This window comes from Paramisgurnus dabryanus, chromosome 9 (genome assembly GCF_030506205.2).
Source record: "Paramisgurnus dabryanus chromosome 9, PD_genome_1.1, whole genome shotgun sequence".
NCBI lineage: Eukaryota > Metazoa > Chordata > Actinopteri > Cypriniformes > Cobitidae > Paramisgurnus > Paramisgurnus dabryanus.
In genome coordinates this window covers 24724239-24796327 of record NC_133345.1, presented here as the reverse complement: position 1 = coordinate 24796327, position 72089 = coordinate 24724239, and the positions used below count along the sequence as shown (strand labels likewise).

At 38.7% G+C, this 72089-nt stretch overlaps 1 protein-coding gene across 1 annotated transcript; it reads left to right on the top strand.

Annotated features, from left to right (window-relative positions):
* Positions 1-43053: 43053 nt before the first annotated feature.
* On the top strand, positions 43054-71804 carry smad6b (SMAD family member 6b). Its single transcript, XM_065278989.2, has 4 exons — positions 43054-44619; positions 46279-46335; positions 47001-47078; positions 70897-71804. The coding sequence occupies exons 1-4, from the start codon at positions 43812-43814 to the stop codon at positions 71436-71438; spliced, it is 1485 nt and encodes a 494-aa protein (XP_065135061.1). The 5' UTR covers positions 43054-43811; the 3' UTR covers positions 71439-71804.
* Positions 71805-72089: the final 285 nt, after the last annotated feature.

Below are 72089 nucleotides of genomic sequence, written 5' to 3'. Positions count from 1 at the left end.
CTTTGCTTTTGGCGTCTAAAAACCTTTACTGATAAATCACACTTTACTTTATTCAAAGTAAGGATTATTGAATACTTGATGACAATTCCAGCATGCAAATAAGTAGCATTTATTATACATTTGTAAAGCTATTGACCAAATGTAATATTATTTTTAATAGCGATTGATTGATTTGTATCCAGATACTGAGGTATTTCCTCTTAAAGTACTTTACAAGGTACAGTAAAACTATATAAACACTACACTGCAATATTAAATGTATATAAATAAATGTGCAAAGTAAATAATAAGGTTTTATAAGAGAAATATGATAATGACAACTCATAAAATTTTATTTCCCCAGGCACACATACGTGCACAAAATCTCCTCACGACATTGTGAAAGTGATTTACATCTTATGTGACATCCTGTAGCATTTATAACGTGTGACTATGTAGCTAAGTTATTAAGCGATCCTTTGGCTTGCTCATGCTGTTGTAAGAATTTGAGGCATGAGAATTTTGAAATGGTCTCGTGTAATATTACATTGTGGTTAGCGTCTAAATACGGAGTTAGCTTTGAAGTTCTTGTTCTCGTTTTCAATATCATAAGAGAGCAGGTCAAAAGTCATTGTCTGGTTCCACTTTACTTTCATAAAGGACTGCGTGCATTTGGTTTTATGTCTGTTGAATCATTCTGGTGTTTGTAATAAAATAGCATTACAGTTATAATGTCATCATTGAGACAGACAGACATTGGAAGAAAGTTACTGTACTATTAACATAAGACAGGAAACCGAAGCACTATGGAATTCCATGGTAGGAAAAATACTATGTAGGTCAATGGTGCTCAAAAATTTATTGGTTACATACATTGTTTAAAATATGAAGAGTTTGGTTCCAAAGCGCGATAAACACCTTTTTTTTTATGAGTTACCGCCAAAATCAGTGTTGTATCTGGTCAGTAATAATAAATAATTTATTAATTCTACAGAAAATCCGATATCCGCCGTGTTATTCTGTCATCTTTTTTGCCTTTTTTACCACTACGCGATAAACACCAGTCCTCCTTCTCTGCAGAATGCAATAAATATGCTCAACAAATCATAGCGCACCATTCCATGCATTGTAAACAACAATGGCGGTGCATTGAACACGGAATCCTAGTTTTCCTTATCTTCTTTGTGATCAACAAACAAACAAAAACAAAATAATACTTTTGATGAAATTGATAAACCTGTGGTGGTTTTCTGTGGCGGGGAAGAAACGTAAGCCATTAAAATATAATAATTTATGTTAGAGGCACTCCGGTGAAAAAAAAATGCCGGCTGTTGCTTGTTCTTACATGACAGCATCAAGCTTCTGTCATGCTAACACATTGACACCAGGGTATCTTATGAAAAAATTTAACTTATTTTACGCGAAGTCAACAAAAATTGAGCAGGACCAAAACATTTTACAGCTGATCACTGTCAAAAAAGTTCTGCGACGATGTCCCAAGGATGACAGGAGCAATGACAGTGTTCTTAATATGATAAAGTAAGTGTTTTGAGTAATGCCATTAATGTTTATTTTTTTTATCGGTGTATACCACTAGTCAACTTAATAAATGAATATAAGATGGCAAAGATGAATGCACATTTATATATTGATTATCAGTTTTTATAATAAATCTTTGAAAATCAAATTATGTATTTAAATTTGTTTATGTTATTATAACCTAAAGATGCTTTGTGAAAGTTTTCATCTTGTCACTTTCTTAGTATAAAAATTAGCCAAAATGGATTTATTACATTTTGGAACCAAACTCTTCATATGTTCCTTTGTGTTCAACAGAATAAAGAAGTTAATACAGGTTTGTAACAACATAAGGGTGAGTAAATGATGACAGAAATTTCATTTTTTTGGGTGAACTATCCCTTTAAAGTCCCACTGTGGGGCAAATCAGGTTTTTGTTGTTGTTTTTATGTCTATGTGGTGTTTTACTTAATGAATGTAGCATCTATCTACATATATATCTATGGTCCTAGGTGGTGCGTAAGAGTCGAGGCAGGGAATAATTCACATATTCCTATGTAAATTCCGAGCTGTGCTATTGAGTAGATGGCGTGGACTCATTTGCATATTTATAGGTCCACGTATACTAAATGAGGCAAGGGTGTAGAGTTACATTCAAGCAGTTTTAAAGCTTGAAATTACTGACAGGTAAAACTTTTATATATGCTATTATGATGCTCAAAAAATGCGTTTTAAATGATAAAAGTCTTGACTACAGGGAGACTTTAATTCAAGAGCACAAATATTTTTTGGGTTCAGTTTATTTACAACCATTTATTTGATTGTAAATACAAAACGTTGAACAAAGTAGACTAAACACAGTTATAAATACTTTCTTTCATGTTTGTTTAGCTAATCACTTGACATACTTGTAGTGATGTATGAAGTTCTGTTGTTTACCGTTTAAAACAGGCATCACAGGATAAAACAGATCATTTATAATTTTTAGGCCAATTACAATTCTGTTTCCTCCTCTAATCAGCACATATTTGTTAAACACTAATGTAAACTATCAGGCTGATGGAGGTTGGAGGAAGGTTAGATGTTGGGCCGGTGATGATGTGACGCATCAACTCTCCCAGTGTTTGGGTTCCAGTTTGTCCCCGGAGGCGTCTGACGTCCAGTGGCGCTGCCTTATCTTAATGACCATTAACCATCTTTGCTCCATGTCGGAGAGGGAGAGGGCAATGGAGAAGAGGGAGAAAGAGTTGGGGAGAATTCCTGACAGCTGATAAGAGGAAGTAGGAGATCCAGTTTACTGCACAGATAGGGCAGGAATGTGCTGCCAGATGATGACTCTGCCCATGACTACACCGCTGCCCGTATCCTACCTTGCCAACAACTATCAACGCTGATTCTCTCTTTTCTTTCTGCCTTTTACTTAGAATGATAGCTGTTATGACCCCGCATATCTCTTATGCATCATAAACATCTGTAGGTTATGGCTGAAGAGTGGAAATAATCAAAACCTTAACTAGTGCTTTCATTCTTTCTGTATTTTTAAAGCTTTGATTGTGTTAACAGTGCGCAATATAACATGTGTTCATGTTTCACGTGTAAAAAACATGGGATTTTTCACACAATTTACTTATCTCTATAGCGCTGTTTTTACGGTCCTCAAAACGGGCTGATGTTCAGAAATACGTAACAAGTTTCTTAGCTTAGCAGAGCCGTTTGAGCATAGCTGGCGACTGACGTATTCCTGTGGGCGGAGTTTAGTCAAACGTTCTACTGATGTCATTAAAGCAGGAAGTAGAGGGCTGTAGTCCAAACCGTCCATTCGCTGTAGGCTTTAAAAGGCAAATTCTGTTACAGAAAATATATCGCCTGGCAGTGAACTTTCAGCTTTATCATTTTACAGCTATTATTTATGCTATTAAAGCAACATTACACACTAACTAGGGTTTAAAAAATGGGATCAGAAAGAACATGACCTTTAAGCTAAAATTATAGTCTGTTTTTATGCAACACAAATGTATGCGCAAAGTCGAACACACAGCCTTGCACATACATAGACTAAATACAGTGCTTCACTTGGGCTACATACTAGTCTCTTACACAAGCATGCGTGTCCTATGTGTAAACATGTAAACAAAAGTAAACATGGTTACAAAAATCCGGCTGTGCGCATATTTTAGTAACTGTAATGTACTATTCTGATGTCTAAATTTGCGTCACGTGCACTGTACGTGGACCCTCGCATTATGCGTAAAACTGGGACTATACCTCTTGCTTCAGGACACCTTGTTTTGCCCACATTTGGCAGCATGGTATCCCAGAATGCACTGTTACAATAGGTTTTACAAATAGTAATTGTATATTTCATTCAGTATAAAAAGAGAATTTCAGATCAATTGCTTGCGTGGTTACATGATGGTTAAGATTTTGTCTTAGAAGACAATATAGCCTAGATCAGGGGTCTCCAACGTGGTGCCCATAATATATAAATATACATTTATTTATTTATTTATGTATTTATTTATTTATGTTATATATATGTGTGTGTGTGTGTATGTGTGTGTCTGTGTGTGTGTGTCTGTGTGTAATATTTATTTATGTAATATTTTTGTATTAGCTTGGATGTGTTTACGCATGTCAACATTTTAAACAATACTAAAACATATCAACAAGTAAAATTAAATTAAAATCAACAAGTATTTTCAACAACAATTTTTTTTGAGTGGACTATATCAAAAAGTAGCCCTCCACATTTTTTTTATCCATTGTGGTAGCCCTTGCCCACGAAAAGGTTGGAGACCCAAAGACTTTTTGAAAGAAACTCTGTGATTGTCATAGTAGGGAATATCCCTGTAGCTTCAGTACTGAATCAAATTTGACCGAGTGATCCCTGCACAACAAGTCTGTTCTTTCAGACAAAACTGCATTTGTTATCATTATTCAGCTTTAAGCGTTACAATGGCCGTGCCAGGCAGACAGCGTGGATGTAAGTCTGGCAAACAGAGAGGGCATTTCAACAGTGTGATCTGTACCACAAGCCTTTTAAATTAATTATAGATCAGTATGGACACAATGGTGTGATTAATAGGGAATGGGGCAGCAGTGCAGACAGCACTGCATGGTGGGATTGGGTAAGAAATAGAGTCTCTCCTCTATTCTCCCATTTCATTATCTTTTTCTTAACTTTGTCGCATGGCTTGTTCATTGGGAAAGTGTGGGTTAAACAACTGGGTCGTTTTGCAGTGCCCCTGTTTCTCACACAGCAAGGGTACAGAAAAGATAATCAGGGTGACGGTGTGTCTTTGATTATATTGTTGTTATTGTTAAATTTATATGAATGTCTATTATGTCAAGCATGTTTTTTACTCCGACTATAAAAAGAGTCTTTCATCTGTGATCATAAAGCCATAAACAGTTGTGAATGTGTTGAGGCATCACTGACTGACTCTGTTTCCTTTTATTTTGACCTAATCGCCTCTTTCCTCAGAAAGCTTTCAGTGTCCTTTATTACATTCATATTTTTGAAAGACGTACTTGAACTTGGACGTGGTTTTCTTTTTGCCTTTTATAGACACACAGTTGTCCATAACGTTAAAGTGACAACACATTTTTTATGTTTTTGAACATTCTTTTTAAATTACAAAAACATCTAATTTAAGAAAAGATGCAAATCCTTTTATTCGTTATTTTGAAATGCCGTATTCAGTTCCAGCTGCAAGTCCGCTCCGGTATGCTCCTAATAACTTTGCCCATCTGGATTTGGGCAGTTCCTCACAAACTTACATATTCTCACAAAAGTTGTCAATATCCAGTCTTCAGGTCTGTCTTCAGTCTTTCAAGTCCAGACTCTGGGCCATTTAAGGACTTTCTGAAACATTTCCTGAAGCCAGTGCATGTGCTTTGGCCCTATGTTTTGTATTGAATTTGCGTGCACTTGCAAAGTGTGTCCACAGAAGTGACTTCTTGCATTTCTGAATGGCTGCGCTCATCAAGGTCATTCTTACCGAAATACTTAATTTGGCCATATAGGTATACCTTTTCTATTTTATTGACAGTTTCAGCAGCAACAACATAAACAAGCGGCTTTCGTGGAACACGCGTCAATTCTGGTAAACTCAGTAAGGATAAATAGCAACAAAGTCATTTTAAAGTATTTTTTATTTTTGACGAGGTATTTTTTTCCAAAGTTCATGTTAGCCACTAGTGTCAGACCATTAAACAAACAGAAACCGGAACTAGAGTTCCGATCAGACGCGGAACCGCGTCACCGCACGTGCGTCAGATGAAACCATCTATACTGTTTAATGAATATTCAAGTAATTTACATATAGTACAGAGTTATACACATGATACATTTTGCAGTGACGTGTAGGTCTTGTTTGTTAAAGGATTAGTCAATTTTCTTTAAAAAAATCCAGATAATTTACTCACCACCATGTCATCCAAAATGTTGATGTCTTTCTTTGTTCAGTCGAGAAGAAATTATGTTTTTTGAGGAAAACGTTGCAGGATTTTTCTCATTTTAATCGACTTTAATAGAGCCCAACATTTAATACTTAACTCAACACGTAACAGTTTTTTTTAACGGAGTTTCAAAGGACTCTAAACGATCCCAAACAAGGCATAAGGGTCTTATCTAGCGAAATGATTGTCATTTTTGACAATAAAAATAAAAATATGCACTTTTAAACCACAACTTCTCGTCTAGGTCCGGTCCTGAAAAGCGCCAGCGCGACCTCACGTAAATGCGTAGTGACGTAGAGAGGTCACGTGTTACATATATAAAACGCACATTTGCACACCAATAAACTGACACAAAGACATTAGTATCATTCGACATACAACAACGTACACTGTAAAAAATTACTCTGGAGGGTGTTAAATTTAACCCATGAAAATTAGTTATAATTTAATTAAGTATATAAGCTAGCAAGTAAAATAAAAAATAATGGGTATATTCTACCTTCACTATCCAATTTTTAACAGTAATAACTGCAATACTAAAAAAATAAGTAACATATACCCCAAAATATTGGCCTTAGCACCGCAAAGTGCGCATGAATCAACATCCAGGCGGGACTCGAGTCACCATTTTTTCATATCATATCGGCGGGAGAACTGCGGTTTGTTGACAGGTAAGTTTTTATTTAACTTGTTGATATCATCATGAATGGAAATGTTAAGTTGGTTAACTGTAAAATCTACCAGAAGTTTAGTCATTTGCGTGCTTCTCTGTCTCTGTTGTTGACAGATTGATAGGTTAGAATATGTCATTCAGGTTAGCTTTGAATGAAACATCGCCCAGTTCTTGCACCTGCGAATACGAATAAATATCCATATTTATGATTAGAATATTAACTTCCATTATTATTATTTACATGTCTGAATCTCGTGAACAGCGGAGCTGCTCAATATGAGTGGTTGAACTTGAGCAAGCCACGTGACGAGAGAGAGCAGCGGACGGTTGATGTACGATACAGACGGGAGGGCGTCGAGCAGACAAACAAACAACGGTAAAGCTGTCGATGCTAGATAATTACTGTAAAAGTTTTCTTGCATTTATCTGTTAATATATTGAGTTTTGTTTTAGAAGGGATCCATTTATGAAGCCATTTTATTATTATTATTATTATTATCATTTACGGATATATACTTAACGTTGCCTTTCGCTTTTTAATGTCTGTTCAAAAAAGTATTTCGGAGTTCATATGTTATATATGAGACTTGTATATGAAGTTGAATCACTTAAAATTGAATGTAAGTACTTCTTGTTAGTGTTCAATGTTTTATGCACGTGTACTGTGAGTTATAGCATAATATGAAGTTGTATTTTTGCACTTAATAAGTTTTAAATGAAGTTGAAATGTTTGTTTGTATCGATATAGCATGCTAGTCTACTGAGGTAAATGAGATCAGTTTTTCCTCTCATATTATTGTCTTCTTTAATTTTCTAATGATAACGTGAAGAACAGTATTTAGGAATCTTGCTTTTAATGGTTTTTTAACATCTCATGAAGCCTTGGTTTATTTTGTTTTATGAAATAATATGTTCAAGAAGCTTTATGTAAAACTATGATATGTTGTATTTCACTTGAAATGTATTGGGGTTATTATACGTCCAATAATTAGTTTTAAATGTTTACAGAATGTTATTTGGTCAATAAAGCAAGCAATTTATGCAATCTTGTGCATGACTATTTTCTTATTCAACCCTCTCTGAATAAGTAATATGTAATGTTTCTTAATGGCTTATCATTATTAATAATAATTTAATAGATCTGTGCCTTAATACCAATAGGGTTAATGTTATTCATTTTTTTATAAGTAATTAGTTATGAAAAAATAGGTAGACCTTACCTAATTTTTTTTACTTTATCATAGTAATTAAATGTAGGTACTTTTTAATCAAATATATAGGATATAATTTACTCAAACAAAGTGAGTGCAAATTGTTACAACAATTTTTTTGAGTAAATTCTATAGGTTGTTTTTTACAGTGTAGGAACGATTCTCTTTCTCCACACTTGTTAACACTGGGGCGTAGTTTTGCGTTCGTCCTCTTTGACCTCTTGACGTCATGACGTATTGCGTGAGGTCGCGCTGGCGCATCACAGGACCGGACCTAGATGAGAAGTTGTGGTTTAAAGAGTGCATATTTTTTATTTTTCTTGTCAAAAATGACAATCGCTTCGCTACATAAGACCCATATGCCTCGTTTGGGATTGTTTGGAGTTCTTTAAAGGGGCCATGTCACAGGACTTTTTTAAGATGTCAAATACATCTTTGGTGTCCCCAGAGCACATATGTGAAGTTTTAGCTCAAAATACCATATAAATAATTTATTATAGCATGTTAAAATTGCCGCTTTGTAGGTGAGTGCAAAAATGTCCTTTAAAATGCACATGAGCGGATGAAGTGCAAACACTGATCACAATGATGGTGGTTTGTTGAAATTGAAACTCAATTGTTCTGTGAATTATTTTCTCTCTGCACTAAATGGCAGTGCTGTGGTTGGATTAAGGGGTGGTTTTATTATAATAAGAGCTCCTTATGACATCATAAGGAGAGCCAAATTTCAACAATCTATTTTTTCATGTGCTTGTAGAGAATGGTTTACCAAAACTAAGTTACTGGGTTGATCTTTTTCAAATTTTCTAGGTTGATAGCAGCACTAGGGACCCAATAATAGCACTTAAACATGGAAAAAGTCAGATTTTCATGCCATGGCCCCTTTAAACCTCCGTTGTTTTTTGAATGGTTTTCTATGGGCAGTGAGTGTTATGCACGCTGTTTGTCTGTGACGAAACATTGCGTTTTGGCCGGCTCCTGCATCACGCGTTTTTATAGGAGCGATATGAGCAGAAAACCGTCTGATGTCATGCACGTTTTTTCCATTGTCCAATTGAATGAAGAGGGGAGTGGTGGGTCTTTTGTTGTGGTAACAGAAGTTTTTTTTCCGAGTACATACGTTGCTTGGAACAACCGTTGCTTGTCTCCTGTGTGTTTGTGCACCTCTCACCCTTGATCAAGGTCAGAGCAAGCGCCCTCTTTTTAAAGTTTCTGCTAATATGACAAGTAAGTTAACAGCAAAAGAGTGCTCACAATTCAATATTTTATTGACAGGACAGCTGCCTCGGCGGTAGCACCGCACTGCCCTTTTTCAAAGTGACCAAAAAAGGTCCAGGCATTCACACTCGTTCGGTGTGATTGGCCCCTAAGTGAAGACTTTTTTAGATGTAGAGATTTTTGCATGTACTTGTAGGGTTTTACAGTAAAAGACATTTAAATTTGTTAAATACGAGATGCTCATTTACAAGAAAACATGTCAGATGCACTTTGAAAATGTGCCGAAGCACCAATACCTGGATCCTATTAGTTTTTCCCTCTGCACTTCAACAGAACAATCAAAACGAATAAAGAAAAATGAAGGGAGTTGGTTGTATTTGGCAGACATTTTTAATATTGCGTAATCTAATGCCTAAAATCATACCAAGTGTATGACATGAATTACATAATGCAAAACAGCATGTTTTCTCCAAACTCTAAAAATGAATTTGTATACCACACAATGATAAGCTGGCCACGCAGGCGGGCCATATTAATCTGGTTCGAAGGATGCCGAAATGTTTATATTAAAGCATTATATGAATCATACAGCGTCCACTTGGCTCCAGCCCACACAATCTGATTACAACATCCTTTGCAATGTACAAGGACAATTGGAGTCCCACATTATAATAAGGTCCTGCTTCTATAACAATTATAGGGTCAGTTCAATAATGTGTTATGGTCTTATTCAGCTGTGAACGTGAGCTTTGTCACTGTGGCAGGACGGAAGGGGGCTTGTGTGTGTGTGGTCAAGGGTCGCAGTACAAAGCCATCATTGCTGGCCCTCTCTCCTTCTTTAAGCTTCAACAGTAACAGGAAACAGGAGGACACATGGGCAACACACTAGTCTTCAACCACTGAACTGAACTTGAACCCAATTTTCACATCCAGCGTAGTCAACAGCACTGCATCGTGGAGTAAGACACGTTCACCTATTCATACACGACTGTATTTGTACCTAGTGTGGCGCTCAAGTCCCTCCTGCGGTACTTTACTGGTCTGATAGATCGTGCTTATTTTTTACTTATCATTTAAATCGACACCTTTAAAAATAAGTTTCAGGGAAAAAAGGTTCTTTGTAGTGGAATTTGTATATACAGACTATAAAAACACTCTTGTGTTTACATTATGCTTCACAATGCCATAGAAGTACTAATTTTGGCTTTACGGTTCTATAAAAAGGTATGAAAGAAATGTTTTTACAAAGAAACTGAATGGTTCTTTCAGGAACCAAATGGTTCTTCTATGGCGAAAACGTTCAAGAAAACCTTTGAAATTTGTTTACAAAGCCTTGTCTGGACATTTTTGTCAAGCCAACATAATGATTTTTTAATACAAGTTTCCTGATTGATTCCCATCTGCCATTGGCAGACAAACAGATAATCATGCTTAAATCTCACTATTTGCTAATGCCGTTGTTAATGTTGTTGTGTCGGGCGAATCACGAGTGATGATTTGAAAGCGTCACAAAGCCACAGTGTTTACATTTTTCAGTCGAATTGCTTAAGTACAGTTCTAAATTAAGACAGCGGGGGCGAAAGTATTTTATTATAAAAAATGACACAACTTCAAATGCTATTTATGTTGCAACAAAGACTGGCGACATGGACATAAAGGATCTGATCTCTGTGTCTATTTTTCTGTCTGAGCATCTCAGGCAATCTCCGAACAATAGCACTGAATGCGTTTTTGCTAAGATGTCTCCGCATTATCTGTCCTATCACGCCCCGTTGATAGCGCAGAGACTGGCGTCTGAGCCCGCAATGGCTGTCAGGAGCGGTATCTCTGTCTTTCTATCTCTCTTTCTCTGTGCAGCGGACCGTGGCATTATGGAGGCGGTCTGCCCGAGGGGTGGGGAACCCTCTGCCGTGAGAAAAACTACAGAGTCACCAGCCTCTCTGTGTGTGTGTTTGTGTTAGCGCGAGAGAACGAAGACAGCATGGCACCAGCTTGAAGCCAGAGCAGACAGGAGCCAGCGGGGAGAGGCCAGCGGTATTATCACCCTGTGCCGTGCCTTCTGGTGACGCGATGGACCTTTATCGCCATCGTCATCGGCCTCGTTGTCTGTCGCTGAGTCATGGCCCGTCCTGCTTGTACCCCAGGGTGAGCAGGGTTGATCTTATGATCTGGATGCAGAAGGACATTCAGCCTGTGGTCCCGTGATGCCACCCACTCCTTAAAATGCAGCACATAAGCACTTGAGCTTTTATTACACACTTTCTTTGATGACATCCATAGTTAGCCATCCGTCCTAAAGACTCCCAGACAGATAGAAGTGATCGAGGGTGGCGTCTCAGGATACTTCTCATCCTTTTCCATTTTGATCTTTACTTTTTCATGTTGACATTCATAAAGAACAGCTGATATTCAATGGGTTGGCCCACCCATATCTTCTCTTTGATATACAGTATGGGTGATGATTCAGTTTTCAGACACTTTTGTCTACTTAAAATCTTCAAACAATGTCTCGTCTATTTAAAAAATAAATGTACATTGGATACATTGGAATACAAATCTGATCATGGCTGTGATGTGAGATTGCATGGGTATTTGATATTGCATGTACAATATGGGGTATAAATTGATGTATGATGATGGTAATGCCGTTTTTTTACTTTTTGAAGAAAAGGGTGCATAAGCATTGAATGTTGGCCAACTAGTAAAGGAAATGAACTTTAAACTTGTAAAAAGAAAAGAGATGCATTGATTTTGAGTTAAAATTCTGGCTCATTTGGTAACATCGAAATTGTAATGTTGTTTCCCTCTTAGCAAGACATGCAAAGTACACATTTTCTTGATTTTGTCTTATAATACTTTTTACTTTTATACATTTATTATAGTGGTAAAGTTAAAAAGTTTCTGTAGATAACAAACCCTTATAAATTCTGGCAAATGTAACATTTTAGCATGAACCCTTATTCATAACCCCTTAGTTGAGCAATCAAATCAGTCTTTTGGCAAGGGTTGCAGTTTTTATTGTCTTAGGTATGCTTTTCAGATTTAGGGATAGGTGAGGCTGGTTTTAAAAAATGAGGGTAAAATCAGAATGGGCTTTCTTTCAGATTATGTAGATAATCATAGTGCACGCCCCATAACTATGTATACAAACAGAAAAACAGGTACTGAGTGTGTTGGGGCTTTACTGTGGATTAACCAGTCTGGACTGGTACAGTCATTAAACTGATCTTGTAGTCCTTGCCATTTTGTGCAAAAGCGTAACGCGAAGCTAATAGAAAAGTGTTTACAAATATTTAGTTTTCAGTTGTCAGTTTGTAGTTATCATATTATTTGTTTGTGTTGCCTGACAACAGTTTTGAACAAAAGGCTTTTTTGTGCAGTTTTAACTAGATTTGGGTCCTATAATGTTTCAATGGGAATTGTTTGGAATGGGTTTTTCCTTGTTTTCTTGGACCACCTCTGAGAGGAACTTTGGAAGATATTAGATTAAATCAGATGCTCTAAGATAAACAAACTGTGGACTCCTTGTTGTATTAAATGTGTAAATGTTAGCATCTTTACTCTGATCCCATTTCGTGTCTACACTATAAATTAAAATGGTGCTACTGTAAATAGCAGTGAAAGTGGCTCACTGGCTTGTAATCATAGGGAACTAATTTTTAGTGCTAAACAGCATCTACAGTACGTAGAACCTGACTAGCACCTGTGTAGAACCATATTAACCCATAATGTTGAACAATAAGTGGTGCTATTGTCATGTTTAGGGCTGTGCAAAAATACAGATACAGCTAACTATCATGATAATTTTCCCACAATAGTGCATCGATATTTCAAACTCTCCAATCGATATTTAAAACACCATCAAATCCCTCTGTGTGCATCAAACGACCTCCTCCGCTGCTGCTGCTGCTGCTGTAGTTGTTGCTGTCCAGTTGTCTGTAATATACGACCATTCAGCCAGTGTCTCAGAAGTTAGCGGGAGTGAGAAAATGGCAGAAAATTAAAAACACCTGCAGCTTTCAAAGCCAATGTGTCAAGCAATTTGGCTTTTAAAAAAAAGTTAAAAAAAACCCTGCCCTTTTTTTATACATTTTTGATATATTTGATTGTACCGTATCGCAATACACTGTAGCATGACAATATGTATTGTATCGTGAGGCCCTTGCCAATACCCAGCCCTAGACATGTTAAGCACCACGCATGGTTATACAGACGTGCTATAAATCGCTAAAATGGTTCTCCTATGATTTCAAGCTTTTAGTAATATTTAGCACCAATATAATTATTATTATTTTTTGAATGTAAGTTGATGAGGTGCTGTGTCAGGGGAGAAACAGGGTGGCCGTAGGTTTGCGCGGTATTAGGTAAAACTCACATTGCAATATTGTGTTTTCTGCAATAAATATTGCATGACTTTACCTGATGAAAAGCTCTGTTCGAGAGGAATTAACTTCTGCCTTGGATTTCTTGTATATGTTATGTAGCTCTGGGAAGGAGACTGAGGAAAATAGTTTTGATAGGATTATATACCACTTGCAATGTTGATGCTAAAATTATATATTGTGCAACCCTTGGGGACCACCGCCTCACAATGAGGAATAGACGTTAGTTGTGTCCGAAAACGCTCCCTATTCACTATATCGTGCACTATATTAGGTGTCTGCCATTTTGTAGAGGTGTCCGAAACTTAATTCATTCACTACTTTTTACCCACAATGCCCTCTGATTTTTAAGGTACATTTGATGTTCACTCGCTCACTTATATTTCCCATGATACAATGGGAGACGAACGCGTAACTTATCAGCTAAATGATACTGACAGTAAACACCCAAAATGTAGGTTTATACACAATTTTTTTAGTTCTTGTTGTCAGTTATTTTCTACTTAAAAAAAACTTTTAAAAAATTTAAATAATTGTGAAATATTTTATTTATAATATAATACACATTTTTATTAAACAATAAATAAACAACAATAAATAAAAATGACAAGCAGTTTTTTTCTTTTTATTATCAACTGATACAATGTTAGTCGTCTTACTATTGTGCAAGTAATCAAGTTCAAATTTAAAACTTTTGGGGGGTGGTTCCAAGACAGAGCTTATCCTAGTCCCAAACTAAAATGCATATTTGGGCTGCTTACATTAAAAACAACTTGTGCTGACATTTTATGCCATACATGAGTGCCATTCTCAAGATGCACACCAGTATTGTTTTTAGTAAGGTTTGTTTGTAAAAATGACTTAAATGTCCTAATATAATTAGGCCTGTGTATCACTATACATATCACGATACGTGGATTGCGCTGCGTTTTGTTACGATACATTGCGGTACTGAAGCATGCCAGTATATTGGGCTATTTCCAATTTTAGGAATATACTGTAACAGGATATAATTTAAGGAAAGCTGTCATTGAGAGCGCACCACCATATGCAAAACTAAGCAAAAACATTTGTGGTGCACCCCTATTCTGGGATGGTTGGGATATAAACTCCAAATGAAACAACTGCCATGATTCTAGTAGGATTTTTATATTAAAAAAATTGATATAGCTTTTTTTTGTCAATCCAGTATTGCCAAACAAAATATCACGATACTCACATGTATCTGTATTTTCTTACACCCCTGAATGTAACTAAGGCCTAGTCCTGGATTAATCTAAATGCTGTCCGGGAAACTGCCCCTTAGTGTTTAATCTTTACAAGAGCAAATTTTGGAAAGATATAGAAATACTGCATTGAATTACAAAGCAAGCATATATATTTTTTAATTATACAGTTCAAAAGGTACTGCATTACAGAAATGACCCTAAATAATGAACACTGTATTGCTTTATTCACTTATAAGGTTTCTCTCTGTAGTACTTTCATCTCATGCGAGACTGAGCTCACCCCCACCCTCTGTTTCCAACCCCCTGCCAGACAACCTGACACCTGAGAGCTCTGATGCTGTTATTCCACCTCACCCTCTCGAACCTAGAGGAGCGTATTTCAGGAGAGCCCCCTGTTTTCTCCGCCCCTGCCCGAGCTCTGTTCAGTGTCTGTCTGTCTGTTCCAGGTCAGCAAAAATAAGCAGGAGTACAAAAGAATCTGCCGCCAGTCCTCCGGCGCTCGCTGTGAGGTACAACTGTGAGAATGAAAGGGAAAAACCATTGAGCCACGGCTGACAGGACAACCATCCTGTCAGCAGTATTATTCCCTGACTGTTGCCAAGCTTCCAAAAAAATCATGTTCTTAGACGTCCTTGTTGCTTTTAAAACACTGTCAGTATTACTGTATTTAGTTACCCAAGTAGGCAAAGTCTTAATTATAGCTGCGCAACCTGATTTTTTTTTTGTCTAGGCTGTTTGTTGTTACAAGAGTCTGCACATGCATTAGATCATTTATCATTTATAATGACAATAGAGTGTTCCCTGATGCATAACACTTATGATGGTTGAAAAAATGTAAGCCCAACTTTTCAATTAAAAGAGTTAGTTGCCTTATTTGATGTGTTTATTTAAGCTAAAAAGCTATGTCTAACGTAAGGCGGCACAATATTTAAGGAAAATGCGATATGGAATCACTTGCTATCATATTTTGAGATTCGGTATTACTGGTAATTAGGTTGCAGTGGCGGCTTGTAACTGCGAGGGCCGCAAATTCAAAATAAATGTTCGGAGTGTCATGTGTGTTGCTGGTGTTTTCAAAATATGTGTTTGTTGCGTCATGTGAACCATGTGCGTCACATTTTTTGTCAAAATAAGTGCCTGCCGCATACGCGTCGAAACCGTTTATGATAAGAGACGCTCACGTTCACAAAATACACGCAAGACACCCCCTTAACAGTATACTCTGATTACACATGAGATTATGCGAGTATCGAGCATCTCTTTTATCATAAGTCGTCTGCAGCAGGCACTTATTTTGATAAGACACCTGATGCACATAGGTTCAGTTGACGCGCAGAACACATATTTTATTAATCACGAACCACACACATACATGTTGTGACGAACTTCGCATCGTGCGACCTCGAAAAAAAAGTCACTGGCCTCCACTGTAAGGTTTTAACATTTATGTAAAGAGCCCCTGTTATGTGTGTGTGTGTGTCACGAACACGCCGCCTAGAGCTTTTAATAATTCTTGTAATTAATTATTTTTAATTTGTTCTCCTTAGTTCCTTATTGGCTGGGCTTGGGACACGAGGCTATAAAGGTGAAGGAGGCGGATCTATTGGTCTCTGCTAGCCGCGGGCCATTGGCACAGCCACATGCGTTCATTGTTCAGTTTCTGTTTGTTACGTTAGTTTGGAGGGGGGAGTGCTAGTTTGCTTATTTAGGTTTTGTTCTGTTTTAGTTTTAGGACTCCCCGTCTCGTTCTTGTTTGACTTTATTGCGAGTATAATTTAATAAATGATTTATTTGGATTACCCTTGTTGTCCTTTTATGTTGCGGGTCCCATAACTCCTAGATAATGGTGACGGACCGTAACAGCCACTTTGATTAGTTATGGGACGATAAATGCCGATACACACTAATAATACTTGTCTTATATCGATTCTGTCGATATTATGCACAGCTTTTTCATGTACTATGGCTTTGGATCAGTAGGAAGTCCTTATCAATCTAAAAAATCAGTTAGTTTGAGCCGTTTATCATCTGCGGATTTATCGGCCCAACACTACCTATGATGTTGCTAAAAAGAACATTACGTATTTGATGTAATATAATGTGTTCACGTGGTTTACAGTTCAAATAATACATTATTTTACCCATAACATACATTACTGTTACTCCGTCTTTCTGAAATGAGTCGATTTATACAAAGCTCATCGTTCTGAAAAGTGCAGTTTGGCAGAATACCTCAAGCGTGTGGTGGAAATTTGATGCTCCTTACCATATTTGAAGGTTCAGCTCCCAACAGGAGTTAAAGGGCCCATATTTCATGGCTAAAAATGACATTATTTTGTGTATTTGGTGTAATATAATGTGTTCGCGTGGTTAATGGTTACAAAACGCATTATTTTCCACATACTGTACATTATTGTAGCACCTCTAAGCCCCGCCCTGCTGAAATACGTCGATTTGTATGAAGCTCATTGTTCTGAGAAAGCGCAGTGTGAACTGATTGGCCAGCTATCCAGTGCATTGTGATTGGCCGAATACCTCAATTACGTAAACTAGGGATGCACCGAATATTCTGCCACGGAAAGACATTTATCACCAAAATAATACGGCTGAAATGTTGTGATGACGCAAACAGAAACCGCGACCTGCACCTGCTTGTCTGAAGCAACATGTATGCGTGTGGATGTATTTAACCGCAAAAAGGCACTAAAGTGAGCAGTTGTCTGTACGCACAGAGGCACATGCGGTTGAATGTGTCCGGTCCAGACGTGATCATCACAGTATTCCCTTCAAAGATCAGAACTTTTGGTGTGTAAACTTAAGAGAGCGTCGCGCAAATGTGTCTCATACTGTAGTTCATTAACATATGGCAATGAAAAACAATGTAACTTTTTTATGATGCGCTGTTTGGGATTCGCCCTCGGTCTCTGTGTGCGCGCGTGTTTAAGTCCCCTCAATAGTGTACACACGAGTGAGACGCAAACAAGCGAACATAAAATCTTTCTATTATTGACAGGACACATATAAACAAAATGATCTCCACAATATTCTTTTTATAATAAAAACATTTGTTTATGTCTTAAGTTTATGTATAGATTACAGTCAGAAGTCTCTGCTTATCAAATTTTTTTATTTTTGAAGAAATCATAATTGAGAGGTAATATAAAGAGAACTAATAAAGATAGGATCTTTTTTTTAAAGCAGCAGGTCTTTTTGATTTGATATTTTGTATATTTATTTTAAAAAATCTGGAAGGCATTATGTGAAAATCACATACTTTTTAAGTATTGAAATCATTCAGTAATTAAAACCCATCACGATATGCATAGGGTATTTGCGGTATACCTTGCAGCCCTAGTCTAAAGTGCCATTATTGTCCAGTTTTATTTGTAAGCACAATCTTGTGGGGTGAGATGTGCACAGAGTAAACTGACTCGCCTTAAACAGACTTTTGTTATATCTACAGTTTTGCTACTTACTGTTTGCACTTTTCTGGCTGAGCGTTAAAAACGTGCGAGTTGAAGTCGCTACGGCTGACATTTTGTTTTAAGGAGTCTTAGACATACATATACACACACAGAGAGGATTGTGTGTGTTAGGAGACAAGGATATTTGAAGCAGATGTGGGTTTGGTCCGGAGCAGAGCCAAAGCATTTTCACTGTTATTGATTGCCAATCCTCTGGCATGTTTGGCCTATCAGCGGCTCTCTGCAAGCATGATGATGAATTGTGATAGTAAGGGATATTTAAAGCAGAGAGAGAATATAAGCCAATGGAAACCTGGAATATTTAGAGATTTAAAGATAAAAGACATGCAGATATAGTTCGTGCAAGAAAAAAAATATGGTCATCATTTACACACATTCTTTTCTCATGAAACACAAAATGAGATAAAAGAATAGCTTACAAATTTTATTTACGCATGTGTATATTCCAATAACAAATATAAACCGCATTTGTTCACGAGAACCAGTGTAAACATTCTTAAAAATATCCCATTTTGTGTATCATAGAGAAAAGAGGATAAGAAATTCATGACAGATTTTAAATTTTTGTATTGACTGTTCCTTAAAGAGCTTAAGCATTCATACTGCGTTAGACTTTTCCCCTTATGATGTAATTATATGATGTATACCAGTGTAAAACAGGATCAAATTTATAACTGTCTAATCCAGTATGTAATGTTGACGATTTATGTTATAAGAGCACGTTCTTTGTGGACCTCAGAGAGTGACAGTAATATATGAGCCGCCATCCAGGGCACCTCGTTTCCTGGATCTAACCGGCTGCCGACGTCCGCTTCTCTTCCCCCGCGCCGATGCAGCACGCTGATACATTTCTCTCTCACCAGGCAATTAGGCAGCTCTGCCCTTTTGCAGAGAAAATAGTGAGAGAGAAAAGAAAAGAAAAGAAAAGAGGAGAGATTAGGGCTGGGAGGAGAAGCGGTCAGGGGAGGGCAGGGTGCAGTCAGAAAGTCTGCTTCCCCAGGCCCCCGGTCCATTCTCTTGGCCGCTGCGGACCAGTCGCCGCCGCGTTTCTTATCAGCCCGCTCAGCTCAGCACAGAGTGGCTCAACGAAGCGGCAGCTCAAACAAGAAGCTGTTTATCTGAGCTCAGCCCTGTATCTACACTCTGGCTCCAGTCAAATCTGCCTGGCCAGACCAAAAAACACAGTCTGCTGGAATACTGAGAAAGCCAGAGACAGAGAGGTTACTGAAGGATAAATCAATAGAGAAACTGTGTCTCAGAGTATCTCACAGTCGTGCTGCTATAGTCTTGCTATTTTGTGTCCCATGTCAGATTATGTTTACATCGTTTTCTTGTCTGGGAACTTTGACCGGAGTTTTCCTATATTGTGTGGCTTATATGCACCTAATCAACATACAAGAAGTTTTGGCTGTTAATGATAAATCTGTACCTGTAATCCATAATGGCATCAATAAACATTGAGGAAGGCCTTTTTTGACACCTGCCATTGGATTGTGGTTTGAACAAAATTATTTAAAGTAATTATTTACATTTACACACTTGACAGCCACTTTTATCCAAAGCTACTTACAGTGCATTGCAGGGTACACTGTAAAAAAAATGCAGCATAAAGTGAAAACAACTTTGATATGCAAGTCAAGTCAACATACTATTTTAAGTTTTGACCTATGATAAGTTGACATAACTTTTAAAAATAAGTTTAAATTGTTTAACTTAAGTTAAAGTAACATTAAGGCTGTCAAAAGATTAACCGCGATTAATCGCATCCAAAATAAAAGTTTGTGTTTACATAATGTGTGTGTACTGTGTGTAAATATTATGTATATATTAGGGATGTCAAAACATTAATCCCAATTAATCGCATACAAAATAAAAGTTTGTGTTTGCATAATATATGTGTGTGTACTGTGTGTAAATATTATGTTTTTATAAGGGCTGTCAAAAGATTAATCACGATTAACCGCATATAAAATAAAAGTTTGTATTGGCATAATATATTTGTGTTTTGTGTGTAATTATTGTGTATATATGAATACACACACATATACATTTAAGAAAAAATTATGTATATTTTTATATACAATATCAATTAAATCAAAATCTAAATAAATATATACACTCTAAAAAACAAACGGTGCTATATAGCACCAAAACAGTTGCTTTGGATCATAACGATAAAAGAACCATTTTTAGTGCCATATAGCACCGGTGAAGAACCAGTGAAGCACCAGTGAAGCACCAGTGAAGCACCTGTGTAGAACCATATAGTGCTATGTAGAACCATATGTGGTGCTATATGGCCCCTATATGGTTCTACACTGGTGCTTCACTGGTGCTTCACTGGTGCTTCACTGGTTCTTCACTGGTGCTATATGGCACTAAAATGGTTCTTCTATCGTTACGATCCAAAGCAATTGTTTTGGTGCTATATAGCACCGTTTGTTTTTTTAGAGTGTATATATATATATATATATAAACATGTAAATGTTTTTATAATACATGCATCCATGTGTGTATTTGTATATACAAAATAATTACACACATTACACACAGTGCACACACATATATTATGTAAACACAAACTTTTATTTTGTATGTGATTAATCGTGATTAATCTTTTGACAGCCCTGGTATATATAAATACACACACATTCATGTATATATTTAAGAAATATTTGCATTTAAATACTGTATATACATTTATATAATTTATATAATATATGAAGAGTTTGGTTCCAAAACGCAATAAAGGCCATTTTTGAAAAAAATGAGTTACTGCCAAAATCAGTATTATATCAGGTCAGTATTTAAAAGTAAATTCTTAATTTTACGCAAAATCCAATATCCGCTGTGTTATTCTGTCATCTTTTCTCCCTTTTTTCCCAAAACGCAATAAACGCCACTCCTCCTTTTTTACAGAACGCAATAAATCCACTCCACAAATTACAGCGCACCATTCCACGCAATGTAAACAAATAATGGTGGCGCGTTGAGTACACAGAATCCTAGTTTTCCTCATCTACTTTGTACTTCGTGATCAACAAACAAACAAAAACAAAATAATACTTTAATAGCATTGATAAACCTGTGGTTTTCTGTGACGGGAAAGAAATGTAAGACATCAATATCTAATAATTTACGTGAGAGGCACTCGGGAGACGATCACTTGTTCTCCCGACAGCATCTAGCTTCTCTCGTGCTAACACATTGACCCCAGGGGATCTTATGAAAAACTTTCCATAATTTTACTCAAAGTCAACGAGAATCACAGCTGATCGCTGTGAAAAATGTTAAGCGACGACGTCAAGTATAACAGCAGCAATGACAGTGTTCTTAATATGACAAAGTAAGTGTTTTGATTAATGCCATTAATGTTTATTTTTTTGCATCATTTGTACAACTGTTCAACTTAATGAATATAAAATGGCAAAAATGGATGAACATTTATACATTGATTGAATAGATTCATAGAATTTTGAAAAAAAGTGTCATGGATTTATTGCATTTTGTGGAAAAAATAATTCGTTTTTATAATAAATCTTTGAAAATCAAGTTATGGATTTGAATTTTTTATGTTTTTATAACCCAAAGATGCTATGTGAAAGTTTATAACAGAAAATAGTGGTTTTCATCTTGTCACTTTCTTGGTATAGAAAACACGTTTTTACCGAAATTTGTCAAAATGGATTTATTGCGTTTTGGAACCAAACTCTTCATATATATATATATGTATATGTATAAATATAACCAATTTTTCTTAAACATATATACATGATTGGGTGTGTTTTTATATATAAATAATAATTATACACAGTACCCACACATATGTTATGTAAACACAAACCTTTTTTATGCGATTAATCGCGATTAATATTTTGAGAGTCCTAAAAAAAACATATGTTCATTTGACAAAGATGCAGATTTTCTTTTACAGTGTATACATATTATCAATATATGTTTTCCCTGGGATCAAACCCATAACCTTTTGCGCCGTTCAACAACTGAGCAACATCATTTACTCACTCACATGTTGTACACAAAAGATTTTTTGATAAATGATGGTTTGCACATGTTTGATGGTACTCGTCATTTGACTAACAAATTCTATGGGAGTCATCAAAGTGGGTATCATCAAAGTCCCATCCTAGATAAACCACTGATAGGAAAATGTTTCTTATTCTTGTTTTGAATTGCTCATATCACTTATACACTGTAACAAAAATTCCTTGTTGCACTTAAATTTTTAAGTTTAATCAACTTGAATTTACAATTCATTTCAACTTTCTTGTGAGAAGTTGCTATTAATTATAAAAAAGAAAGTTGAATTAGCTTAAATTAATTTTTATAATTTAAAACTTAAGAATAGTCAAGATAGTTTAAATGTATTGTTACTTTAAATTTAAAAAATTTTTAAGTTAGAGTAACATTCTTACAGACTTTAGTTGGCATTCGGCAAGGGTTAATTTTTTTTAAACTGTTCTGAGACCTGTCTATGTGCCTTCAGTCTAAATTCCATTTGTATTACTGAGACATGGGGTGAAAATGAGCCCCCTGATTCCCCTATTATCATTGTGGAGGAGAACTCTGGCGGTCTGAAAGACATACAGTACCATCAGACCTTCAGATGTCTACTGTTTTGCACACTGTCTAAACTTTTTCTATATCTGCATGTTTATTAAATGAATGAAGAAAGCTGTTGTAGAGAACAGAAAGCCTTGAAAATTAAAGAAATGTTGTTGCTTCTTTTAAACATATCAGAGCTGCTGAAACAATGTTAATCTTGGTCATTTCTGAACCAATTTTTTCAGAACATCTGCACCTTGTTCATTTTAATGAACAAAAGAGGTTTCTTGTATGTCACTGTAGGGATTGTGGTTTGAATTGACCTAAAAAGACGTTACGCTGGGGAAAAGCCTTTTTTAAACATCTGCGGTCAACGTATACAGCATTACTGACGCCAGTTGTTTAAAAAAACACTCAAGACTCCATTGATCCATGCATTGTCCAGCTAAGCTAAGAGCATTTGGACTGCTAAGACATAGATCATTCAAATTCACTTCATATTTGTTGACTTTACTGAATGTCTGATCTCAAATTCAATGTGCTGCAAATAAAAAGCAGCATTCCATTACTTCAACATGGTTTTGAGAGAACCCGCTGAACCCATATCTCATGAGCTTGGTTATAACCGACATGCGGTTTGAGCCTCATTGTGGGTGTATGTTTAACTTTGGATGGGTTTACAGTTCAGAGTTCACGAGTTAAGATCTGTCCATGTCGGTGTGGAGGAGGAGATCAACTGACCCTCATCAGGAACCTTTGTATGCCATGTTTATTTTATCTCTTTGGGTTGCCATACATCTTATGTTTGGTACTAGGTACATGGTCAACTTCATTTTCATTTCATATCAGCTGATCTGAACAACATGAAAATATACCTTACATATATCAGACCTAATATATGTAATCTATGCAAACATTTTAAAAAGTGGTTTATTTACAAAGCTTAAGGAATCAGACAACAATATGCCGATGTTGATAATCACTGTTGTTTACAACTCAGATCGAAAATTTTCAGTTTTATTAGTTGTGTTTAGTACTGGTACAATATCCATCTTATGGTTTCATAAACATTTTGCCTTCATGAAAATTTATGATGATTAGATTTGTGTTCTATTTGCTATGCTAAGGTCATGGATTTAATCCCAAGGAACACACATACTAAAAAAGTATAATATATTGAATATAATTATATGAATATATTATATATAATGATATTAACACTTTAAATTCGGCTTAATCCATGGCCTCAGTCCATTCATAAATACCGTTTTGTTGATAGAATCTGTTAACGTCACATCAAATTTTCTGCAAAGTCCTCTAAGTGCAAAAAAAAGAGGAATTGGATGAACGGTGGCATGCAAAACAGCTATGGATCACATTCAAACTTGGGTCCCTGTGAGTTAACTTACAGGCTGTGAGTCCGAAGCGGGAGGAATTATGATAATGTCGTCTTGTCTACATCAGCAAACCCAGGAAGTAAACTGTTGTCTACAATCCGTGTGTTTGTTGAAATCCAAGAAAAGAGATTTACATTGGAGACGATAACTCGCGTCATCGTTTACTTTGGGGTTTGTACCTTTTGCATATCGTTCACATGTACTAATACAAACTTACACACCAAAGGAAATGTAAAATCATGAATCAGACCATTGGGGCTCTTTAATACTCGACACCTCCTGCTTGATTTTCGTGCAAGTACATACTTTAAAAGATTGTTTTATCATAAACGAAACAAACTGTACTATGAAGAAAATTTCCGGTAGTCGAATGACCCTAATTAATATCAGAGCTTAGCAGCCTACTGGCTTTCAGCTGTCATATTGGTTGTCTGATTATGCAACTATGAATGTATTTGGTTAGTATCAAAAGAGAAATAATATTGCTCTGATAAATTCTGTTCAAAGTCCACCCTCATCCAAGAAGGCTCCACTGGTATCTGCACTGTCTCGCTGTTCTGAATTTTCGTGTGCAAGCTTGTCTTTAATCTTTGACCTTGATATTTCCCAGAAGTCTCGGTCCTCACAGGGAGCTTAATTATTTTCTTCTGGATGTTGCATGAATGGCCCAGTGGGTAGATCTGACTCCTGCCCACTACATTGAAACTTATTTTTACTGCTGGTTTGGGAAATGCAAATCCTCAATCGCGCAGAAGGGCATGTTTCTAATTAAAATCCCTAGATTGCAGTCTTGCAAGGCCAGTCTCTCTCTTTCTCTCGCTCTCTCTCTCTTGCTCGCTCTCTCTTTCTCTGTCTTGTCACATCAGGTAAAGAATAGTGGTTGTATACTCCAGACATGGTCTGCAGTATCTGCTGTACCATTATAAGGTAATATAATAAAATGCAATGTACATGATGACCTGAAGTCTATCTGAAAGATTTTTAAATGGGGTTCATCTCAAGTGTTTATATTCAGGCAATATTGAAGTTCCTTGAAGGTGAAGGTGGTAAATAGGTTGAGTTTTAACATCACCTGATTGTACATTACCCTTGATTTATTTGCACTATAGAGGATATGCATTTTAATTTTATTAGTGGTTTAACACAAAGTCTTAAGGATTTTCTTCCTGTACTGTGGGTGTAGCATATGCAAAGTACTGTATGGTGTTAAGGGTGTCTGGGTGGCTGTTTTTTAGTGTACGCACATGTAGGCCTCAGGCTCGGCTCCCTTTGCGGCAACGCAAAGAAGGCTTTTATGAGTGCACATACAGAAATGATAGAGAGCGGCTGGAAAAACAGATCCCCGCTGACTCTTTTATTAACCCGTCTAGGAATCCCATTTATTTTTCACCATGTGCCAAAATGTCCTAGTTTTTATCAGTTGATAACTTTTATATTGAAATTTGTGTAAGATAAGTGGTTTTCAAAACTTTTTATATTTATTGTGAAGAATGTTTAACATAACATACACCGTGTCAGCACTGGGGTTCTTAATGTGGTTACTGGTTACCCTATATTTTCCACTAATCAGACCATATGTGTGTATGAATGTGTGTGTTTTTGTGTTCATGTCCAAATGTTAGTTTTGTTAATGGAATAACTCTGGCATTTGATTGATTTGTGCAGGCAAAACAGTCTTCATTGTTCAGTATCGGTCTCTTTAAGGCCAAATGAACAGTGCCAGTCACAGAACAGAAAAGGGTTCGTATTCTGTTTCCAGTCAAGATTACTTTTCATAAATGCCTCTCTCAGCTGGTCTGCACAGGTAAAATAATAAATGGATTTAATGGATCTGTTGTGCACATATTCCTCTGGAGTTGAGCTGTTAGACACAGTATGCACTGACTATAGAGTCATCCAGTCGACGTTTTCTTTTAATGTTGTAGCGTTTCAGCGCAGGTTATTGCAATATTAAATGTGTTATAAAGTGATTACTTGATTCAGGACTTTGTTAGCTCTATTATAAATGCCTGGCCACTATGTGTTCAGCCTATAACGAATCTGAATACATGTGACCCAGTGTTAAAGGCACACTCCACTTTTTTTGAAAATATGTTCATTTTCCAGCTCCCTTAGAGTTAAACATTTGATTTTTACCATTTTGGAATTCATTCAGCTGATCTCCGGGTCTGCCGGTTGCAATTTTACGATAGCTTAGCATAATCCATTGAATCTGATTAGACCATTAGCTTCGCGCTACAAAAATAACCAAATAGTTTCAATATTTTTCCCATTTAAAACTTGACTCTTCTGTAGTTTCTGTATTTTTTTTCTCATATATCGTATTGCATGACAGCATGGGCTCAAGCCACTCCCACTGCAACCAAATGTATACGTTCTGTATACAATAGAGCAATAAAAATAATGGACAAAAAACCAATACGACATCATCACTGTATCATTTTAAAAAAATATAACTTAATGAATTTTGAGAGCTTTAGCAACTTCTGCTTTCTTAAACTAATTTATAAGTGCATTAATCATTTAGTACCTGTGCCACTAAGTTTATTTATTGAGAGACAGAGCAGCACTCGAGTCACTAGGGGTTCTTCAAATCATGACTGTAAAATCCCATTTTGTGGGACCAGTTTTGGTCAGACGACCTTCTCTGTGAAGAGCTCCACACTTTGGAACTCATTACCATCTGACATTAAGAATGTACTGGATTTTAATGTGTTTACTTCCAGGCTAAAAAGCTGGTTAAAAACAAACCAAAGGTGCACTCATTTTTAACTAGTAGGTATGAATTGTATATGGTATATGTGTGTATTTAAACCTTATGGGTAAATTTTATGGGTAAATTTTATTGTGTATGATTAGAGACATGAATTGTCAATATCATGTTCATTTGTTTTAAATTGAAGCAGTATAGTATATGTAATTTGTATTGTTTTAGTGCCCAACCAGGGACAGGAGTTGAAAATTAGCATTTGCTATAAACTTTTTATGCAGCACTTTAGTGATAAGCTTGCTTTGACACTATGTATGTTCGCATTGTCCCTGTCAAATAAATAAATGAAATGAAATGAAATCGTGCACTAAGATCGATAGAAAATTAAAAGTTGCGATTTTCTAGGCTGATATGGATAGGAACTATACTCTCATTCTGGCGTAATAATCAAGGACTTTGCTGCTGTAACATGGCTGCAGCAGGTGTAGTGATATTACGCAGTGCCTGAAAATAGTCCCCTTGGTTACTTTCAATAGCAGGGGACTATTTTCAGGCGCTGCGGAATATCAGTGCGCCTCCAGCAGCCATGTTACAGCAGCAAAGTCCTTGATTATTACGCCAGAATGACAGTATAGTTCCTCGCCATACTGCCTAGAAAATCGCAACTTTTAATTTTCCGTTGGCCCTAGTACACGATGTTGGTTATTGTTCAGATTCAATTAAATATGCTAAGCTATGCTAAAAGAGAGACCCGGAGATCACCTGAATGGATTCCAGAACGTTAAAAATTGATTGTTTAAAAATTGATTGTTTAAAAATTGGAGTGTCCCTTTAACAAACCCAGCTAAAGTAGTTTATAGTGATGTTTTGTTTTTACATATAATGATATGGGAAGACCATATCAAAGCTTGAATATGACATTCTGGTTGTATTCTAATAAAGAGACTGAGAAATAATTATATATGATCACTATACCATTGCAAAAACAACTAAACTTATGGTGACATAAGACTTTTGCACATTACTGTAAACCTTTAAAATGCTCTGAAGTCTCTGATCTTTTAAGTTTTGCATACAGGTTCTAAGCATGAACAAGAATGTATTATTTCATTAAATGACACTGTAAATTAGCAAAACGCAGCGTAATAAATGGGATGAGCTAGCATGTTTGTTTTCTTTTATAAAGAATAATGTGAAAACTACATAATGACCATGCAGGAATATTTTAAACCAATATACTTTATGGAGCATTTAAAAAAGGGCCTAATTAAAATAATGACCTTAATTAGTGCTTGCGCATGTTAATGTTATCATTGTTACAGACAGGCTGGATCTGGAAAATGAATGCATGGGAATTCCCATGGATAAATCATAGAGGGAGTTGTCTTATTCTTTGAAAAATTAATTACTTAAAATGCTTTTTGATATTTGTAAGAACATGTCAAATACATTGTATTGCATTAGCTTTAGGTACATATCCAGCCTCCCTTATCATAGATATGACGGTTAGGATGTATATGTGTGGGTTTTGTTTTTGCATTTGCGTGCCCTCCAGGTCACTGTAATATGCTCGCCTAGGTCACTTCTTAGCCTCTTGTTACATGGCCTGAAATCTTCTCATGCTTATCGTGCCTCTAAACCATCAACTGAGGGGGGTGGTAGGGCAGTTTGTGTGTGTGTGATAGTGTGCGTTCTTGAGTGGTGGTCTGGGGCCTGGAGCTCAGTCTAGGTGGGTGGATAGGGCTACTGCAAGGCGCCTGTAAAGCTGGGAGCTGCTGGTCTGCTGAGCTCTGTATTTGTGTATGGAGCGCTGCTCTCTTATCTCTCGCCTGTACTGACGCCACTCTCTTCCTGTTTAAAATCCGTACTGCTGATTTTTCTCTTCACTCCTGCCTCTGCTAAACTTCAGTCCCTTCTCTCCTCCGGCCTCTTCCCTTGTTTTTGCTTTGTTTTTAGCGAGTGCACGATTGTGGGTTATAAACTTTTATATTCATTTCAGCGTGGATTACACGCTGCCATTGCCGTGACTTGTGCAAAGACTGGAATGTCGTCTCCACGGACACTAGTAAATGTTTTGGGCTGAAAATATTCCATCTCTGACTCGAATAACTAACTCAAGGGAAATGAACACAGGGCATAACCAACATTTTTGCATAACCGACTGCAATGAGATCCCAGAGGCACTTATTGCAAACAGCACATGCTAATATGGGTGCCGTCGGATAGGAAGGACGTTGTGCACCTATACATACAGAATGCATCACTTCTAACATGTACATGAATTGTTTATACTTAACATTTTGTCATCATTTACTCCCTCTATTGTTGTTACAAACCTGTATAAATGTCTTTGTTCTGATGAATTCTGTTCTGGTGTGTAAGTTTGTATTAGTACATGTTAATGATATGCAAAAGGTACAAACCCCAAAGTAAACAATGACGCGAATTATCGTCTCCAACGTAAATCTCTTTTCTTGGACTACAAACAAACACACGGATTGTAGGCAACAGTTTACTTCCCGGGATTGGTAATGTAGACAAGACCGACATTATCAGTCCCACTTTGGACTCACAGCCTGTAAGTTAACTCCTGTTAGCAACCAAATCTTTCAAACATGGTAAGGAGCATAATTTTGAGCCCCATTCACTTCCATAGTAGAAAAAAAGTGTTCATCAGAACAAAGAAATGTATACAAGTTTGTAACAACATGAGGGTAAATGATGACAGAATTTGTATTTTTGAGTGAGCTATCCCTTTAAAGTACATTCATATGATAAATAAAAATATAGATCCAGTTTGATCTTCTGAAGTTTTACTTGTAGCCAAATGTTTATATGCAGCAAGAATGACTTCAGTGGTAAGTGCTGGCAACCGTCACACAAAGTAAAGTTATATAATTCGAAAACACTTGAATATGGGAGGAGTTCGTATTCTTCTGTGTTCTTTGTGTTGTTTTTGAATCAATACCATCTAAAATACATAAACTTAGCCCTACTTTAACTGTCTAGCCCTTCCACTTGGTATTTAGTAAACGTCACCATTTGTCTTCCTCTCCCGGTCTGCCTCATGCAGTCGACTGGATGGCCGCTTCTGATGGCGCCACGCACTGTGCGTCTCAGCTGTATTCGGGAATGATGTGGGTTTAGCCTGCTAACAGTGAGGATTTCTTTCCTCTGTTTTCAATTGCATTTCCTTCCTCATTGTCCTCGATATTCTTTCCTCAGTGATGTGAAGCTGACAGACAAAGAAAATGAATGAATAAATGAGAGGACAATTTTAAATGACACTGGTGGATGCAAGAAAAAAGTGTTTGTGTTCAATAACAGCCTAAAGATTCCTGACATATGTGACCCTGTCTGTGAAATCCAGGATAAAGTCTCATCATCTAATTATGCATCAAAGTTTGATTTTTTTACACTATGTTTTGTTAAAAGGGAACTGTAAAGCATTAAGAGGAAGATTCATTACTGTTTTGTGTAAAGGCAAAAACCTTGTGTCTCCACCTGCACCATGGATCACATTTTGCATATCTGCAAAGCCCTGCAATACAGTGAAAGGTGCTACATATGTAGTTGCTTTGTAAGCTCTGTGTGAGACCCTGCAATTCAATCTGATTTCCATGGAGGAAAGCCTAAACAGAGACTCACATATACATAAAACAATGCATGTATCATGTTGAATTTCACAGGGAGCTCTGAATTGGTGCTTTAAAGACTTTTTCTCGCCCTTTCTCCTTCCACTTTAGGGAATGTTAGTCTTTGCCTGGGGCTTATATTTATTGCATGCGCTGACCGAAAATTTGTGGATCAAATGAATTCAAGGATGTTTTTATGTCAAGAGTTAAAAAGCACAGTTTACGCAGCTCTAAAGGAAACAACAATAAATCAAGTCCTTCCCCTCCAGACACATTTCCTTGTGTTTGTGTGTTATCAAGCATTTTTACCATAGCAAATATATTCCATGTTGGTTTGAGATGTTCATACTTTCATCTAAAATGCGTCCACAATGTAGACTTTTAGGTTATTTCTCTATGCAAGAGTCAAAATGCTTAAAGTTAAGTTGTGCACACGAACCTATATAAAGATAGAAATTGACAAAAGCCGACTTTAGAGGGAGTGGTTTTAATTATTTCATTGCATTGTCTGTCTTAGATGGCTTTGGCCTTTTTGAGTACATAAACTCCACCAGGATATCCTCCCCTGCCACTGACTGCGAGTTACCCATGAGGCCGTAGTGCTCCTTTGGGCCGCCCATTGTGATCAGGCCTGTGCGCTGAGGTCATAAGGGGAGCCAGACTGGCAGGCACTTCTCAGCTTCCTCTAAGATACCACATCAAGTAAATCGGAATTAGAACTTGTTAGCCCTTCAGGAGCCCCGATGACTCCTCACCAAGCGCTCAACAGTACAAGAGTGGGAAAAGTAGCGTGCTATTTCAATCCTTTGAAGAGGAGACATGTCAGCAAGTGTTTCTAGAGTGTGTTCCCCTGTTGTGCATTATTCTGGTGTGGTTAACCTGAGACTGAAAGTGTTTGTGTTGGTATTAAAGCTCAATGGACTGCAGCGGCCAACAGACATGGTAGAGCTCCATTAAGATGCAGAGATCCACGGCCCCTGGTGCTGCTCTGTTACTCTATCACCTTTTAAAGAGATCTATTTTTCACAGGCTTTCTCGGGCCTTAAAGACATGAGACAAACCAATTGATTTTAATATGGCTTCCATGTCAGGGGAACACAGAAGAGTGGACGTATGGAGATTAATCTCTTCTGCACCAGTAGCCTATTGGTAAATCCGATGATTCATGCCTTGATGTATGGGGAGAGGTGGGGATCTGATCTAATGCACTTTTTCCCTCTCAGCTCACTCCTTATTTATTTGTTGAGTGTGTTTTGGCCACCTATATCCAAGCTGTTGTTACTCGCGGTTTGTCTGCTCAGTGTCACTGCGGTAAACCTCTAAATTCCCATTGACTTTATGAAAGGCCCGAGTGTGCACATGCCTTATTGTCAGCCGTGCCATAATGTTGATTGATAACTTCTGCACGTTATCCGCTAAGCGCAGTGGCTCTCAGCATCTGTTGTGTTTGTAACTCTTCAAGTTTTCAGGTTATAGAGTCATTAAAGAAAGACTGACGGTTAGTGTGATTAAAAATTAAGAAATTTTATTCAATTTTATTTCTCTTACGCTTTTCCGAGTATCCATTGTTGGGAAGTTTTCTTTAAAAAACACATTTTAGTACAAGAAAATGATGCAAACATTTTCTTAATATGAATATTATCGCAATTTACTAACTCTCATGCTATCCCAGATGTTTATGACTTCCTTTTCAGTAGAACACATACAAATAATTTTTAATTAAAATGCCATCATGTTATGCTTTAATACGGGGGAAAACATGGCGACATACCATAAAGCACCTACATCAATAATTAAAAATAATGATAATGACTTCTGTGGGTTAATATATGTCTTCTGATTTGAAACCGTTTGTCAGCGAAAACTTATTTATTGATATGATCAGTATGCTTATCCACGGCAACATATTGTACAGATCAGCATGCTTCAGATAAAAAAAATATTTTTATATCACGGAAAATTTCTGTAATTTATTGTGTCCATTATTTTGCTGTATTTTTCCGGCACCCCAGCTGCCGAAATTTTACCCTTTTTTTACAGATTTTTTTAACAGTGTGGGATTGTTTGAGGTTAAACTAATTATGATATTAATGCCTTATGCAAATAACCTAGGCAGAGCCAGACAATTATGGAAGACCGGAGCATGTGCTGCGGCCACTGTGATTGGCAAGCCTTCCGTCAAGCGTTAACACTTTCGCCCTGTGTTTACCGTTATTTGTAGCAATAGCCAACATTACATTGTATTACACACCACACATTGTATGGGTCAAAATTATTATTAGGATTTTATGTAAAGATCATGTTGATATAAAGATATTTTGTAAATTTCCTGCCATAAATATATAAAAACATTATTTTTGCAAGTAGATGCAGTTACTAAGGACTTTATTTGGACAACTTTAAGGGGCCAATCACACCAAACGCATTTATGGCAGTTGCAGGCACCTTTTTTGAGTGATATTCTATGGGCAGTGAGCATATGCACGCTGTTTATGCGCACCGAACGTCTTGCGGTTTTTGAAAGAGCGCTGAGCGCCACGTCGCACTGCTCTTGGAAACGAAAGGCGCAACGCACTGCCTTTTTAAAAAAGAACAGTGCTAAGCGGCTTTTTATATTGCTAGGCAACCACCGGGTCAGCTGTTTTGTCAATCAAATATTGAAGCGTAAGCGCTCTTTTGCTGTTAAATGTCATATTAGCAGAAACTTTAAAAAAAGAGCCCTTGCTCTCTTTTTGACACAATCATGACAATAAAGTTCTTTTAAAGTTCTGAAATTGAAATTAAAACTGCCCTTTTTTGAGGGTGAGAGGTGCACAAACACGCAGGAGAGAGTGAGCAAGTCGAGTCCGGTTCTTCAAAGCAACTGTAAACTCCCCTCACCATAACGTATGCCCGCCTCTCCCCTCATTCAATTGGACAATGGAAAAACACAAATGACGTCGGCTGCTTTTCCGCTCTCAGCGCTCCTTCAAAAACGTGTGCTGCGACCGGCGGAAAAAACCACGCATACATACATGCGTTTGGTGTGATTGGCCTCTAAAGGTGACTTCCTCAATATTTCGATTTTTTATGCCCCCTCATATTCCAGATTTTCAAATATTTTGACCAAATAGTGTCCTATCATAACAAACCATAGATCAATGAAAAGCTTATTCATTCAAATTTCAGGTGATGTATATATCTCAATCCCAGATATGTTCATCAAATACTAAAAAAGCTTGTATGCACTTTTATAGCGTTTATAGCTTTTGTAGGGTTTTATAGCGAAAGACAGTCACATTTGTTAAATACCAATGAATGACTAGTAACAAATTGAAAAAAATAAGGCATTTCATTTACTGACTAATAAAGTTTTTTATTGCCATAAAACATAAGAGTCTGATAAAAATGCTTATTTACAAGAAAACATGTCAGATGGAGGTTTTGGATCTTCCTCTCCAAGAAAAGCCTCGATTGACATCACTAATCATTTAGTCGTTTGAAGTACAACTAGTCAATTAGTCAACCATCATGACCCATCCCAAGCAGCTGGTTACCCAATACTTGATTCAGCTCCCCTTCAATGCTTTTTTCACTACCCGTGCTGTGTACCCTCTGATTTATTCCTCCAGGCCGGAAACAGAGGCATAGCAGAGTCATTACTACCTTATGTTCTGTGCAATACTAAACCAGTGGCTCTTCGGGGAGGATCAGGCCAGGGCAAGGCTGGGGGTCACAGTGGAAAGTGTGCCCGCCACGCCAGAATAAATCAAGAGTAGGGAGAGAGGGTCACACGGATGACCTCAGCAGCACCAGCGGGGCTTAAATCACACAGCTTCCCTGGGTGAAGAGAGACAGTCCAAGCTACGTAATGAAAACAGCATGGTCCATTTGACGTGAGCACCGTTCAAACAAAGTATCAACACTGCTCAAAAGCTGTAAGGTTATTGACCAAGGCCTTGTCCACACTAATACTAATAATCTTTTTTTTTGTCTCATTTTTGGCTTTCCATTCAAACGGAGACGGCATTCATGTGAATGAAAACAAAGCTTTTTGAAAACGCTTTCCAAAGTGGATAAATTTGAAAATTGAAATGTATTCTTTAATGCTCTTTTGCAAGGTATCACTTATAAAAATTAACAATGGTTTTATTATGATAATAGTAACCATGATTTTGCCGCATTAATTACCATACAAATGGTTATAAGACAAAAATATGCCTTTGAACTGAATTGAATAATTCCTCAAATCGGTAGGCATAATGAAGATATCTGCTCGCACATTTTCCAGCTGTTGGATTGTTAACATAAATGTTCTTCTTTATGGCTGTCACGTTGTAACATCTAGTCTGGTTCTCATAAAGCTAATGCCACTGACACACATCAGCTGTTTCCAACAACCACCACATACTGTAGATGTTCACTGAGAACTGAAATGTGAATCGTGAGAAACAACATAATTATGTACACAACTTCATTGCTCTCTACTAATCTTGACCTCTTGTTGGTTGTGTCCAGCACCTCACCGGTAGTAGTCATGCCTGCCATTAACAGAAATTGGCCTGATGACATACTCTTCCTGTGTCTGCCCCTTTTCAGGCCCCTCTCTGACGAAAGCGATGGCAAGGCCTGGAGTCCCAGCATAATGCTCTATTTTAGGACGTCATTTTGAGCCGGACGCCCTGTCTCCCCAGGACCGCCTGTCTGCTGATAGCCTATCAGATTGCTGGCTCTTAAAGGGGAGACACTGCCATTTACCATCCTGACGCCAGGCGAACCAGTTATCATTATCAGGACCCCCGACACCAGATTAGCAAATCCCAGTGCTAATGAGCATTTAAAAAAATAACAGCAAGGGTACATAAAACAGTACTGAACACTGAGGGGAGGGGGATTGATGCATTACACATCAGTGGCATGATCTTATATAATGCAATGAAATAATATTATGACAGGACATTTGTTTTGAATTGATGAATAGTTTAAAGGGACATTCCACTTTTTTTGAAAATATGCTCATTTTCCAGCTCCTCTAGAGTTAAACATTTGATTCTTAACGTTTTGGAATACATTCAGCTGATCTCCAGGTCTGGCGCTAGCACTTTTAGCATAGCTTAGCATAATCCATTGAATCTGATTAGACCATTAGCATCGGGCAAAAAGTAACCAAAGTGATTCAATAGTTTTCCTATTTAAAACTTGACTCTTCTGTATTTACATTGTGTGCTAAGACAGACAGAAAATTTAAAGTTGCGATTTTCTAGGCAGATATGGTTTGGAACTATATTCTCAAACTGGGTAATTATCAAGGACTTTGCTGATGTAACATGGCTGCAGCAGGCGTAGTGATATTACACACTGCCCGAAAATAGTCCCCTTGGTTAATTTCAATGGCAGGGGACTATTTTCGGGCAGTGCGTAATATCACTACATTGTAATATCAATTAATTGTGCTAAGCTATGCTAAAAGTGCTAGCGCCAGACCCGGAGATCAGCTATATGAATTTCAAAACGGTAAGAATCAAATGTTTAACTCTAGCGGAGCTGGAAAATGAGCATATTTTCTAAAAAAGTGGAATGTCTCTGAGATATCATAAACATGACCGAAACAAATTATTATGGAGACGTGTTCTTGTAGCTCAACTGTATTGCCACAGCGTCATGTAGCCGTAGGTCATGGGTTTGATTTTATGGACTGACTGCACTATGAATTGCATTGGCTAAAAGCACCTGGCAAATGCATGTACAGTAATAATTCTGGAAGGCTTTTGTGGTACCGCTGTATGTTGTTATTGGCTTTTTAGTCATTTGTGGCAATGCAAACTCTCCCCGTGGCAGGTTCTTCCACAAACAATATTTACAACCATGAGACAATTTTACGAAATCCTCTATCCCCAACATTTCCAAAGGATGTGACTAAGTAACTTTTAGAAATCCGAGCCAAACTAAACACGTGCAATGAATAAACCAAACAGAGTCAAGATCTACTGCTGTAGCACAAACAAGTGTGTTATTGATTGTGATGTTGCATTCAGTTTAGAGAGGTAATAGCTCATATAAAGTGGTGCATGCAGTATTTTATTGTATTTTTATTTTATTGGTGTTTATTAGGATTCAATTTATTGGTCTTGTGTAACAGTTTAACTGGTGTTGCGTAACCGCGTGCAATTATAGAACCTTTCTAATGTCTTTCTAAGGATCAATAATACCTTATCAGGGCCAACCATTAGCATTGTCGTCCTAAAAAGCATGCAACCTACAGTACATACTACTGTGCCATCCTTGGCACTCTATTTTTTTAGTCTGTCCGTGCCAAACCTTAAACCTCTGTTCTAGAAAAGAGCTCACGACTGTCTGTACTATTTGCAAGTTGTATGTATACTGTATGATCCACTCAAAAATGGCTCTGTGGTGACTGCGTATGATAACAATTATAGGGTGGAGTGTCATTATAAAAACAAGCCTTGTCATGCTTGTAAGTTTATATCTGTTTACTCGATTATATTGGGTGTTTTCTCATTGCTGTTGTGTGCTGTAATCGATTTTAATCCCTCACATTCGGATGCAGTGCAAGTGCCTTTAGATATTTATACTCGAACCGGCGCTTTCAAAATGGCTCCCTCTCTCATTGTGAGGAAGAAGTTATTAAAAGGGCCTGTGGATACTTGGACAAACATCAGCCCACACGCTCAATTACTCCGTCATGTTGGAATGCTGTTGATCTGCATTAGCGAAGCTTATGGAACAACCAAATTCCAAAAGTAACAAGGCGATATAATGAAGTTCTCTGCCTCGGAGGCTTACATTAACACTTGAGCGATGAGATTTGCCACGTCACACTTTAAATTGTCAATTAAGCAGGAATCCTTCAACAGATGGTCTGCATCTGCACGGTAACCAGCAAACAGCTACTGGTCTATTGTATCATCTGTTCCTCTTCTGTTTATCCACTGTGCCAGTTTGAATCATATACATGGAGAAGTCTCACTAGTGGCATCATTAAATGGCCACTCCTGCCATTGCTCACTTTGATGGGGTAAACTCAAGGTACATAACACACTGTGTAGTCAGGCAGGGCGCCGTTTCACCGTTTGCAAATGAGGTTTGTGAAATCATAAAGCGCCTGTGGATGATGTCAGGTTTGGCATTTGGTTCCAAAGCGGGTTTTCGGAGTGCTAGATTTACTAGCATTCGGGAAACATTAAAAAGTACAGTGGTTCACAGTGAGAGAGCTTTCGCCAGCAGTCCACCCCTTCGTGTCCCCAAAGCTCGGTCACTGTGCCATGGCAGCGCACGTTAAAAACACTTTCATTAAAGGATTCAGCACTTTGATACTCTCGTTTCACCCTACGGGAATGTTTACAGGATTTTTTCCCCTCACCTTCTGAGAAGTAGTTCTTTCTTCGTGTAACTTGTTATGAATACTTTGTTGTGCTAAGTCAATAGTCAGTTATTGGCAGGGAGTATGCTAAGTGCGTTTAGGGACTACATGCGAATGTTTTTGCCGGTGCGTGAGGACTGGGTTGTGCCAAGGTGCGAAAGTTTGCATGGTGCCAGTTTATTTTGGCCCTGTAGATTTTCTTCTGTATGTGTTGGCATCTTTTCTCACGCAGTATTTTTCTAACTGTAATGGATCCTGGGTAAAAGCTTAATGTTCGGTTCGGTGTAGGTTGCTAGTTGTTGATAAATTGCATATTGCCACATTGTTTCTCCATAAGCACGGATGCTTAAAGATGTTGCAATTCTGCTCGCAGTATTAGAAAACGTTCAGGCAGTTCCTGCTTTGTTTAAACACAACGGCAGCCCGAACCTATGTCAACATCAAATTCAAATGAAACGCAAAGGTATCATTATAAACAATTAATCTTCCAGAGAATACACAAACAAAATTGAAGTGTTACAGAGATGGGGAATAGGTTTCATTTCCCATCAGGGTTGCCTTTCCTCGGTGAACATGCCTCTAATTTGAGGCCTCGTGGAATGTGTGTAGATGTGTGCGTGTGTGGGACTGGGTTTAAATCAATCTGGCAGAGACAGTGCAATTAGAGGTTTTGACTTGGTTATCTGGCTCGCAAAGACAGACTGTCTCCATAACCCACTGAACAAATGCTGATAAAACACTGGAAAATATTATTCTTCACACAAGTGTGTCTCTGGTTTGGGCTCTGGTGACCCAGCCGTACCGGGCTCAGCCTCGCCGTCTCTCCCGGTCAGGAAGGGAGATAGGAAAAAACATGCAACACTGAGATAACCAAACTATTGATCAGGGTTGTGCAACCGCAGCCTCGGAGAAACTACTTGATGGAGAAGCGTCTGTCATTAGTACTCTGCATGAGAAAACGGCACAGGTGTCCTGTTTGGCTTTGTTTCCCATGTTCATTAGTTGGGACGGTGTGTTTCTCTGGACTTGTTGTTGATGTGAGCGGCAGACACCGAGATATTTCTGATAGTTAGATTGTGTCTCCTTCCTAGGAGTTGTGATTTCTGACAGCGTCTTGACGGAAAGCATGGGAGGAAGGCTTGCTGCGTGTGGAATGTTTTGAAGGCACAAAGCGAAATTATGACCAGATTTATTACCCAATCTCGTGTTCCGAACTCAGAGTCACATCTCAAAACATTTCAGCTTAAACTTTTGCTCCTATAAATCTAACTGACTTCAGTCTGTGTGAGTCAGAATGTCATAAAGCAACATAAAATATACAACAATTCAATTTCTTTTTTCCATGTCAAGCTGGCTAAATACTTAAAGCTGGGGCTTAGGGTTTTACTCAGTTCTTCAGAGGAGGTTTTTGAGTATTCTGCATCCCAGGCGTATCTGAGGAGTCATTGTAATCCTTCAACCCCAACTTGATGCCACAATCCCTTGCCCTCCTGCTCCCAGGCTCCTGCAGAAATGACTGAATGGACCCATAATGGGCCAAATCAGCAAAAATGTGATCATGAAGCCTGGCCACTGACAGCCTGTCCCTGGAGGCACGAATTAGCCTGACTGGTACAATGAGAAGATGACACACGCAGCCTCGGGCCCTGTCTGCCTGGACTACCCGTCTCCAACCCAAGCGAGTGAATCAGATTGCCTCCAATTAAAGATTTAACCATCTCTCTTTGCTTTGCCTTTCTCTCAATCCCTTCTGTCTTTCTAGGCGTGCTTTCTGTCTCGTACAGCAGACATGTCTTGTGGCATTTACAAAGAATGGGATGATTGTACAGTATTGAATATACAGGGGTGGGGTGGGGGGCATTTCTTTCTGTGTCTTGTCTTGATCTTTGTGTAGCATTGAGTGAATAGATTAGTTGTAGATCCCCTTCATTCGAGTGCCCTCCACCCCCACCGTGTCCACAGTCCTAAGTGTGTGAGTCTGTTTCTCATTAGTATCTGTCCATACCAAACTCCTTCGCAATTTCCTTATGGAGAATTAATGCCTCTTGCACTTTGAATATATGACTGCTGTCACAGGTCGCTGTGTTTTATTTTTGTGTTCCTATCTTCTGTCCATGGATCCTTCTTACATGAGAGCATACTGTACACTTTTCTGTAGCATGTTGTCTTTTTTTTCTCGCATAAGTGCTCCTTTTTAACATTATTTCAACATTTAATGTTCAAAACATTCATCTGATTTCATTCATCACTCATTTCAGCAACCATCGCTTCTGTCACTGGCAGAACCAAATGTTCAAAACAGCTCTTTCATGACGTCTGAAATAATACGAGATATAAAACTCCATGTAACCGATCAAAGAAAGTTTCTATTTCAGCTGTGCCATAATACTAAGATGGGGACATTAATATCTCAGATGCCTCTCTAGATCAAATATTTTGTCTTATTCCCAGGGCTTATGCCTTTGTACGTCTCAGTTGTGTTTAATTTGATTGTCTGTCCTCTCCCTCTGAAGTGTCAGTGCTGTATCAAGCTAGCGTGACCGCTGGATTATTACCCCTGAGTCTCCAGGGGTGCGGACGGTCTGCCTCTCCGGTCACGAAGAGAAGAACCTAGCAGGGGGATGGCCTGTGTGAACAGCTGGGTCCTGTTTTCAGCCCTGTGACTCAATTACCCTCCTTCTCTTTGAAGAACTCTTTCTTTACATACTTTCACACATGCAGGCCACGTTAGGGTCAATAGAGTGGACTGGATATTCAAGACCATTTACTTCAGTTACCTGGAGACATGCTAAGGAACTAATAGAGATGCATAATCCAATGTCATGTGGTTTTAGCGTAAATACTAATACTGAAAAGAATCTGATGTTGGATGTTTAAATGACAGTAAATTGTGTGTTTTGTATTGTAGCATGCTTGTTTATATATAGATCAACTCTTTAATTTGGCCAAAAACATCACCTTCATGTTATTTCTTGCGTGCTTTAGGCATACCCCTCACACTGTTCCTTAAAAAAACGCTTTCTTTTTATTTATCAGCGAGCAAGTGAAATTGAGAAACCCAGTGATCACTGCCAAAGCCATTGAATGCCAAATCTCTCAAGGCTTACTTGGTGTTGGACAGAAAGCAAACTTGTTTTATCATTGTTTCCCAATGCTTAAAAAAACAGCCTAGGGTGTAAAACATTGCATTGTAACCGCAATATCCAATGAATGAGGTCACAAATGATTTATCACTGAACCTGTGTCTCCATAAAATTGTATAATATCACCATAAAGAGAAAGTGATATTAAACATTATAGTTAGAACGTTAAGCATCGAATGGTGGCACGTTTTTGGATGTTCCAAGTAAACTACTACCTGTCAGATGACAGGTGAATGAATGGTTTCTATTATCTCATTAACGGTGAATGGGACCTTCACAGATTTTTTATGAAAGTGTGAAAATGATTGAACATGGAGTGCAGTGCTACAATAACAGTTTTCTTTGCCCTGTCTGACGTGTGATTAAGTTACAAAAGAGAATGTGTTTGCAACAGGTGCCTCTAATATGGAGCAGGCATGAGGGCTCCATACGCTCCCTCTCTAACCTCCATGAACCTGCCAGGGAAATCCGATTCCCGCGTACACACAGGCAAACACCACTTCTACCCACAAAGCCAAAAGGAGGGACAGAAGGAGAGGACGTGTGTTTGCATGTCACCATATGAATAATCAATAATTTATTTATATATATATTTACAATGTGGATATAAGCAAATTATGTTACATTGGTGTGTGTGTAAGCTGTTATTTGACGTTTTTAAATATCCTCCCTCAGAGTTTAATATAACATCTTCCTGATAACTTGATAAATATGGCTGTCAGCACAAGACCATTGTTAAGAGTCTATTTACATAGCTTCTTGCCGAATAAGCGTGTCAAATATTGTGCTTTGCTTCTTGGCAACTTGCCGGGAAATTTATTTCATTCACTGTCAATTGCAACAACTGTGGGCGGATCTGTTTGCATTTTTCCATCTTCCAACCAATCCCCATATCTGGGGGCGTGTCATAAATGTTGGAGAACCAATCGGCGGTGTTTGTTTCTCTGAACTTTTGCTACTTTGAGCAAGTTAATACATTGAGAGACGTCGCCCCGCCCCCGTTTACTCAGCTGAAGACTTTAACTCTATGTGCACAGGCTTAGAAAATGACACGGCGCGACCAAAGAAAAGGATTTAGCTGTTTAAAAATCTGCAATTACGTTACATTTCTCCTCATTTTTTTACTTACGTGAATTTTGTATGTGTGTTATGTGGTTATTAACACGATGTTATCTATAATACAAGCTAACTTTCGCTTGGCACACAGTGATGTTATGTTTTTGTCCGCAAGTTGTGTCTCTGCCAAAAAATTCAGGAAGATATTTTACATCAGTTGATAAAGTTTTATATTTTGTTGAAACCGCAATTGCATCATGCATTTAGCATATACGGATGTAGTATTGGTATATAGATGTTTAAGCCATTAAGTCAAAACGTTATGCAGTAATTTTAATAGGCTATTCAAAGGGTACCGTGTTTACATAACGCGTTACATTCTGTAAACTGTTGTATATTTAAGGGTGATGATTTGGGGGATTTATCTAACAGTCTGTGCATTGCACATATCTGGAAGTCGCACCTGAATGAGAGCCCTCGCGCCTCATGAGGTCATTCACGCGCTTCCTTACATAGCAATCGCCTTTATACAGAGCGACTCACAAATGCCTTTTATATGGAATGTGTATACACCTAATTCGAATATTTGAATTGTCATATATGTATAAATACCAATAAATGCAAAAAATAAACACTATCAGTGGGTGTTAAATGTGTACATAATACAAACACAAACGTACAATAGTCGGTTAAAGGAAAGCTGTCCTATTCTTAAAACACAGGTTAAAGTTCATGACCCTTACATATGATACAGTGACTTCAATATAAAAAATATTTTTTGGTACATTTTTTATTTCGTCTTTTTTTAGAATAAAATGTTTTTGTCTAAAAATAAGCAATTATCTTATTAGGATTTATGAAGGAAAAGAAATAGATGGATGTTACGCCTTTAAGAGTTAAGAAACTTGAAACCTTGTTTGCGCAACAATCAGTGCAGCTCAGAGCCGCCAAAGTGTCTAGACTAGCACATGATGGTAGTCAGCCAATGGCTCCATCGCTCTCCTCGGGGGCCCTGTGTGTGTGTATGTGTGAGTGTGTGTGTGTGACAGGGGGAGAAAAAAAGGAAAAAGAGAGAGAAACGGAGAAAGAGAGAGAGATCTGGGTTGCAGTTTGACCAGGTCTGAACACGGAACCAGGAGCGTACTATAAGTCCACGGATTGTTGCTTTTATTGCCCCGGCGCACAGGGATATTTTTGGATTGCACAGAGTGCGCTGGAATCGTGGAAAACAACCGGAATTGTAAATTCTGCGAGGAATTGTCTATGGATTTAAATCGCCGAGGAGCAGCTTCATTCATGTCACCAGAGCCGAAGCGTGGATTTGAACGCGTTTCAAAGTCCGACAACATTTAAGAGCTCGCAAGTTTATCGCTGACTATCGTTACATTTCTCTTTCGCTTTTTGCCTACAACTGTCTCTTAAACCTGTCTTTGATTAAGTTAGAAGCGTTGAATAATTGCTTGCACCCTTTAGTGCATTTAAAATCTAAAACTGTAAGCTTGTAGGTCTGCTTCACAAACATCGTTCAAATGTACAAATGACAGCATTTTTCAAAGGTGAATGCATTTTGATTTTTGTTTAATTTTTGCGTTTGTTTGTGTTCTGTATTTTTAATGCAATATAACATTGTGCCTCCAAAACTAATGTGGATTTGCCACCAATATACGGTGCTCGGCTGTGCACGCGCTGCACGGCATTCGGCGAACATTAATGTTTCACGACCTCGGAAATAGTTTTCAATCGCGAAGATCTGAACGTAAATAAAACACATCTAGTGTGTCAAGTTGTCGTATGTTCAGGACGAAACGCTCAGGTCTTGTGCGGCGACTCTGGAGAAGCCGTTTGATTCCAGATAAAGAGGGGGGCGATGGATATGGCAAAAGCAGCGAGGGGTCTCGGGACGATCTGCTTGGCACTAACCCAGAGAAAATTCCCAAGACGGAGTTCAGACCGATGACCCCGAGCGGGTCGCTTCGCGTGGACTATGAGGAACTGTGTACAAGGAATCCCATCGAGTGCGGCGGAGGCTCACCGGGGGGCGTTTTGGACCAAGATGGGGGTACGGTGTGCGTTCTGCAGCAGGGAAGCCCTCGGTCTGTGCAGGACAGTGATTGCAGAACAGTTACGTGCTGTTTGTTTAAAGATCGGGACCATCATTCTGGATCTAGAAGCCCGGAAGCGGCTCAAGGGAAAGAGCCAGGCTCGTGTCAGTTTGTGTTGAGGAACATTGGGTCTTCACGGGACCCCGGTCCTTTTGAGAGCCAGGAGACGAAACCTCGCTCCGTCATGGAGCAGGAGCTCAAGACCGCCACCTACTCGCTATTAAAAAAGCTTAAAGAGAAAACGCTGGATACTTTGTTGGAAGCCGTGGAGTCCAAAGGAGGGATGCCAAGCGACTGTGTGATGGTATCGCGGACCGAGTTGCGTCTGGGCGGTCACATGGCTCCTCCACAGCTGCTCATCTGTAAGCTTTACCGGTGGTCGGACCTTCAGCACACAGCCCAGCTTAAAGCACTCTGTGAGTGCAAGAGCTTCGGTGCTCAGGACGGTCCGGTTGTTTGCTGCAATCCCTATCATTACAGCAGACTATGTGGGCCAGGTAAGCGATGCTGTTCCTGAGCTTCTTCATGTGAAGATGACCGATGTTTCCCGGTGAATATTATGGCTGAAATTGTTTAGTTGACTAAAATTTGAATAAAGAATTCTCAATTTGCTTTGATTTCACCTGATAGTATTTCAGAGGGCTTTTAATGGATATAAGCAAAGTTATTTATACAGATGCAAATGATAACACACATTAAGGGAATTATGCTTTCTTGTTTAAAAAGTATTTATGGTTCAACAAACAGTTTTGTTTCAAAATATCTATTTAATGATACTGACTTAAATATAACAATTTACAGACGCATTTTGCACCTTGTAGTGTTTTTTTTTCTTCTTTCACAATCCAGTTTACCTGAAGTTCAAATATGTGCATCTCTGACACAGTTTTAAATCAACTCTGCCATTGATAAATACTTTAAGGTTTTACTTTAGGCATTGACTTAATGCTCTGTAACGTAACGTTTAACATTCCTTGCAACCAAGGGATACATTGACAATGCAACGTGGATGATACGTAAACAAGGACACGAGCCATTTGGCCACCTATAACGCTGTTTTTGTGCAATAAATCTTTACGCACATTAACAACGCGACCAACAAAGACTTCAGGGGTTTTAGCTCAGCATTTTATGGGGGTTTCTCAGAGCAAAAACGCTTGAGGGAGACAGCAGCCCCCTCTCTGAGGTTGGATTGCAGAGAGACACATAGCGCGCGAGCGCTCATGCGTGTCCCCACGAATATGGTATTTCTTTCATGGGATTGAACAACAGAGCCCTCTCAATCTTCAAACTTAATCAATGGGTTTGACGTTTTTTTTCATGGTTAATATTTTTACAGACAGCGTTAAAAAGATTAATACTTTTGTTTAGGTCTTGCCCCGTGCTATGAAAGCATTTAATCACGTAAAACAGTGTTTGAGCAAACATGTCAATGTATTTAGCCAGTAGGTCTACTGGTGTGCTAAAAGGCTAACAAAGAAGCAGCTGGTTTTGTTTATCAATGTTTGGACATAAAGAACTCTAACTTTTATTTAGTTTTAATTGTGTTTAGATAAAGAAGGTCTAGGATTTACATAAACACAAACTCATTTTCTTTTCTCCCCCCTGTCTGAGACATTACGCCTTTGAAATTATATCAGTTTCAAAGTTGCACTTTAAAAGTCGCCTTTTTCCTAAGGAGGACCCCTCATGCTATTTAGGCGAAGGAGTGGCGGTAATATACAGTTTGCATACAACTGGCGCCAGACTGACTCGCTGTGTATCTGAGTGACTGAGTTTAGGATCCTGGCAATTACTGCCGCCACTCTTAAAGAGACAGTGCACGTTATACTTTACTTTTCCCCCACGTATAAAAGGCGATGTCATTACTTTTCCACAAGCTTTTTTCAGTCAATCTCTTTGTAGTTTTCTTCAGTAAGTAGTTTAATTTACACAAGTGTTTCTGTTTAAAAAAAAACTTTATCACCTTGTATACAGGTCAGTTTGTATTCGTTTTAAATGGCATATCCATTATTAGTGCCTATGTTATGAAGTTAGCCCCAACATTGTCTCAGATTTTGCAACTGAATCAAATCATTGTAATATTGTAATTTGTATAATTTGAGTAGTTCATGTTTTTTATTACAAATTGTAATCATACTATTGTCATGTTTTAGAGTCACCCCCTCCTCCTTACTCAAGACTTTCCCCCAGCGAAGAACATAAGCCACTGGGTAAGTTTCCCCAACACACTGCTGGTTTTGATTACTGATCAAACAAATGCTTATTAGATCAGTTTAATGTATACATTGGTGTAAATGTAGACTCTGAGGTAACCGATAAGAGAAGATCCTTGCTGAAATTTAATAAACTAATCCGTGTAACAAAATAACCTGGCCCCTGTGATGAAGTCAGTGCCATCAGTTGTCACCCACCGGTTGAATCCGTGGCTTTACGGAGAGCCAGAGGGGAAGCAAAAAGTAGAACAACGTGAAGAATTTTAATGGTGGCAATTAGGCACAGTGACCAGCTGAGAGCCAGTGAGGGCTGCAGCCAGTATCCGGTGGGCCCATTTTCAGCATGCCAATCTGGAGCCGGCCTGGGCTCAGCCCAGTCTGTAGTGGTGGCTGCTGGGGCCTGGCACTGGTATGGCGACTGAGATGGGATATCCTCTTGGTACCATTGCTCAACTGTGTTGACAGTGCGTAGGGTGGATAGAGGGTACCAGCTGAAACTGATGCTTTGTTGTGGTTAGCAGCTTAGCTTGTTAATTAATTTGCAGTTTGTTTTCATCATCTCAGTTGGTATAGTCAACAGCCTGATAATGCATATTGAATCATGTTTTTTTATCACACGCAAACTACCTCAGAAGTAACTAAGTTATGCCTTCTCTCCTTAGATCTGTCTGATTCCACACTGTCTTACACTGAAACAGAGGCTGCCAGCTCGCCAAACGCCACCCAAGGGGAATTCTCAGGTCAGTTGGCTTATTTAATACATTCAGACTCTCAAATCTACAATTGAAAGACTTAATTTTGATTGGAATCAAATAGATTTGAAAGTCAGCACATCCTGTGATAGCAGTTACAGTATTTGCTGTTTTTTCCATTCTTGAAGAGCTCATGTGGTAACATTTTTGTGCAAACAAAGTCTACGTGCCTGTTATGGTGACCTTGCACCAGATATTTACTTTTTAGCCTTGCTAGAGGGAGCAATGTGCGTCCAAAAAAATGTTTTCCATTACAAACGTCTTTTGTAAAATCAAGCTTGTGCATTTGAAGCATTATTTATGTACAATTTCAAAGTTGGATGCCAAATACTGAGTGTTGCATCACCTTTAAAGGGTTAAGTGTGCGGTAAAAGTCTGAGGCGTAAAAATGGCGAAACGTAGCCTCTGTTGCCTTAAGCTAAACGGGTTCCCATGGTGTGTTTTTAGATAAATGAGCAAACTTTGCAGGTAATTTGGTTTTTATGTTGTGCCTTGCTCCTCCTCATTAAAGGCCATTAGGAGCGGAGAGAGTGCGGTGGAGATAAAGCTCCCTTTGTGAGCCCAGCGGAGATTCAGTGGGCCGTGTTGGCTGGCCATAGACCCTGCCTCCCCTCCTCTGTTTTCTTTCAGAAATATTTGAGTGGGATCAAACTGTAATAAGATCCAAGTTCGCAGGGACACACAAACACACACACTTAAGCACACAGAGTCACGTTATCCGCACCGGCCGATTGTGCACACATGGCGCTTGCGCACAAGCATGTATCCGAACACACACTCTCTCTCACTCAGACATGTATTACGTTTACACATGCATAGCCTTTACATCTCTATCTTGGTATCTTGACAGGCAGCAAGGGTTGAGCTAGGAGTGTTTTCATTTCTGTGAAAGGGCCACACTGATAGAAATGAGAAACAGTTCTGTCTCATGATTTGAGATGAAACACTCCCCTCTCATGGAATAAAATCAACATGCTTCTCTTATAAAACTGCAACCCCACTGTGCATGTGCAGGATTGTGGCCACAGAGACAGAAAAGCTAAGGGTTTGTTTTGCAAAGCTTACAGATGCATTGAAAAGAGAGTGGGTCAGTCCACACCACCCCCATCTTTCCAAAAGATGCTACCTGAGCTTATGGCTTCATGCACACATCCCCTTGCCCTGTCGCCACCACTTCACAGGCTGGCGACACTCCCTGCGTAAACAAATGATGCTTACTGAGATGCTTACTTGTGGGACTGTTTCTCTGAACTGGGTTTGTGGGAGCTATGATTTGCTTATGTAATTAGGTCATTCAAGTATGCATGCAGGATTTGGTCATTTAGCCTAACAGATTTTCTGTTGTTTTGCATTGGCCCAAACAGGGCCGATTTGGAAATAAGGTTCTAGTAAATATTGCACGCATCAAACTTGGACCAATTTTGTGCCTGTTTAACTTTGTCTAACATGCTGTTCACACATAGACTGTAAAAAAAGATGGACGTAATGTCTGTGACGTCACTCATACGTTTCTGAAGATAATTTTTAAAGTTTAACGTGGGCGTTGCCTGCCGTCGCCATCTTGGCCACGCGTCAATGCGCATCACTTGCTGATATCCGAAAATGGGTTAAGAGGCGGGACGTGGGTGAAGCTAAGATGACTGGTTGCTGAAACCATACCCGCCTAGCTCGACTCTAGTGAATGGCAGTGGCTGTTCAACCGTCACTCAAGTGGCCACACCCTTAATTATGCAGAACTTTAAGGCTTAATATAATTTAAAAGGATAAGTTACAAAAAAATTCACCCCTCTCACAGTTGTCATTTGTACCAGATTGTAAACATATTATTTTCTACTGTAAAGTTGGCCATTTTAACATGGATGTCTATGGGAATTGACTCCATTTTGGAGCCTGCCTCTAGCGGCCAGTCAATGAATTGCAGTTTAAATCACTTCCGTATTGGCTTCATCAGAGAGATCGGAAGGTTGCCCCTCGTGTTCACCAGCAAAAAAAATAGTTGGTAAGGCTGAGAAGCCTTATGGGGCAAACACACCAAACGCGAGTTCAAGATTTGCACGTGTAGATTACATGCAAAGTCAATGCAAAGACACGACCAGACGTGTCCTTGTGCGGGGCGTTGTGAGTGACGCGATACGCGATGTTTGCAAAAACACGCGCTATTTGGCTCAAACGCATCTTCGCCCAAGATTACAATATTCAACTTAAGCTAAAAATGCGCATGACACAAAGTTAAATCCCATGAGTAATCTAGAGGAGGTAACACGATGCCCCACATTTGGTGTGTACGTAGCATGAGAAGTAGTCATTAGTCCTGCTGGCTAATCTTGTTAAGCACACTATAACAAATGCTGGGTTGTTACATGAACAAACCCAATCATTGGTTTAAATTACCCTAAAAAAAGGTTCATATTTGACCCAGCAATAAGTTAAAACAGCCCAGCAATTTTATAACGCATTTATATAAAAGGTGATAAAAGTTAGATTTTTGAACTTCACTCATATTACCATTCCACCGAATTCAATGTCCTTCATCACCTCTATATCCGTCTTTTGCATCGTACCAATAAAAAAAAAGAAAACTGATAAATTTAAGTGTTCATACATGTGGCGATCCATCCACCCAAGTCCCTTATCCCCACCTACATGCAGGAACTAGTAAAGTTCTTGAAAGTGATGCTGGGGGGGTTGCGGTGGGAGTAAAGCAGATTGCAGCCCCCCGGGCGAATGTAAGAGGCTGTTTACACTTGGCATTAACATGCGTTTTCATCGATCGGATCACAAGTGGACGAGAGAGACACATTACGTTTACACCTGGTATTTAAATCCGTCTCTTTTGTCCACTTTCGACCGCATCTGTCCTGAATACTGTGAGGGGGTGGTCCGTGAGACGGTGGGCGAGTCTCTCTGCTGTCATTCAAACCCGAGCGGGAGTAATTATGAGTTTATATGGACGCAAACTAATATTATGTCGGAGTCCACTGCTTGTTTAGCAAGTATACATGCTGCATAGTGTTTTGTACGTTTATATGTTGGAGCTTTCTCTGAATTTTCAGCGCAATTGATGAAATAGGATCGCGCAACTTTCACACGCTTTCAAAACGAAACTACGGAGATCAGCCGCTTTAGTTGTATCAATGAAAGGCTAAAAATAGCGCTGTTCACCGTATGTTTACGCCAGAAGTCAAAAAAAGACGTAAAACTTGTGTTTAATACCTCAGATCAGATAAATGGGCGGAGAGAAGGCGGTCGCGTGTGGCGGTTCGAACGCATTCAACCACATATGCGTTCCGCAACTCCAAAGCGATCAGATCGAAAGTGGTTTCGACTACCTCTGAATGTGGTTGAAAGTGGTCGAAAGTGGACGAGCTCAAAACGTTTTGAACACCGTTTACACCTGGCATTAACGTCGTCCACTTGTGATCCGATCGACGAAAACGCATGTTAATGCCAAGTGTAAACAGCCTCTAAGTCCTGCTCCGAACACTCATCCACTCTGTCTGACAACAGCAACAGAACACATCTCAATGAGCCTGATGAAAAGTCTCTGCCGCCCAAGGGCGAGATTTTAGAAAATTTGACAGGTTTGCTTAAATGACACTGTATGGAGGTCTGAGATCTGGGGCTGTAGATGTAATACGTCTTTGATGTTTCGCTGCCTCAGTGATTTTGTTTGAAGGATATTAAGCTTAAATTCTTTATTAGTTTTCTGTAAGCTTCCCACAAGCAGTTAGTCTGTGCCAAAACTAGCGATATTGCGTGTGTTTGTCTGTAACTACCTTTGTATCAGTACGACTATTTGTGTTTTTGCACTTGCGTTCGTGCACATGTTTGTGATGTCTGCGCTCCCGTGTGTTTGGGTACATTTCTGTCCGTTCATGTTGTTTGCATCTGGATGTCTATAGCTCGCCGTTTTCCCTGCCAGGAATTTGCCATCATCGTGTTTTGTTTAAAAGAAAGTGTGTTTGTCAGTTAATGTCTACACTGTGTCAGCACACAGCTATTGATTAAGTGTTCGCTAGGTTTTTAAAGCGTGGCTGTTGAAACATATGGTCGTGATGTGCTATGTGTCTATTAAAGTGGGTGTTCACAGTTACATTCTCTATCTGTGACTGGGTTGTAATGCAGCCCACCTGTTTCCTCGCTCTGTGTTGTGGTCGTGTGGAAATCAGAATGATGCCCTTTGAAGTAGGTCTCATTGCTTCCTGTATAACTGGATGCATGTGAGTTTGTGTTTCCTCCCAGTATTGGGGTTTTTGTGATCTTTGTGGCGCGCAAGCCCCCGTATTCACAAGGCGTTCTTCTTTTGCCCGCTGCGTCTGCTGTCTCAAAATGTACTCCTTTTGATCAACACGGAGGCCGCGATAAAAGCCACGATGCTGTCTGCAAAGCAGTAGAATTGTTTTTCCAGTAATTATTACACTTTGTAATGAGGTATCTTGACAGATGTGCAATGAAAGACCAGCAGGGGCGAGAAGACCAGTGGCTGTTTACAAATTATTCTCAGACCAGCAATAGATGTGCCGCAGCTGAGAGATGCATTTATAATAAGCCTGCAGGAATTTGTCACCAGATGTGGAAATGCAAGCAAATCCAAACTGTTTACATGTAGTGTGAGACGTCACAATCACCACATAGTTTGTGATCGCAATAAGAGAAACCCCACATCCATCAGAAACCGTAGACTGATGTTGTATTTTTTTCCTTCAGCTATTTCGGTGATTGGAATTAAATATTGGCATACTGCTTGTTTAATTTTGTAAATTATAGACTGCATATAGTAACATGCAATAATAAACATTTTAAATCCAGTTGACATCTAGTAGGGGTGTGACTGTACACAAAATGTATGCTACGCACCTCGTTTTTTAAGTCTTAGTTCAGTTTCGGTGCACTTAGGGGGAAGTCATGCAAAATTGTATTAATATTATAGGATATTATTAACATTGGTAAACATTAACATTATAGTAAAAACGGATTTTACAGATTTTTAACAGATTTATAAATAAAACACATTCCTGGTTAAAGATGCATTAATTTGCACTGAACCAGAAGTCATGTACCGAAACGGTTAGTCAGAATACGTATATTGTTAAACTCCTAGCATCTAGTTAAAAATGTATCTTAAAGTTATTTGAAAACAATTGAATTATTTTATTTTTGGTAATTGCTCGCCGTTTATTTCTCACACTGGAAATATAAGCTCAGGTCGAGTACATTGCATGGTGGGATACACTCAAAACATTTCAGGTCACACTAGACTTTAAACATGTGAATATTTTTCAGACACATATGGGCGGGGAAAGTTTCGTCCATCTTTGCTTTTCAGAAAGGTCATGCAGTGACGTACCGTTTTTTTATTGGTTTACATTGCATGATACAAATTTGCAGGTCATAGTTAATCAGACTCGAACTTGCGTGCTTGCATCTATGATCTGATGCATTCGTATGTCAGCGGAACGAAAAGTGTAGTGTGACCGCCCATTTAGTGGGTCACCCAGAAATTCTGTGCATACAGAGAATTGTTTAACTGTGGAGAGTATATTTTATTCTGTTGGTGTGTTTTATTTGTAATTTTAAACTGGGTTTACTTTTTGTGCTTTGTTTACACATTCCCATCACTGTTTTGGGAACAGACCACAGCCTTGCTCACAATGTGAGGTCTTTCTGTGCCGTGTCTTATCAAGGATAAGCAAAAACGGCCTTATTCAAAACAAACTGGGCTTTCCCAAACTGATCAGCATTGTGACTTAAAGGCAGTGATCCCCTTTTTCCATCAACATTCCGTGTGAGCTCTGGTGCTGGTGTCCAATTCGTTTAGCTTATTTTACAGCCCGGAAAAATTGCTGGTTTTAAACCAGGAGCCTGGTAACATTGGAGAGTTTTCAAAACATCCACTTTATTCACAAAACAAAAGTAGATAGTACAAAACAAGTCTGCTCCAATTGAAATAAATGAGCCCATGTAGATATACTTTATGTAGGTCCTTACTTTTCTAATTTATAATTTTATTTATTAATATTTTATAAGTTAACTTGTGTTATGAATAGTATTATTCTAAATATTTAAATTGACATCTAAGTCTGACCATTACATTATCATTACCTAAAGCCAGCTCAATTTTATATTCAATGTTAAAATAAATCTAAAAATCTAGGGGCAAGACAATTTATGCACTTGGTTTTGAATTACACACCAAGCCAAAGGGTACCATTGCTACCATAAGCCATTGGTTGATCACAGTATTAATAGGGTTTTCTTTGATAAAATGGCTACACTAAAGACTCATGTCAATCTGTAGTGCATTGTGTTATAAGAAGAAACTTTTATAGGTGCACAATTTTACAAATAAGCACGTGACAGGCTGCTGATTTGATTGCATTCATATATTTTGACCAGCCCTAAAAGCCATGTGATGTCTTTACCTCAATTTGAATTTGTTTGCTAGTTTGTTGACATCTAAAACAAGTGTATTTAATTTCTTAAAAAACTATTACTATGGTTGCCTTTCTGTAACACTTGGAATTATTGAAAGAAATATTAAAATAAAAACATAATTTAATGTTATTTCAAAGCTGTACGAATTAATTTCTTCTATTGATAATTTTATGTTGAAGATAAACACTGCCTTCAACAATCAAAAACATTGTCATATACTAAAAGAGTAAAAGACTTGCTTTCAAATTTCACTTCCACATACTTAAACTTCGCACATCACATTTGAAAAGTCCACATCTTGGAAAGTTTTGGAATGATATGTGAATGAGTAAATTACTATGAAAGTTTATGGGTTTATTAATCCAAGACCTTAAACCTTTGTTGTGTTGCACACGTTGTGAAACCTAACTACAGTGCAGTTTGTCCATTGCAAAGTATAGTTGCGATGGTGACATCAGCTACATTACATCATTCACAGCAGAATGATGAATTATATAACTTTAGGATTTAAGTCAACTTCCATCCATCCTTTCCATAAAAACAGAACAGTCCCACAACACCCTCTCAGTAACAACGGTACCTTGCCAGCAAAAAATTAGCCACGGTGAGGTTGACGGAGCATCAGTGCAGGGTCCACCCTTTTGCCCCCCCCCTTCATATTCCCTCACCTCAATGAACCCTAGTGTCTCTCATCCTCGCTTTTTTCCCTCCTTTTATCTTTCTCTCCCGCATTCCCATTGCCTGGCACAAGGCCTCAGGTTTCCACCGCAGCCCCAGAGCCTGGCCACACTCCCCCAGGGCCCCAAGTGCTCCAGGATACGGGATGTGGAAATAATGTGACTGGAGTACTTCCACCCTGCCTCCAGAAAATCAGGTTCTGCGGATTGTTTATTTGAGGGGAAGGAGGCCTCAGCCAAACATCCTGTTTTAAAAAGCTTGCCTGGGTTTTGTAGCACAGGGGCTGCTCAACTACCCCTTTGACAGCAGGGGGAAGCTGAGGAATGTTGAAGAGAAGGCCAGTGGCCTGGAGGTGACGGGTTTGGACTCATGTTTGCATGTGTGTGAGAGGATATACGTCTGTCCTGCGTGTTTAGATGATCTGTGGCATTGATACAAGTTAAGTTGTGTTTTTATTTTGTCAGGGATATGTAGAGCACGCAAATACATGTAACACAAACGCAGTACTGTCATAGCTATACCATACATCCCTCCTTGAGTGTGTGTTCCTGTCCTGAACGACCGGCTTCCTTTTCCTTTACATAACGCATGTAAACAAGCCAAACACAAGCTCATCACCCAGTAGAGGACGGATGAATTAGTCGCCCGACTATCCCACAACAGCCTTGTATAGGACAGGCATTTGTTTATTATCGAATAGTTTGTGTCTCGGTGGGAGTGTAAGCGTGTTTGTGTCTTTGTCAACGTGTTTGCGTGTGTGAGCGCATGCGAGTCGGCCTCCTCGATGAGAAATTGGACTAAGGTTCCTGGGATATTAGATTAGAATTGTTTTCACTCTCTACGTTGTTTGACTGTTATAAATATTTCAAGATGTGAAGTGTTTTGGAGAGGGAGAAAGACTGAGATTTTTTCGAAGAGCTTTGCTGGGTTGTCTTTGTGTATTGTTGTCACATCAATCATGTGTTTTCACAAATCAATATAAAGACTTGGCAATATCATAATAGCTCTGTTTTGTAAATGAGTGTGACATTGGTTTCAGTCAGGCATATTTTAAGCACGCCTAATAAAAGTCCTGCTTATCAAATGCAGGGTTTCCCGCAGAAAATGTGTTAGTTAAGGTGGTAAGGTTGGGCGGGTGGGCATGGCCAGGGGGCATGGCAATCAAATAGGCGCGGCTTACGCGTCATGATGAAAATATATATTTTTTAAAACACTCCAATAAAATTCCCTGAGATGCACTTGATGGCCTTTTGTGCAGCGAATTGTTTTGTTTTTTTGGACGACCTAGTTAAGGCAGTAGGGTTTCCCAGCTTAGGTGTGCCACCCGAACTGCAAAGTGCTGCGGGAAACCCTGACAGCAGTATTTTTTTGCTTATGACTTTTCTTAAATTACACATTTGACTGTTACTGTGGTATAATCTATTTCATACTCTCCCCTAAACAGCATGTAAAATATAAAACAAACCGTGCTTATCATTATTAATCAATTTAGGGTAGGGACACACCAAACTGACGTCAACAAAGCAGCGCTAGGTTGCGCTAGGTAGACTGTGATAATTTTCTGTACCAGCAGGTGGCAGTAGTTGGTAATCATTACTCAAAAACGGGAAACTGGATAAGCTGACCAAAACATAAACAAAGCATCGCTCGCTTTCCAGTTTCACACAAATCCCGCTCACCACAGATGGATTCGTGATATATCCGTAATGTCTTTTGAGCCATATCTTTTAAAAATTTGTACCTATTGGAAAGTCAGTCAGATGAATCTTTCTGTCTAATGGGCTGTTCACATTATAATGATAACTATAACGATAACTAAATTAGCGTCCACATCATTGAACAATAACGATACATTTATGCTACAGTAATTCGCTCACGCGCACGGCACTCGCACAAATCACTTGCCTTTAATATTGCATATTTCTTGTAATGTAAACTTTTGCAATTGTTTACATGTCATTGAATGTGTATATATGCTGTTCGTGTTGCATCTCTAAACAGCGAATCTAACAGTTTGTGTAATCTTTTACCTTTTGGCGTAGTTAATGTAGTAGAATAAAAAGCATTACGTAGTCAATTTCACAGCAACTGCATTGGCGCTGGATACCTGAGGTAATTTTATGTTATAGACCTCAGCAGTGGGCGTCACTGTCATTTCAAGTGCGCCTGCACTTGAAGATCAAATAGATTTGATTGGCTGTCAATGGTTTATCCTTCATCAGGTTGGAAAAAATCGCTCAGAAAGTTATCCCAACATTATCGTTTATTGTATCTTTATTGTTATAGTTGTGGTGTGAACACCGCTATTCTCTTTTTATAAATAATTTTTTTATAGTTATCGTTATAATGTGAACGGCCCCTAAGTGGGCAGTTTTATCAAAAGACTCTTTAGGCTTGAAGTTCGCATTTAAATCTATTAATCTTTATATTTGTTCTTAATCGTGGTGTAGCACAAAGCTTCACGTTTTCCTTCAATCCAGATTCATTCCGTAAAGCGTATTGGTTATCCAACATATGAGCAAAGTGCAATGTGGACACACACATTACCTACACAGAGCTTGTTTAAAAATGCAGTCCATTTGTACAGGTTAATATTTCCCCAGTCACCCCACCCCCCGGCAAATAATGAGTGAGCGATCCAGTCCTGCAGTGCGCTCTGGGAAGACTGGAGAAGCCCATCACTCCCTCCACCCTGCACGCCGCTCCGCCTGCCTGCCTCCTCTAATAGAGCCATTCATTCAGTCCAGGCCACGGGGTTAGGGAAACAAATAAAGAGGCAGCCATGCCATTAAAAATGTATGGAATGTCCAACTGTTAGTTTAGTGTTTTAGCCGGCCTCCTCTCAAGGCTGTGAAAAAGGGAACAATATTCTGTTGAGCGACCATCACTGTCAAACCTTTTGCTGGCCTATGCCGGCGACGGTAGTAGATGCAAAGACCGTTTTAAAAATTTTGCCCCGTTGATAATGATAAATAATTCCTAAGCCTAACACTGGAGCTGTGATTTAGCGGTTTGATTGCCTGTCTAAAATAAAGTGAAGAATGTTTTCCCCCTTCCTCCCCAGAGGGGACAGTTGTGCAGGGACCTATGGCAGTCAGTATTTTTAAAACTGGGAGAGCCGATGCATTCCTTCAGCCTTCAGAATGCGCTGTGTGGATTAACTGCAGGGGCCCGCAAAGACCGAAATCCTCGCGTTAACCTTCATTAAGAGAGAGATGCACAGAGCATGCTGGGTGAAACGGACGCGGTGTGTGTACGTGCATTTGTGCGTGTGACAAATCCAGCTTTCTTTCCTTTGTGTACATTTTCCTTATTGAAATAGGAAATTGGGGACATATCAAAGAGACTTTTAGTTTAGAATAGCCGTGCTTGTTTAGGTTACGTAGCCATGAACTTGATATCCTTTTTGCTTTTGAAAGTAAGAGGTACTAAGGAAAGTTACATTCTTAGTCACTTTATTTATTTATTCATTTTATTAGATATTGGACAAAATGAGTGAGTGCGGTGGTGAATCATCAATATGTTTCTTTTCCCAGAAGAGAAGACTGTCATTTTAAAATTGTTTATCAGATTTTAGGAGAACACCAGTATAAATTACCTTAACAGATGTGGACTGAAAGTTTCAAAGCTCCAATTTTCATTTCATCAGGTCATCAAATGTCACTTTTTGGATGATTTGCAGCTCACTCTGTATGGTGATGTAATGTTTTTCTCACACTGGATGCTTTTGTCACAGCACATTTGAGTTTCCCATCATTTATATTTTTAATGTTTAATTTCACAATTATATTTTTCTGTTTCGTTCCACAAGTTTTTGCCAAGCAGCCCTTGTTTTAGAAACGGGTGCTACGATTGCACGGGTTAAAAGCAGTGCACGCTTGTCAACCTAACTCATATTGGCATCGGTATATTTTTGGATTTTCCAGAACACCACAAGGAGAGTTGTTTTTTTCCCCATGTGTTTGCTACTCAAAAATGTGGAAATATTATTCAGAGTAACCGAGTGGGATTTGTTGTCCATCATCATCAGAGAGAGCTGAGCTCACAAAGAGGGAATTCTGTTAAACCCTCACAAATCGAATCCATAACTTAAATCCCAAAAACTATTACACAAGTATGTTTTCCTCAAACAGTAGGCAATTGCAAAATAAATAAGAAGTAGATGTCTGCTTTTCCAAGCATTTAAGAGTCCCATCGCTAATGACTGTTAAACAGATAAGAGATCGAGAAGGAGCGACTGAGAGAAAGAGAGAGAGATCAGTCACTCTTTCACTCACCTAGTTCTCTGATGTGATTAATGGTATGACGAAACGCGCAGTACCTGTTTAAGTTTACCCTGTTGGTCAATCTGCGCTCGCAACAAAAGACTCCCTCAGATACACAAAACGGGATTTGTGAGCTCCGGAGAGCGAGTGGAACGCTGAGTTGATCCGCACCAGCTTGACGTATTTGCTCCATGTCCAGAGTTTGGTCTTTCTTGCTAAATGCAATTAGAGGCCTCAATAGGGAGTTTGTGCCATACTTCAGTGGCCCTTATTGAGGACTTTATAAATACGCCACTAAAAAGAAGTGAATGGGTCTGTTTGCTCTGGGTTTTCCGTTTATGTTTGACAGATGCTATAATCCAGAGCGTATACATAAATGCATAAATGTTATTAGTATGTGAGTTTCCTGCGATATAACACAATATTGAACACATAAGGCACTACCGATTGCGCTATAGAGAGGTATGTCTTATTTAAAGGGGTCATAGCATGCAAAAAATCATTTTTGATTTTTAATATATAGGTGTTCATTGAATCAATTGTAAAATTGTGTTGTTTGAAATGTTTCCATTTTCAAATGTAAAGAGAGCGCCTGAAACGCACAAGTCAGCAATATTTCTTATTCATTGTCATTAAGTTTCGTGCAGAATAAAAAACAGCAACAGTAGTCCAACATTCTCTAAAAAAATATGCAGAGTGGACTGCTGCCATAAATGAAAAACATTACTGCAGGCTTCAACCGGCTGCTTTTATGATTTAGGCAATTCAAAAATTATTTTAAATAATGATTCGATCCATTTCAAACAACTGTTCGAAATTGAAACTTTAAATAGACTTACTTGAAGTTGAGAACATTCTGTGTATTTTTTTATTAAATGTAACCGACACTTAGGCGGCACTAGGCAGGCATAATGAAATGCGCAAAAAGGCTAGGGCCATTACAAATTATTGGTCAGGAAAACAAGTCGATCAACATTTTAGGGGTCAAGAGCAGAGCGCTTTTCATTCACTATATGTCCATCTGTTGAGAAGACGCACTCCGACCGCACTGATGTCCCAGGGAAACTCGGGTACTTCGTTGCCAGCTGCGGATTTCGTACTGCCAATCTTCCATCACAAAAGCGGGTCGCTGTCAGCTCGCAAGGGTGGCTCCTTGTCTTAACTCATCATCTCCTGTAAGGTCACAATTTCGACGCTCTCTCGTGTTGCACAGGTTTATTGACGTTGTCCTCCATTTTCTTTGCAAAACACTAGATGCAGCGATTGAAAGCGTGAAACTATAGGTACGTAAAATTGCTGGGTATTTTCTGTCTAGCTTTCGCACACCTACTGCCAGGGGCGGAGTGGGAAAAATTTCATAGACCACCAGCCCTCCATGGTCAAAAAATAAGCAAATGCTGAAATCTAACATTACAATAAAATGACTGCACAACAACATGAAATACCAAGTGTAATAACTATTATTTAAAAGATCTTAAAGTCAACAACAGTTTCCTAGTTTTAGGTAAGATTAAGCTTACTATGGTTGCAAAGCAGTTGCTTATAAAATTATTAAGCCTGTTTGGAGAGAGATGTTTTATGTGACAAAATGTCAGTCATCGTGTGATAACGAAAATATAACGCAACTTACATGTTCTGAGCAGGTGTTGTCAGTGAACAGGCTGTAAACTGTTGGCTAAGTTACATACACTCGTGAAAAACTGATGCTGATTATCTGGGAAACATTCTCTAACAGCAGTCAAGTTGTCATTGTTTGTGTCAAAGTTGTGCATTTGTTGTAACATTAAAACAGGAGATCAGACTTACTCTGTGCTGCTCAAAGTGATGCTCGGAGCTCCATTCCTCGATGGGTGTGCGAGGCTATGCTTTTTTATTGGTTGTTGCGTTAAATCTTACCCAGATACAACAGTGCTATTTTCTGATTGGCTATTGTGAAGCCTCTTTCATTTCTTTTTTTTTGATTGGCTGATAGAACTCCAGGGGAGACGGGCTTGATAGAGAGAGCGGTGCGGCCAGATACATTTTGAGCGCTGAAGCATATTAAATATATGATAAATAGTTTTTAGTGTGGCCGGAGTGCACGACTAAAGACTGAAAGCACGGCTATTATCAGACCGGCCTTCGCGGCCTTAAAACACTACCGGCCCACCGGGAAAAGTCCCGACTTTCCCAATTGCCACTCCGCCCCTGCCTACTGCACTTTCGGAATTCTTTTCTTTTTCTGCTTGTTTGTGAGTTTTGTTACATCTATATTTTTAACTGTTTAATTCTTTTAAAATTAATAGTGTACATATTTGGTTAAAATCGATTGCCTATTTTCGTTTTCGAAACTTTTTTTGGTTGGTCCGATCAATTGTGCAATCGTTTTTCGATAGAAAAGTGACAGCCCTATTAAGTGCTATAATTGGGTCCCCAGTACTTTTATCAACCTAGAAATTGTGAAAAAAATCAGCACAGGAACTTTGTTTGGGTAAGCCATTTTCTGCAAGCATCTTGTGTTCAGATTTTGCCTGTTTTGTGAGGGGTAGCAATTAGGGATGCACCGATAGGATTTTTTGGGGCCGATACTGATTTAAACAGACAAATTCTGGCCGATGCCGATACCGATATTAAACACTTGTATACAATACTATACAGTTGGTCTATTAGCTAGTTTATTTCTGCATCAAATTATTTTTACTGAACATGGATTGGATCTAATTAACATTCAACTGACCAACAAAATAAGAGAGGCACAAATTAAGCTAAAACAAATATAATAAGACAGCATGACAACCTTCAAAGGTGGTTTTTGCTATTCAGCATTTATTTTATTAACAACATTAACTCATTTTTGTTTTACATATAATGGATTTTTTTATGCAGTTAATTAATAAACAATCGGTATCGGCCTTTTTCGTGCTATTGCCGATATGCCGATGGTTTCAAATTCACCAAAAATCGGCCGATAAATATCGGCGGCCGATACATCGGTGCATCACTAGTAGCAATGCGAATTACAGTAATATCGCCCCCTTTATCTGCACTATCCAACCACTGCACAGCCATTTAGTGCAGAGAGAGAGAAAAAAATTGACAGCACAATTGAGATTCAATTGTGATGGTGATCAGTGTTTGCATTTCATCCGCTCATTTGCGTTTTAAAGGACACACCCAAAAAACGGCACACTTTTGCACAGACCAATTTTAACATCAAAATCACCTGTAGCTCATTGCATTTGCATTTCTAAGGTTATGGGTTTGAGTACACATACTAGCAAAATGCATAGCTTGAATACACTGCAAGTTGCTTTGGATAAGAGAGTCTGGCAAATGCATAAATTTATTTGAAATGCTCCCTCATAAACATCTTGATTTGTTGTACCTGTCCTGAATGATAGCCGCTTCAATCTTTATTGTGTGATATAGAAGGACGGTGCGGTTGCTGTCAGGAGACATTGGTTTGAGTGTTTATGATCCAGTGGGCTGATCAATAGCACGTTATCATCTGATCTACGTGCGTGTCCATCACCTTACAGACGTGCTGTATCCGAATACACGGCTTTCATCTTATATTAACCTGAGCCTTGATTCTGTCGGACTCCCCGAAGTGAAACCGTACCTGCTGCGTGCCGTTCTCATTGATGCACAGTGGATTGATGTTTTTTTTTGTCACAGCAATAGTTGCGGGGTCCATGCTGAACACTTAATAGATCATAAACACTTCCGTTATAGGCACCGTTGTTGTTTTGAAAGGAATGGTAATTGTTATTTAGTCTAATAATAATTATACTTCAGATTTCATGCTTGTGGTGTACTTAACCCACTTCTCAACATTTTTCAATGGTATGGTAATTGTTTTAGGAAGCATAACTGGCAAATTATAAACGCTTTATTTAAGCACAATAGATGATTGGTGAGTAGGCAGTTGTTGTGCTGTAACCTAGTGGTTTAAAGGTCTGAGTTTGTAACTGATGTTACGTCGTTCCTCTAATGATTGTACTATAAATTGCTTTGAATAAACGTGTCAACTCAATGACAGATGAGTAGTTGACACAGTGATTAAAATGACTTCAGATCTTTATGGCTTAGGTTATTGATATCGCCATGGCCTCTGTGCGAACTGTGCAAAATCTACCTTTAATCCACCCTGATGTATCGACGAAGCATTCACACTCAAACGCATACCGAAAACCTATCCCCTGATCCTTGATAGAGGCAGCACTAGTGTGAAATTGAGAGCGAGCTGTAGATGGTCTGGGTTTCTGGGAGTTCGTCCTTCACACTGCCCCATCTGTTCTCATGTTTAAGGAATTTAGCTTGGATCCCCCAGTTCTTCTGGCTGAGATTTGCCTGTGGAGATCAGTACACAGATCTTTGGGTCTTTGCACTGCATGACTAAGCTGTGGAAATCACGGAAGTGACACAACCATCTGACCTGTGGACAATGCATACTCATTTGCTGCATGTGTTGAAATGTCAACATTAGTGAAGGTAGGGGAATAGTCCCCTTCATTAATCAAAACTTGCAATTGTACCCCCCCAAAAAAAATATTTATATAATGAATAATAAAAACACCGTTAAAACTTTTATCCCCCAATGTTTAAATCAAATCTCATGAGTTGAGTGTTAAGGAATCCAGAGAGGCAGGGAAGTGAATCTGACTAGCTAAGCTGGGCTTTAAATGGGACTGAGGTGTGAATCTTATGCACATTTGACAAAGTCGTCATTAACACTATAGAGCCATAGCGATAGGATTAAATATGCAGTCACTATTCGAAATGCAATGCCAGGCGCTCTGTAATCGTAGGCCATGAATCCAGTTTTTTAAGGAAACCAGAAAAAATGCATTGGTCCTTGAAATCCTTGAAAGTTTGTGAATCTGGGGAAAAAATCCAAGGCCCTGAGAAGTTTTTGAAAATATACATACATAGATACAGGACATTGAAAGTGCTTAAATCTATTTTATGCAAGAAGTTTTCTGGAAAAAAATCGATATTATTCCCTGTTTGTTTAGTGTAGGATAATATCATAAAAATTCTAGACTTTTTAAGCACACGTGCTAAATGCTTTAAATGCTTATATCTTCTGTATGCGAATGTTGATTCATACCAAAATGCTTTTTTGCATAGTTGTGTTTGACACATGAAAACGTCTTGGGTAACGTATGTAACTCTTGTTCCCTGAGAAAGGAATAAGACGCTGCGTCTCCTTGCCGGACATCCTGCGTCCCTGTAACGCCGTCTTTGGCAATATTTCAGATAGCGATATACTTCCTGGCTTCCGCGTCACCCTGTATTTGTCGTTAAGCCTCACCATTGGTTGAATTTGAAATACACATTCAGACGCACTTACCCCTTGAGGCGCCCCCAAAGTGTCACCGCAGTGACGCAGCGCAGGGAACTGTAACAATGTATCTTAAAAGGTAACACGATGTAACCTTGTTCTTACTTGAAATATATCCCCACATTTAGTACTTGAATTTCAGGGTATTGGACCTGGAAAGTCCTTAAAAGGTCCTTGAATTTGAAGTTAACGAAGGTGTGGAAACCCTGAATTATTAAGTTGTATGTTTTTCTGGATTTTTGGTCAGAACTTATGCAATGGTAGGTATTACATGTAATTCCTACATTTGTATTTCCCTCAGCAAAAATCTATTACTTTTACTTCTACCCTTTAGATATTTCTCTTTTCCACTTTACAGCCCAACACTGAAAACAAGAAGCCTGAGAAAATAGTAAAAATTAACAAAAAAAACGTAGTCGATGAACGGAAAAAGAAAGAGAGAGAGAGGCTTAAAGAGAAGTAAAGCCTTCTGTGTGCGAGTGCAGTCTCGGTTAGTGCGTCTGCCTGATAAAGCCGTCTTTGATGGCAGAGATAGCGCAGACGCCAACCTAAATGTGGCCCGTTACTGTGTCGTAAGTCCCCCTGTAGTGATAGTTGTCTAAAAAACCAGAGCCGTACCAAAGCCTAGCAAGAGGGAGGGAAGTACGGCGGCATTGTTTCTTAAGTTTCGCTTTATTCCCAGTCCAGGCAACAGTATTTCCAGAAAGCAGCTTTCCTCTTTGACCCCAGTAAGCAGAAGAATGCTCAGGCCTGTCAAGAGTGGCGTCAAAAGATGAATTCTGTCCACTATAAAACTTCCCTGTTCGGTCTCTCTCTCTGTTTCTTCTGTTCACATAAACACTCTCCCCCTATACTGTCAGCCCTATGGTACAGTCTAATAGCTGGAGGGAATCTAATCCTTGGCACAGGATAAGAGACTTGGACTCCCCCTCCTGTCCCTCTCTCTCTTTTCTCTCTCTCTCCCAGTTCAGTTTGATTCAGGAAAGCTTCATTGCCATGAATGTTAGGATCACATTATTTCCAAAGCAACAGTGTCTCTCTCTCTCTCTCCCTCTCTGGTTAAAGGCTCTGGCAGGAGAGCTGTGGAGGAATGAGTTCATCTTTTCAGAATTCCCGGGATTAGAGAGGATGAAACCTCTGTAGTTTGGTGGGGAGAGATGACAAGCCGCTGTTTTTCTCTTATGCCGTGGATCTGCCCAGAGCTCTGTGGACGTGTGGGTTTAGCCCAGGGCTGTTTTCTCTGTTCTTCACCCCGCACGCTGCTTTTAAAAGCATTAGCGGATAATTACATAGAGTTTGAATTGAAATCTAGACCCTTTTGTGTATTTAAAGTTAATTGAACTCACCCTAGATTAATGTTTGCAGCGGTGTCGGGGTTCGAGTGTGTATGCAAGTAGACTTCTGTGTGTCCATAAACCTGCATGTCTGTGTTTTTGTCATTTTCAATGTAATAAATTATTGTTGCACGTGTTCTTAGACTGCAATCCTGATTTGGCCTATAGGCTTTCTTTCTTAAAAGAGCAGAGAGATCATATGAGGTAGTGTGAGCGAAATCTTATATCACAGTAATTGTGTATCCTTGTACTGATGCATATTATATACTGTAGTTATTTTTAGGGCTGTTTACTGAAGGTGTTAATTAAATTACTATTGGATACAAAAAAAGTAAGATTATTCAATAAATAAATAAGTAAAAAAGGCAGTTTGTATGCATTATGGGCACCAAATACAGTAGATAAGTTGCAATTATAATATCAAGGTGAATAATCGTCAAATATGATTTTTTTTATGATATTGTGTGCACCCTACCGTCTTACCGCCAAGCCTTACATGCATGTTTTATAATGATGGGAATGTGTCCGTCTGGCCTGGGAACAGGCTTGTTTATCTTACTGATTGTGCAGCACGTCCACCCGAGCATTATGTACAAGCTCTGAATTTCAAAGGAAATACCTTTGTGGCTGTCTAGCTGAGTGTGTGCGTTCGTGTGTGTGTTTTGTGCATTTCAAGCTTTGTAAAAGACGTGGTCTTTGTCTTTTATTTAGGCTCCATTTTGTTTTCAGACAAAGTAACCTTTAGTCTCGCGGCCTCCGTCTTAAGCTCTTACTTTGTGAGTCAACACAGCCCGCGCTGTTGTTTGATCTCAGCTGGCCATGCCCTATATTTGCTTACCTTTAAGCCATTTACTCCCTCATACCTCAAACAACTTTTCTCTCGAATGCGTTTTCAGCAAATTTCGAATCCGTGGGCAGCCAGCGAAATGACTCAACAGGTCCTCTGTGTTTTTGTGAGTTCGGACGTTGCAGAGACGTCCCCCGCTCGTCTCTGAAGAGATTGACACTGGCGGAGACCGTTTTGAAAATGTAATGGTAATAATAACACATTTTACCTTTCTAATGGGTAAACGGAGCTGTTGAGAGGTGCTGGGGTTAAATGAACACAGAGCGGTGTAATTGCTCCCAGCTTTTGTCTTTCACCCCTTGTGAAGTATGTGTGAGTATGTGAAAGTGAGAGACTTCCAAGACTTACCACTTAGTCGAGCATTATTATCTGTTCTTAAACTGACGGGCCCACAGCGATTGAGCGTTGTTAACTAAACTGCTGCTGAGTCATTACGTTTACACAAGTTTAGATGGCAGCTGCTTTGAACTAACACCTACTTACAGCGGCTGATAGCTTAAATAAGGTTTATTATACTAATGTAGAGTCATTGGGTGCGATCGGAGGTGCCGTCCGTCTGTCTGTCTATGTTTCTCACTCTGAGTAAGACTGTATTTCCAGCTCTGGCGGATTGTCAGAGACACTTGACTGACTCATGAGTGAGGTCTCTTGGGAAGAAGAGACAGGACCTCTGTATCCTGCTTGTTGTGTGCCTTGTGCCTGCTGATGTGCATTTTCCAGCTCCTACCTGAACACATGCACGCATGCACACATGCTTTCATGTGCGGCACCGGTTTAACACTTTGTCAGATCAGTTCAAGGGAGAATAATTGAAAGGTATAAGGGATGTGAAATGGTATTGATATGTGGCGCACAGTAATATCAAAAACAATGGTCAAATGTCAAACAATGGTCAAAAATGGTTTAGAAAAAAAGAAGAATCGTTTCTCTGGGTCATATATATATATATATACAAACAATCTAGGGTGCTCATCAAAAAAGGGGCCTATAATAGCAATAAGAAAATAGAAAAATGAGGCACTCCTGATAAATGTAAAAAAGCCTTTAATCAAAAAATGGCTACACGCCAACGCGTTTGAACTCAACAGTTTTCATCATGGCATCAAAAATGTTTACCCTTTCAAAAAGTACACATTTGAACCTATAGAATGCATATTAGTACGTCAGTGGTACAATATGGTACCAAATGTATACATATCTATACCTAAATGGTACAGATTAGGACCTTTTCCTTGCCAAACTGAGTACTGCCCCCAGCTTGGGACCATTTTTGACTGTGCAGAAACTTTTGTGGATCGAACCCATGACTTCTTCGCTGCTAATGCAATGCTCTATCAAATGAGCTATAAACCACTGATAACAGATAAGCAAATTGTGATAGTGTATAGGCAGCTGGTTGTTATAGCAGAAACAGTTTAATTGGTTTAATAATATTTTCCCGATTTTTTTCTGTACATCAAAGGTAAGGTAAGAAACATTAAATATTTATTTGAAATATTTTAATTGCTTATTTTTAAAGAATGCAGACCTTTCACGAGGAAGACCCATTTACTTTCGATAAGACAAAACGTACACATGTCACAAACACGATATTTGGTTGAATTATTTGTAAATAATTATACAATTATTCTATATGTTATTAAAAGACATATTTCTATTAACATTTATACCGTTTGTTATTAGTTTTGAGCAGTTATTATCTGAGAATAATGGACCTACAGATGACGCGACTGGCCAATCAGAATCAAGCATTACAACGAGCCGCGTAATAAGTTAAAATAATTCAGTTAAAAAAAATTATATATTTGAAATAATGAGTGCTGGGAAAAGATTAATCATGATTAATCGCATACAAAATAAAAGTGCATTTTTGCCTGATATATGTGTTTGTAAATTTACATTTCAGAAAATTTTTAATTATATATCCATTTTTATTGTTAATATAGAATATATAAAAATATAAATAAATATATATACACATGTAAATGTTTCTTAAAAACATACATGAATGTGTGTGTATTTATATATACATAATAATTACACACAGCGCACACTCATATATTATGCAAAAAAATCACTTTTATTTTGTATGCGATTATCGCGATTAATCTTTCCCCAGCACTAGAAATAATATAAAAAATTATACATGTAAAAAATAAGTAATATGAAAAATCTTGATGTGAGAATATAAACACAGTATTGTTAAGTGAAAAGTCACAGTACTTTAAAATAACAGTTTTCTCTCCAAGATAAAATAGGGAATCGCTAAAAGATAAATTGCCTGTCAAAAGCAGGATGATACGATGACAGACAATGTGCATGACGAAAACTCACACAGGACACAAAGGACAGAGTAAATCTGAAAAACAGAACGATGGCACACACGTTGGTTAACAGTTTAGAGATTCTGATGAGTTTTTCCGATTTTTCCTCTTCCTTTCTCACCGATACAAGCTCACACGGCACCTCTCGGGCGAGAACAGCCAAAAATCACACTTCTCTCTCGAACGCAAACGTTGGCTGAAATTCTCTTTAACTCTAATACACTTAAAACACATGAACACACATGCTGAAAACCCTCAGGAAACGGGACGGTCTTTGGTCTGAGCATTGTTCGCTCCCAAGCTAAACATTAAATAGATTATTAACCTTTAATCTTTGCACCTATGCTTAAACCCACAAAAACGTTGCCAGCCCCTTTTTGTTTCTCTCTCACATTAATCATATCACAGGACTTGTGCGTTAGACGGCCATGTGAAACTTCCCCTTGTCGTTTATTTTTTGTATCTGTTTGATTAGATATTCGGCTCTCAGTAGACTGTTTGTCTGGAAGCCGGTTTTCCGGTGTCCTTTTCTTTGCCTTAACCTAATAGAATCAGTGTGTAGAAAAATCATAACTACTTTTGAAATATGAAATGATTATAATTCACTTACAATATTCTGCACAAGTCTAAAGGCAGGAGTGATGGTATCATTAAACAATTCAAGCAGGAAAAGCCGCCTTGCAAGCTCAAGGACGATCTCAGGAATTCAGAAATGTTAACATGCAGGGGCCCATCGCAAAGGGGCCGTTTCAGTCAAGAGATGTGTGCACGCATGCTTGTGTTGATTCTCGGGGCCAGTTTTTGGGCTACCGCGGCATATTTTCACGTCATTGGTTAATGGCCCGGGCATTTGTTCAACCCCGAGAGGAAAGCAAGTGAAAGACCTGGCCCTTACAAATTCCCCCTGCCAATAGCCTCTCCGGAGCAAAATAATGGCACCACTCAATGTGTCCGAGTTAATCTGAGCTGATAGCGTGAAGCTCGAGGGGTCACGGGGTCACGAGCTTGTGCTAAATTGTCAGGGAGCTGAAAGCTGTCCCCAAGCCCACAGCAGGAGCTGGCAGGGAGAAGATTTCTGCTCCTCCACCCAAGCCATCACCACCATCACCCACCCACAGGAATGTGGAGGAGAACTAAGGGGGGAGGGCATTTGAACCCATATGAGCTCATAGCTTTTCCATATCCCCCACTTTTACAAATACATTCTTCCCCGGATCGAGAAAGAGCAGGGAGAAATGTACACGGTGTGTGGTGTGGAAGCGTTTAGGAATGTTGTGTGGATGAGGTAGACGTGTATTCGGGGAGTTGTAACTCACTCAGGGTTTGGCACCGCATAAAATGCACAGACCGGCTCCTGGGCCATGAAAAGTGAATTAAATGAGCTGATCTGGAGAGTTTAGGTGGTTCAGAGGTTTGTTTAATGTCTCCTGGTGTGCATTTCGTCTTGTTTTTAAAGGTGGAAACTTACATCAAGCGAGATTTTAAGCATTGTTTGATTTTAAGGAAATTAAATGTTTTAGATCACTTTTCAGTTTGTTGAATTGCACATTTTGCTTTCCTGCCAAATAAAAAAAAATAAGTTTGAGATTTGAGATCTCTTTTGCTTCTCAAATAAGAATGTGTGAGATTGCTAGGTTGTTTATCCATAACAAAAATCTGAAAATAGTAAATTTCTTACATTCAGAATCTGAAAATCTGCAATTGCTCTTCATTTAATCTCTTGGCTAAGCTCGAAGCAAGCGCAATACTAAAGAGATCTCATTTATGATTTAGTTATATAAGGAAGCCAATCACTTTTTGAGTTAACTCAACAAGCTCAAAAAATTACGTTAAAATAATAAGTTATGATATATAACAATATACTGTATATGCTTTATGTTTACAAATAAAGTGAGCATTATAGTCATTCCACTATATGTACGGACCAACAGAGGAGCCAAATGTTATGCCTTACATTACACGTTACATATTTAAATAAGAAAAAATTACATAAACCAAGAAAGCTAAGTCTAATTATATATAAATGAATAACAACAAAACAACCACAAAACATTTTTTGTTATGCCTATTATTTTATATTCATGAACTGTTCCAAAACATTGGTCAAGTAACTGCGCAAGCAGTTTGGGTTAAATGCATGTTCATGCATTTTCATTAGTTGCTTTGCTGTGTCATACACTAAACAAACAAACCTCAATCATGGTGACAACTAGCAAACAGACTTCAAAACAGATAACTAACAGAGACAACAATAACATAAATAAAACCTTCAAATGGTAAAATATTTATCTTTTGTAAATTGAACTTGATTGTTTAATTTTGAATTATTTGTTCAGATTACTCAGTTTGGCAGCAAACAGGAAAACTTGAGTCCAGTCAACAAAATAATATTTGTTTGCAATTATAAATTGATCCTTCTATTAAAAAAATCTGTATTAGTTTGTTACTAGAAACTTTTGAAGTAGTGCCCTCTTGAGGTAACAAATAACACTTCTCTTACTATAATCTTTCTGCCCAGCAAACCTTTTTGTTGTTTGCTTGCTAACATTACCAGAAATTACCAAGAGACTCACACCGTCTTTCATTTTGTGTTTCAGATGCCAGTCTGTCACCTGACGCCCCCAAACAGAGTCACTGGTGTAACGTGGCATACTGGGAGCACCGGACGCGGGTGGGCCGCCTCTACACAGTGTACCAGCCCGCAGTCAGCATTTTCTATGACCTACCTCAAGGCACAGGCTTCTGTCTCGGCCAGCTCAGCCTGGATCAGCGCAGCAGCACCGTGCAGCGGACACGTGGGAAGATCGGCTACGGCTTGCTCCTGAGCAAAGAGCCAGACGGGGTCTGGGCCTACAACCGTAGTCAGCACCCCATCTTCGTCAACTCGCCTACTCTGGACGTACCGGGGAGTCGTAGCTTGGTGGTGCGCAAGGTGATGCCCGGCTACTCCATCAAGGTGTTCGACTACGAGCGCTCGTCATTGCTCAGACAGGGTGCGGAGTCTGAGCTGCTTGACGGACCGTATGACCCGAACAGTGTGCGCATCAGCTTCGCAAAGGGCTGGGGTCCTTGTTACTCACGCCAATTCATCACCTCATGCCCCTGCTGGCTCGAGATCCTCCTCAGCAACCACAGATAACACACACAAATGGACTCGCTTGTGTCGAGAGACTGACAGACTCCACAAACTATCCCAAATATCATCTACTTAGATTTAATATAAAGTTTTATATATTATAAGAAATATATATTATACTTGTAAATAATGGAGTCATTTTTACGATGTAATTATTTATGTATGGTGCAATGTGTACATGGACAAGAGGAAAAAACGGGAAATGCACTTTGGCTTATATATATATATATATATATATATATATATATATATATATATATATATAAAGAATCTTTCAATACCAATTTGAAAAATTATACAGCAAAAATAGGAAAAGCCTGGTTTTGGTGTATAGTTTTCATATACTTCTAATATCCAGATGAAAAGCTAACACCATTCACACATTGATAATAAAGTATTCGCATAATATCTCTTTGCTTTGTGTCTCTCTCTCTTAATAACAGGGTTCCCATGGGTCCTTGAAATCCTTGAAAGTTTGTGAATCTGGGGGAAATAATTCAAGGCCCTGGGAGATTCTTGAAAATATACATACATAGGTACAGGTCATTCAAGTGCTTGAACATTTTTTATGCAAGAAGTTTTCTGGAAAAAAATCCATATTATTCCCTATGTAGTGTAGGATAATATCATACAATTTCTAGCCTTTTAAGCACA

Coding starts and splice junctions, on each gene's coding strand:
- smad6b (XM_065278989.2), top strand. CDS start 43,812: ATGTTCAGGACGAAACGCTCAGGTCTTGTGCGGCGACTCTGGAGAAGC. Junction 44,620..46,278: donor CAGCAGACTATGTGGGCCAG/GTAAGCGATGCT, acceptor GTCATGTTTTAG/AGTCACCCCCTCCTCCTTAC. Junction 46,336..47,000: donor CGAAGAACATAAGCCACTGG/GTAAGTTTCCCC, acceptor TTCTCTCCTTAG/ATCTGTCTGATTCCACACTG.